Source organism: Apaloderma vittatum, unplaced genomic scaffold (assembly GCF_000703405.1).
Source record: "Apaloderma vittatum isolate BGI_N311 unplaced genomic scaffold, ASM70340v1 scaffold3497, whole genome shotgun sequence".
Classification (NCBI taxonomy): Eukaryota; Metazoa; Chordata; class Aves; order Trogoniformes; family Trogonidae; genus Apaloderma; species Apaloderma vittatum.
The window spans coordinates 266-72,354 of record NW_009726506.1 but is presented as its reverse complement, the minus strand read 5'-3'; the positions used below and the strand labels follow the sequence as shown (position 1 = coordinate 72,354).

Below are 72,089 nucleotides of genomic sequence, written 5' to 3'. Positions count from 1 at the left end.
TGGAAGTTTGCCCTCTGTTCTTTCATTTCTTTATCATAAAAGGCATTTTGCCATCTGAACTGAAATAACTTCAGATTAAAAGCAATCAAAAAGTCTGGAGTTCGATTTCCATTAAAGGAGTGCTAGCTTCAAGCATAGATGTAAGTCTGAGCACACAACAACTGAATCCGCTTCAAAATGGCCACTGTCTTCAACAGAATGAAACTATTAAATGTATAGGATATACTGATAGCTATAAAGGCATACACATTGCCTATCAAATCCAGGAAACTCCACCAATTTTATCTTGTGGTGGTGGTGGTGTCATTTTAGCTGTACTAGTGCCTATTCCACAGCACTTCCATCCATTTGTCATTTCATTTTCCTCCAGCTAATGATTTATGCTTTCCTTTCTGGCTAATAGTGTCTGACTGCAATTACTTCACTTCCTTGGAAGTCTACTTCCTACAATGAATTGAGAAATTACCATTTCCTTTATTACCCTGGGCACTTTAACGCAAGCATCTCCTCTATTGTGGCATCTCAGAAAGGGTTGTATCTGGTATCTAAAATTGCTTTTCACCATTCACATTTCCTTTTCTGTTTTTCTCTCTTTCTCTCCTGAAGCCCCTTTAAAAACTCTCAAAAACACCTTTCTGAGGCATATAAACATGTGAAAACCTTTCCATGTCAAGTGAAAACCTACTGGGACAGGAGAAATGTAAGACCAGAAGAGAACATATAAGAACCGGAAGAGAACAAGAGAATCTCCCATGGCAGGAGGGTTGCAACTAGATGATCTTTAAAGTCTTTTCCAACCCAAACCATTCTATGAACATATAAGTTCCAAAAACTTGACTGCGCACCAGAAGGTGCAAAGACATCCATTCCCCCTTTCTGCCACACACCACGAAATATCCCCCCCAAGCCCCTCTACTGACCTTTTAATAGAATATCCACGGGCACAACTCCAAAAAAAAAAAATGGATAAAGCAGGTGAACTCAAGGACATTGTTAATGCTCCATGTCCTCTCCGCAGTAGGGAAACTGCAAGACAAGAGAGATCCAAGGCTGTGATCTCAGCCTACACAGCCATGGAGGAAACCAGGAAGACATGAAGCACAGACTGCACAGCTCCTGCCACTCTGAGACGAATAAAACTTCCCACCAAGCTCCAGCCACAAGAAGAATTTTTCAATCTGATTCTTTTTCAGGTTCACATTGTATTTCTAATTGTGTATATGAAAGCACTAATTAGAAAACTTCATCAACTTGTGCTCAGTATTACATAAAGCCTAGTGTGCAGGCAGTGCTAGGCATTATGTATCCCTGTCAGTGCTGAAGGTGGATTTTATTAATATACGGTTAAACAGGAGTATCTCCTGGATTAAACTTTAAACCCTTGTCATACATCTGGAAAACCCGTGACACATGTTGGGAACTGCTCTGTATTCAGGCTAATTTACTTGTCTGAAGGAGTATGTTCAAGCAACGCCGCAGTGCTACTTCCCTGCAAAGCAAACAATTCACAAGGCTACTGGTTCAGAGGTAGTTCGGTTTGCAGAAATGATGAAGGTAAGATGGCTTGGAGTGGTTGAATTCTTTCATTGTCCATCCCCTAGTTTCTCCCTGAATGACGGCTTTTCCACCAAGTGACACAGCTGGTTATGAGAGTATAATTCAGCACAGAGAATTAGAAATACAGAGACATGCTAACTACAGGATCTGCACTGGAGGTATTCAAAGAAGAAAGATGTGAGATCAGTACAACCTTTCTCTACAGTTAAGCATGTAATGAGGGTATATCTTACTAAGAAAATCTTGCTTACTAATATGTCACTTAACGCAGCAAGCTGAGAGCTGATTTTTTAAACCTTGTGTCCATGACAGTGTTTCTCACAGCTGAAAAAGAGTCAAAGACAGCATTCAGTGGCATAAGTGAGTAAAGGAGTAGGAGAAGATCAATACATGAAAGATAATACATGAAAGATAATATATGAAAGGTCTGGGATGCGTCTCAGTTTGAAACACGCTAGCAAGTCTGCTATATGTGCTGTCATCTGAGCTGACTGACGGCTCTCTCGGTGGCCAGCCTACCAAGCTATGCAGAAACAAACAAAAGTACTGCCTTGTATAATATAAACTATCAGATGTATAGGTGAAAAGGGTTAAACCAAGACACAAACATTTCAAAAGCTGAATAGTTTGTGTGCTTAAATCCTTTATATGCTTTTGATAATCTCCTCTGAAACACATTTCACATTTCTAGAAGCAGATTTATGTATGTCTATAGGTTTGATAAAGATTTTAAGAGTACAGAACAGTTAATATTTTGAAAATGGAACTGAAGAAAAATAAAATTAAAAATAAAATTTCTAAGATCATCCCTGCCCTTCTAAAAGGAAGAGAGAAAGCCATGTGCATGCTGGAATTTCTCTCTCCCTGTGTAATGTAACCAAAAGTACTTGTGTAGAAGGCTGGGCTTCACCTCTCTCATGCAGAAGCCAGTGCTTATTGTTGTTGATTATCTACACGCTAAAAATAGGCTCTATGTGATTAAGACTGAAGTCCAGAATGAAGGAGAAAGCGAATGCTGTCAGTGAGATGCAGAGCTGTTATTAAGGGCTCCTGAGCTGCCCACCATACCTCTAACACCCTGCTGTCATTTACAGCCACTCCTCCTTCCCCAGAGGTGGAAATAAGGAATACTCCAGTGAAATCAGGGAAACAGCAGGAGAGCTAAGGCTAGAGTAAGGGCATGGAGAATCAGACCTGCCTTTCAAAGAGCTGTTCTGGAGAGATAGCAACCCTGAACTGCAGCAGGTAAGGTACAAAACCTTCAACAACAGTAGAGGGAACAAAGGAAACCACAGACAAAGCACATTTCTCTTTCTGTTAAATTACCAATTTTTTAAACTTGCTCTTCTGTGAAAAAGATCTTTTGAAGTTCAAATTCAAAAAACTGGGAAAGATAGCAGCATTTTTTGCTTTTACCAGAGCCAGTTATTTGCTTCAAGTGGATTTTAACTTGTTTCAAAGTCTCCACTACATAATGATTCAAAAGAATGGGTAAAGCACCTCTAAGTGAACCAGAGCTTTGAAACAAAAATCAAAACCAGAAGATATAACAATTTCCTTACATATACAGCAAACATTAAAAGGAAAAGAGAGTTTCATTACAGGAAGGCAGCTGATTTAGTTTTAACTCCAAGTTAATTTTTCAGAGAATAACTTGTCCTGTTTCCTAGATCAAAAAAGAGGCGTCCTATAATACATCTTTTCTGTAGCTGTTCAAAACCTAAAGCCCATTGGAGTCAGTGAGAATTCAAGAAGAAAGGACTTCAGTATAAATCTCTGAATCCTTTTTTTCCATAGTCCCTGTTGGTATTGCTGGTCATTACAGTTCTCACTAACCTCTGTTTTTAAACAATTTCAGGGAGGTACTTGTGCCTGCATTTTTAGTGTGGAAGAAAGATCATTGTGCATAGGAAAATATATCTTTAAGTAACAAGGGAAATAAATGCACATAGCTAACATCAGTTAATCAAAAGGAATGTAATCTGTAATTGTTGTGCAGAAATTTTAATCATTTCTCTTGTTTCTGAACAATCTGGCAAGCCCTGAGTGTATTAACTTACACCCTTGGAAGCCCAAGGATCTGATGGCTGTGATGCAGAGAACTGGGACCATTAGGCCTTATTTTTATACTGTATCACATAAACCTAGAGCACTCCTGTGGCCAGATCACTTCAGTTCCCTGTACATTTACTTGCACATTAATTACTGGAGCAAAATGGGAGTAAAATATCTCACAGGGCTGCATCGAAACTTAATTCATCAGTGATTATAAAACCATTTGAGACATGCAGATGAAAGCTTATGTATCAAGTGCATAAATAGTTATTATTTTCATAACCCTTTTCAAGGACTGATTTCCCACTGCCTCTTCTATTACACTTGTATTTCAGCCTTGTTGCCTGGTTCTCACCTGTGCCAGGAGAGACACTCAAATACTGGACATTTTTCCATGGTCACCAGGGTTAGTCCTTTTCTTGATGCAGCATATTACTGTCATGAAGCTTGATGTTTAATGTTATTATTGCAATCTTTCTGCCAACCACTGATTGACAGCAACAAGGCTCGGGTTCAAAATTAAAGGGATCACCAATAAAACGCCATCTGGAGCATCTGCTTAGAAACCCAGGGAAAACAAAACTCATTTTTCTACCTTGAACTTTCTTTTAGGCAAGTGAATCAATTGCCTTAACAATATTATTTAAAGGCAGCAAAGAAAGAAAAAATAATAATAAAGGAGATAAAGACAGCAGTGCACAACATCTAATTCCTGAATTACAACAATACCAGGCAACCCTTCCCTCTGAGACAGGCACTTTTCCAGCCCAGTGCTTTCCCCGAGCAGCAACATTGCAACTCCAGCTGGCTACAAACATACCTGTTCTCTTTCTGCAGCTCTCATAGGTGTGGAGAGCTCAGGGTAAAGGCATTTTTGGGTGCTCATGTCAGGACTGCATCCCAGTCTGCCCATCTCCCAGGGCAAGTGCAGGCTCAGGGCAGCTTTAATTCGCTGTAACAGAGTCCACTCTCCATATCCTACTATTTTCCCAATCTTTCTGCTGCGATAGATAATTAAAATGCATAAATCTATTCTTGCTCAGTAAAATGCCATTATTTTCAGGGTGGAGCTACATCTTGATATATATTTATCTGATGGTGAGTTGCATATCACCCCATGTCCCAACATGTTAATACATCCAGTTAAAGAACAGGAGAGAGCAAACGATTCACAGAGATAAGTATGCATAATCCTTCCTCAGATTATCTACCTTAGCTTGATTTTTAATCTGTCATGAGGTTGTTGGCTCTTTTTTACTTTTTCCACAGTTTCTCATAAAGTGCCACAACAGCCAAAAATAGTATGACCAAGTTTATTCCATAGCATACCCCAAGAATTAGTTGGGCCTGATTTCTGGTCCATCGTGGCTCAAGCTGTATTTGAACCAGTGAACTGGAAGTCAAAGCTTGTTTTTCTAGGCATTACTAGTCTTTTGAATCATCCACCTCCTGGTTTATCATGGATAATAATTATTCATTGTGACTATAATTGTTCTGATCCATAATCATGTAAAAGAAATCCTAGCAGATGGTCTGGAACTATCTAGGTACAGATAAACATCACACAAGACTATGAAACTCCCTGTGCTGTGACCTTTAGTATTATAGAAGGATATTCAAAACTGCATACTCCAATAAATAAGAAAATGGGACTCACATAAGTATTAACTGCTGCCAAGAGAATATGTTAAAAATATCGAAGGGCTCAAACATTCTGATATTACTGAGAAACACAATGCCTTTCTTGACCGGTATTCTTCAGAAGGAAAAGGCTACAGAATTGTTTCTTAACATAGCAAAAATTCTAAAAAAACCCCACGTGTTTGAACAAAAGCTATCAGGTGGTAGTAGGAGCCTTTTTAAAGTTTAGAATTGTGTTTTGTACATGTGCTAACGCTCTTTATGGATCTTATTTGCCTTTCTAGAGAATAGCCAGGAGACATTTAGTCATTTAGTCAAGCCTAACTCCATTCAGCCTTAATTTAGGTCTGAGGCAGAAAAACACCAACAAAAATTACTGAAAAACAGGATTCCATCAAAAGAAAAATGTCATTCATGAGTTGTTGAGATTCCAGCTTATTTTCCTAATTTTGCTACAAAGCAGCATTTCTGCTTAACGTGCCTGGGTTTGGTTTGTGCTTGATCTTTAGGCATAAAAAGCCTGATTATCGTGAGTGCCCAGAACTCCAGCTGGGCTCCAACAGAAGTGCAGTGTTCATCCTTCTTAGGAAACAAGAGCTTATTTGAATGGTGTGTCATCGCTTCTGTAATTTCTGCATTCTGAATAACCTAACCTTCGCGGTTAAAACCTGATGCCCTGAAGGCTGTGCCCATATGTTACTGGAAAGGTAATTTACCCTAAATTATGAAAAAAAAGTGTCTCCCATTTCACCTGTGACCCTTCCGTCACATCTTAGCACCGGCTGTGCGGGATAAGTAATTGTACCAGACTGGAGCCTGCGCAGGTGACTTGCAGCTGTGCCCACAGGCAGGGACATGCCTGATTTCACATAAGCAAAAAAGCCTCAGCACGTTCCGTGTTTTAGCTTTCGCCCTGCCATTGTACTGAAAATCTGTATCCTTAATTTTCAGTTTCTGTTGAACAGTTATAAAGCAGGCAGGTGAAATAGAGGGGAAATCAGATACCCTTTTAACATGCTCCAGTAGAAACTTGCTGGCTACTGTTTCAGATCTGAATTATATAATGAAATTAAATGGTAAGAACATAATAATTGCTTTAAATGCAGTAAAAACACCGATAAAATTATGTTTACATGGCCATCTCTTTTCTCCATAGTGCTACTACTGGTGCCTGACTGGGAGATGAGTAATATGCTCAATTACTATAGTGACAAACATGAGGGGAAACCTATAAAGCATGATAAAAATGAACCTTAGTTCTCCCAAAAATGTACATGCAGCTTCTGCCCGGTGCAACGGAAGGTTCTCATGACAGAGTCCATGGCATCATTCAGAACTATTAGGACCACAATGAAAGAAAAATGTTTTCATTATTGCAAGTATTTCTTCTGCTTCAAGAGTAAGACTAGTGAAAGGAAGCAGGTTGTTTCTAGCTAATTTTTACCAGTTTGTTTAAAATATAAATTATGTAGTGGTATGTTGCTAAAAATATCAAATGTGAGAGAAACTTGATTTCCCTACTACTAGCACCAAAAATCCCACTGTAAACTATCAGTCCTGACATACAAATTATTCAGATATTCATGTCCATTTATGACATTCATTGCACTTAAAGAGAGACAGACAGAAGGAGAGACAAGGTGATGTCTATGATGATCTTTAGGCTTTCTGCAAATTCCCTGCTTAAATAATTGAGCTCTGTGTCCCAGACCTCATGAAAATCTCCTATTAAAGTCCATTGCATATTTTGCCATGGATGTGAAATACTGTCTAGAGCTACAGAGCTGTAGGTGAGGGTGCTGTTATTCATTAGTCTTCAACTGAGCCCAGAGGTGCTGAAGCAGCTGGGAAATTTGCTATCAAATTCAAGTGGGTATCTTTGCCCCAATCTTTTCATAAAATTCCTTGCAGAATTAGAGTCTATTACAGCTAAACAAGAGTAATTTGCATGCAACTGATTTGTAATCATTTGGCCAACTGTCTTCTAGTCTATCAGACGCTTCCTCCTTTAACAGGATTTTCCCCTAGATTTAAGTAGAGGCAAACTGAATATTTCATTAACTTTTTTTTTTCCTAATGACTGCTATATTTAGGCAAAGAAAACTGAATTTTAGTCTATGGTCCCAGACAATTGAGTCATTGTATAATTTCAGGAGAAAAAAATGCTGAACTAATGTTAATGCTGCAGATTATTCAGTTTAGTGCTTCTATTTGCGGGTGCCAGGACCACAGAACATATAGTGCAGCATTCAGATTTAAGCATTATTTTTCTCTTTAAAACATTGCTATAAGAGGGCCTATTCTCTGTTTACTACCAGGAATCTGCCTGTGAGTAGCACTCATTTCCATCTTCCTTTAAACCTGTCTTGCTGGATCCTTGTGCTGTCAGAATACAAACATTAACTTGAATGAAGATATGAAGGGGGTAGAAAAAACACTGAGCTGTGAAGGGAAGTTTCATAGGAAAAAAATAATTACTTGCATGTATCTACTAAAAATATATTTCTGCTCTTGCTTACACTACTCAGTTCCCTGTCACCTGAGCTTTAAATTAAAAACATTTCAGGCTTGCCTGATGTATTTTACCATAAACAAACACTCAGTCACCATGACAACCATGTTACTTATTGTATTGCTTTTAACTTTTAGTGATGGACAAGGAAAGCTTTGTTTGCCTCCTACAATTTATTTAATCCTTCTGCTATTCAGTTTTGCAGCCAGAGAATCCAATATTTGAGGCCATTTTCATTTTAGTCCAGCTCCACTGAACGACACTGGTTCTACCAGATATTAAATTCCATCCCTTGTTTTTAATGTGCAAAGACAAAGGAAAAATATCACAAAGTATGAGACATAGAGTAGGTGCAATTAGGTACTAAATACCTCTTTTGTTATTCCATATGAACAGCCTTGATGCTCCAGCTTTAAACAGTGGCTGTGATTCAGAGGCGGCTCACATGGGGCGCAGCATTGGGGATGGGTCACTCTTTGAGGGAGCTCCAAGAAACACCTACATGCTGCAGGAAATGGTGAGTCAGATGTCAGCAGCTTCACCTCTAAAACATCATGAAACAAATGCCTTACTATGGTGCAAAGGCAATGGATTAAAAACTAAGTTAAAGCTTGAGCTAGATCATTTCAGATCATACGGCTGTTACAGCTGTCGCATCCTGAGGTTATAACCTGCCTGTATGTAAGCTGTTATATAGCTGTTGTGTAGTATTCACCTCAGTAAGAGGTGACTTCCAGCTAGCGATGACTCCAAAGCCTTTTGACTGATGGGGATCCCTGCTGGGGGTACTGTGCGGGCACGGTGTGCTTGGCTTTCTTGGTGTCACGTGGTTAGGTACTAGCCTGTGTGTCATTGCCACATAGCACGGAAGGGCAACGAGACTTCAGAATTTCAACCTTGAGGTTTATGAACTTTTGGCGGTGGTGGGCCCCACCAGTCCCAAGGTGTAAGGTGATACTGTGGTGTGAGGGCCTTGGTCTGGACCAAAGATTGTTTCATTTAATCTCTCTTGCATTTCCTCACAGAAGCACAGATGCAGCCACAGACATGCCTGTCCCCTGCATAAGCAGGAATAATAAGCCCAATACCTGGAGTAAGCTCCCACTGTAATGACTATGTTATTCCTCAGAGTCCCCCTTGCAGTCTCAAACAGCTATCTCCTCACTCACAGCCTGCCTGGCGCTGGGCCGTGTAGCTGTTGATCCTAACTCCAAACCATCTAAACATATATCCAGCATGAAACTCACTTGCAGGGTTTGGAGAGACCGCATTTCACAGATCCTCTATCATGTGGGAGCATCATCCAGCTTGATTTCTGTCATGACTCCAAACATAAGGAAGGCAAGAAACAATATTGATCTATCTGAGAAAAATGGAGGCCCTGATTTCAAGGGTCTTTGGCATCAAAGGTCTAGGAGGATCTGGGCCCCATGGTTCACACGTTTCTGCTCAGAGAGCATGCACGCTGCACCTGAGTTTACTGCAATGATCCTCTTGTGATCACTGAGACAGAACACTTCTCTTTTATACTGTAGGTAGAATGAGGGAAAGGAAGGGAGAAGATCATGCTTAAGTATTTGCATCAAATAATCCTGCTGCAGTTTAATTTGTTGGTTTATGTAATACCTACTCTTAGCTAGAGACTTCTTGGTGATAAACACTCCTTTGGGCAGGCTGCAGTCTTGATCTCTACTAGCCCTTGTAATATGTGAAAAGACCACTATGAACTCAAGCATTCTCTAAGGAAATATTTCATATGTTGCTGCTTTTGCTTGCACTTTGTGGCAAGCTAAACTATAAGTTTCCTGTTATGTACATAAGGACAGAACGTGACTCCCATAACTAACCTCACACGCTCAGCTGCTTATTTATTGCATTATACATAAATTACAGCATGAGAATTATCCAGTAAGGAAACTTACAAATCTTATAGTTAACAAGTCTAAGACTTCGCAATCTGTCAGCCAACAATTCAGGAAAAGTGGAACTCCTCAAATAATTATTCAGTGAAAATCCTGTTCCCTAGGTTGCATACAGGCATTTTTCACTTCTGGTCCCCTTACACAGACACTTCTCATCACTCATTTACAAGGTATCCCTCTAAGCTGGTCTCAAAATGTTTCTTCGATATCAATGTTTTTGCTGTAAGACTGTACAAAATTAATTTGGAGGTGGCAGTGGGAGAAGTAGATCAGAGCTAAAGCAGAAAAAGCAGCACAAAAAAATGTGTGTGCCTGATCTTTGTAAATAGAAATTGTCCAAAGTAATTCTTTTTCTTCTGGTCTCTTCCATCAAAACAAAAAGTTTTAATAAAAAGACCAATAACCAAAAGAAAAGCTTTTACAGGATCACCCAACCACTGACGGTACTTTGTTTTCTATGGTGAGAACACGCATGACCAATTTAATGTGCCTGTCACAGACTATTTGTGTTTAATATATCTTTGAAACCTACTGCACAATTCGTTCATAAAGTCAACACATTCATATGGACTTTCTTCTGGGTCTTTCATTATCTGAATCCAATACATCTTGTCTAGGTACAAATGTTGTGTGACACTTCCACTCAGAGCTGAAGGTGAAACTCCTCTTTTCTTCAGCAATTTCTCCTTGCGTTTCTGCCTTAAAAGAAGCATAGTTTTCAGTCCACTGTCTTCTGACTTCAGATTTGCGGTTTTAACATTTGTTAGGAACACAGTTCAGCCTTCTACTAACTGTTGGCAATTTGGCATGCAGAGTCTCATAACAGCTTTAGTCATGACCCAACTGCTTTAGTCATGCAGCAAGTTTAGATTCATGACTTGTCTTGCTCATTTTGTTTTGCTTTGGCAGCAATGTAACGAATGTAAATAGCCTCAAAGATATCCTTCTCCTCTCATTGCTTCTATAAGAAAGCCCAGAACCGGTTGTGATACATCAGGTGTTGGGTACTTTTTGAGTGTGTCCTTCAAATCATTGTTGCATTTACACTTGACAGGGAATACACTTGGCTATCAATTTTAAATCCTCTTATGTTACAGGAGTCCTCGTCTGTTAAAATCACAATGGATTAGCATCATTACCACAAGTATTTCTTTTTTTTTGTCTGCCATATATTTTTGCACCCTTGGAAGTTGTTGACTTTATTCCAGTTCTCTTTCTGAATAGTACAAGCAAGAAGCTGAAGTGGATGGGCAGTGGAAGCCTAACAACTTAACTGTGATTGCATTTGCCCTAACATGCAGAAGAATTACAATAGCACAACCAGAGAATTTCAGGACAAAGCTTACTTTTCTGTCAGTATTTTAGAGAAAGGAAGGGAATAAAAATAAGAGCTTTGGTCTTATATTATTCATTGAAAGTAGGTGAAAAAGCATCTCACAGTAAAAGGCTGGATATTGCAAAACTAAATTATTCAAAACAAAAAGCAAGAGCTTCATGGGAACAGTTCATGGAGGGAGTGTTTGATTTTATTTAAAGGGCATTTATGATAATGACTTCAGGCATCACACAGCCTTCAGAACAGAATAAAACAGTATCCCAGTAAATTAAGAAGTAGCTCAATTTAATGACAAGTTATCAATATAATACATAATTGAAAGTGTAGTCTGCGGACAAGACACACAGAGAGTTGATTCTGAGAAAAGATGACCTTTCAAACTTAAGCCATGCAGCAAATGTCAACAAATTGGACTTTGTGCCCCCCTTCCCTCTGCCTCACCACCATTTCAGACCAAATCCAGCTGCGCAAAGTGTGTTTAAAACAATAAGGTGGGGCTTTCCTGGAATTTGGTTGCCCCTCCTACCAATTGTTTGGGATTTATTCTTTTTTTTATGGGAAACCTACAATCAAGACAATTGTGACTAACATGTGAAATGCTGTATCTGCAGGGCAGGTACCTGGCATTGAGCATGACCTACATTACCTAGAAGTTTTGTCTGTGCCACTGGGTTTGAGAGTGGAAAAGAGAATCCTTTCAGTGGATGCTGACAGACCAGCTCCAAAACCAAAACTTGTTAGAGGAGAGACTGGATTCTGCCAAAGTTCAGGCAGCTACTGTTGGATGAAAGAAATCACTCCCTAGGAAGATACCTGCCATACCTCCTAGAAGAAAAAGCGTGGTACAAGTTGAGGAGTTGCTCACCACGGGGCCTCCTGGTCCACGCAGGACCCCGAACTGGGCCCTTCCATCCCCGGGAGGGGCTGTACCCACCTGCCAGCTGTGGCTGCAGTGCAGCGGGGAGTGGGCATGGTTGATAGCCTGTTTCTTCAGCTCTGTTGGAGAGATATAGACAGCAACTAGCTCCATTCACAGCAGGCAAATGACCTTGGAACTGAGTCCCAAGAAGGGCACACAGTCAGAAATGCAAGGATGAGTGGAACAAGCAGCATTAGAATGAATGGCAGATGCAACACTTGTGCAAGCCTTGCAAACTCAAGTTCACACACAGGCATCATTTGCTACGGCAACTGTAGGTTAGGCTTTCAACACCATCTAGAGTTCACAGAGTACCCAACCCAAGTTATTTTTATTCTGCATCAATTTCATTCTACATTTGCATTACAGTTTTTCAAAACTGCATTTTTATGATTCATCTAAATGGAGTGTTATAATAGCAAATCTTTTACATTAGAACAGTTTGTTTGCACTAAAGAAGTGGGAACAGTCATGTGAAGGAAGCTACCAGCACAGTATGAGATTTTTCCTATGTTCATGCCAATTCAAACAGATGTATCAGTCCTGTGCTACCCATTAACATTTTAAGTGACAGAAGATATCATTTTCTGACATATAGAGAATATATAATCAAACAGCTGGCTAGTAAAGGAAACAGCTCACTGAAAAATATGTTGAAAGTAAACTGCTAATAAATACATTTGGAAGCGTACAGTAGTATATTAACTCATTTATGTGATCCAGATGGAACTATGATTTGCCATAATGAGATACCTTTGCGGTTTTTTGTTTGTTTTAATTTACCTAGCATACTACTGCAATCAAATGGCATTAAGAAGAACTTCAGAATATAAATTCTTGACCAATTAAATGATGTCTAAATCATGAAATTCACTACATATTTATTTAAGATCTATCTGAAGTGGACTAGCACTGCAAACCTGCAAGACAAAACTGCAAGACAAATACCTCTCATATGGTAAGTTCTTACCATATGAGGAATAACTTAATGGAAATAGCTATTCCATTTGCACCGTTTTCCGTTAGCAAGTCAGCAGTTACCTTCAGATATTACACTACACCTAAAGGAGTTGCTGTCAGGTACTGTAAGGGCAAAGGAGCATATGATATAGGTAAGCATATTTTTATATACTGGATAGCTGGAAAAAGTTGCTGTAGTATTTAATTCTGCAAAGTATTAAGAATGTATGCTTACATTTAAAATTAGTAAACATGCAAAACCCACTCTGTTCAGCAAAGTACTGATCCTTAAGTACTGTTGAAAGACTTTGATACACACAGTTTCTTTCCTACTTTCTCCAGCAGTAAGCCAGGCCACACCTCACTAGAAGAGCTAACACACCCTATCAATACAAACCAATTTTGGTACTGAAGAAGAAAGTTTTTAACAACAACAAGCAATTTCAGTAATCAAAATTAAACATTATTTTCTGCTACAAATGCAGAATACTCATTAAACTGACGAGTGGGTATTGCTGTAATTCACAACAAGCCACAGCACAATGTACCTGGGGTAGCCTCTGACATCAGAAACACTGATCATTTCTCAATAATCTTCCACTCAAAAACAAGAAGTGAGATTGTGGGTGCTTCTTGTTTCCCATATTTACATATCATGGAAATACCTGTAATTTAAATAGAAGTTTTACTACTATATTTTTCCTGTGTTCAGTCTATGTTTATGAATCTGCCAATGTCAGCTGGTATTTTACATCTTAGCAATGTTTTCTAACATAATTCCATTCATAAGGATAAACTGCAAAGTATCTTACAAGCACGTTACAGACATAAGCGGTAAGCTACCAGTTAGAGGCAGGTATTTAGAGAGAATTAGAAACAACAATAAGCAATATATTGGATTTCATAAGCTGTCTTGCCATGAAATGTCACCAAAATCTTCTCCATTTAATCTCCTTTTCTCTTTTTCTGCTAGCTATAGGCAGAAAAGCTATAGTCTTCCCTTAATTTATTTCTAATCATCACAGAACTAAATCCTTCAAACAAAAGCAGCATGACTTGTAAGAGAATGATTATTATTCACAGGAAAATTGTCCCCTCACACCGCATGCATTCATTTTTTGTTGTGTAAATGGGGAGCTTCTGAGGTTTGAACATCACTGTAGAAAGACAGGAACCTAAGTATCTCTAAACTTGCTGTCAGTGTATCCAAATTCTCTGGAGCCTGGCCCTGGCAGAATTATTTGCACACATTCAAACCAACAGCAAACCTATCAAATCAAGGCTGCCCAGTGCTCTTCAGGCAGAGCTCTGAAGGGTGAGGTGGTGAATAACCATGCTGTATACATCTGCCATGTCAATACTGTGGCCTGCTGAAATAGCCATCTTTTGATGCGATTAGAACAAGCTAAAAAGGGTGAAATCCCCATGTGTTGCCTGATCTAGTCGAGAAGTGGCGTCCCTGGCGGCAGGGAGGCTGGATTAAAATGATCTCTAAGGTCCCTTCCAGCTTAGGCCATTCTATGATCTATGATCTATGAAATGTAGGAGAAAATGTCAGAAGCATCATTGAAAACCTAAACACAGAGTAGAATGCATGTAAAAATAACATTACTAGAAAATGAGATTCAAATACGTTCAGCATCAGAGGACATTTGCAATCACTGCTGTGCTACATGATACGTGGCTCTGGTTCATCTCGTGTTGAAACGCAGCTTCTTTTGGGTTTACTGCCATTGCTGCAAATTTTATTGCTCACACAGCAGATTGCGTGGATCGGAAGGAACCAGAAAGCATGTTGGAATAAGCAGTCATAGCAAAAGAAAGCTGTCACATGGAAGCAGTCATCAGGAAAAGATTTTCTTTTCTCCTTTCCTGTACAGCCTCAGCTAAAGTTACAACCATGAAAAGAAAGCAGGGGGATGAGGTATCAGTATCTGTTTTTACAAAAAAACAAAACACACACACAAAAAAAATCCTGTTGGCTGCAAATCTGGAATCCTTTGTTCAGAGAAAGAGAAAATTTAGGAACAGTCTAAGCACCATTGCAGTACTTATCCTCCATCTGAAACATGGAGTTCTATTATAAAGTGCTGCAGAGAAATGGGGTTACTGAGGTAATAACAGTGGTCAGACTGTCACTATTCAGTGATGAATGGGGAATGCAGCTCAAGAAGCTGTCAGAGGCAACTACTCGCATTTTGTACCTGACAGATCAATTATTTTTCAGATAGAAATCAGGGCAAAAAAGGAACCCTGAAATACATACTGTGTATTTTTTTAAACTGTTTTTTTTTACCTAATTCTGTAATTGTTTTTATCAACAGAACAAACCCTTGGTTTAGGATTGCAACTAAAAACACCCTGGTAAAACATGTCTCCACAATATATGAAGATCAATGGTTAATAGGACTGGGAAATTTCATTTTTCATCTGCTGCTTATAGCTAGGAGAAAATTAAAAATCAGGCAAGAAACATCATAACCTTCCTCTGTATCAATCTTCCATTAAAGTCACTGTTACCTGCCAAGATATATTCAACACTATTATACTGACATTTATCTTTAATGCTTTCTGTGATTCTGACATTGTTCTATATTTTTTCATATTTTTTTTTGTTCATATTGGTTTTTAGTTGTAGTCATATGCTCCTTCTCAGCTGGAGCTCTGAGTTGAAAACTAGTGACTACATATGTGAGCAACATCAGATGAGAACATAGTTCAAAATAAATTCATCTCTCATCGTGTGCCTACAAATTACGAGACATATGCCCATTTTAGGATTGACGTATGTGGTCACAAATAAGCAGACAACCCAGTGGGTACTGGACTTTAGAAATTAAAAGATCTTTTATTTCCAGTCTTATGGAAAGAGAATTCTTGGGTTTTGGTTCTAATGCAGGTGAAAAAGGCAGCTCACAGAAAGTTGTTTAAAATTTGACCATCTAAATTGTTTGGCAGAAAACCTGAGCTTTAGAAAAAAGCAGCATGTTTGCCCTGTATTTACCTTTTAATTTTGTGGGGGTTTAAAATATTTGCTATAAGATGGTAGCATTCCTTACCAGTCCTACAGGGGACTTTTTTATCCTCTTTAGATGTCAACTTAGACACATCCAAAATAGTTTCTAAAGGATGAAAACTAACAGGGCTCATTAAATAGTCTTTGATCACTCAGATTTGTTTGAACAACCTTGCCTGCTACACTTGAACTGAGTTTGGGATCTTAATGACAGAAAGCCAGCAAGTAATAGTGGTTAGAGAAAGAAGTAACCTGCTCCTTCACTCAGTGAAGTGGTTTTCCACAGGACAGCGTGTCCTTCCTGTGGCCAAGTGCAAAATTCTTTGGACAAGAAGTAAGAGGCCCTGTTCTCAGAAACAAAGCAATTTGTGACCTAAGTGGATCAACATTAAGAGGAGTTCACTACTCTGTGTGGTAGGTTTTGGCTGTCCCCTGCTTTCTGTTCAAATCAAAATATCTATGGTAGCTGCAGTGCCCTTTTAAATTAACCTTGTGTCAGCACACTGGTGGTGTCCACACAGAAGTGGACACACAAGTCATTTTTTCCTGTGTTATGAACAACGTAGTACCGTATGAGAAGTAGAGAAGAAAGGAGCTTATGTGAAGAGTAATGGGTTATGAACTCCACTTTTTTGGGGGGGGCAGGGGGAAGAAATGGTACAAACAACAAAGAACGAACAGTTTGAAGGAGGGAGAAAGAATTAGCATCCTACTTCTAGAAATTTGCCTTTTAAAGGTGAGCAAAATGGACTTCAAGGAGAAAAAAAAAACAAATAAAACACAAACCCCTGTATCTTCGAAAACTACACAAGCTTCAGAGACAGTTTTCAAGAACTGCTATGTAACATTCACCACCTAAGACACAGGCCTCTTTACTGCATCACTGCAAAATATAGATTTAATATAGTGCTTTTGATACAGAAAAAAAGCCATATGTAAGATAGACAAGTATTAGCAAGGTCATTGCAGGAGTGTTTGCACAATGCAATTCCTGTTGGTTGAGTTAAACAAGCGTAACTTGTATTTGAGCTCTTACGTCACACCAAAACTGGCTCTTTGCCCTAAGCTTGAAAATTTATGAAAATATCAGCCACAATAACAAAGCTGCAGCTTTGTGGGTATGCCAAGAACACATGCTCATAACAGGACTTTTCAAAGGAATCTTTAGAATGAAGTTCAGCTGGACTTGAGATAAGGGTAGCTTATTCCCACAGTTACTCATGGTGAATTAAGTTTCTGAAAGTAGTTTTAATTTAAATTTTATATGACTTCTGTTTAAGTACTATGGATCTACATCCTGGGAATTAACTACAAGCTTAGATGAATGGACAAATCACTACGTCCACAAAACAATTAATTCCCCCCAAATCTCATTTTCCTGGTTATTATTAAAAGCTGAATACCCAGTCATCAAAGCAAATATAGGAATGAATCACCATTCAGGAAAGCCTTAGGGAATGGGGTTTTTGGGGTTTGTTCTTTTTTTTTTACTATAGTCTTCTAAGCACTTTTTTCATAAGAATTTGGTCAAAATTGTTGTTAGTTGCACAATGTAATGGTCATGTATGTAACAACTTGGTGGGGGGCAAATGATAGCAAGGGCTGACTTTGGACACTTCTACATATATATTAATCCACAAAAATACCTTGAATTGTTTTTTAATGTAAGTTATTGCATACATAAGAAATATTAGTTCTGCATATATCTATTTCTGCTGGCAGCCCAATCCATATATATGTCTGAGGAATAGTTAGAAAAAGTGATAGGCAAGAAAATATATTTCTGTCCATTTCCCCAAGGGCTTCTCCAATCTGGTTGTACATCAGAAGTTTTACCAAAAGCACAGGACTAAGAATCACACCCAGACTGATGCCACTATGTGCTACATATGAATCTACTTGAGAAGCATCAAGGAATACACATTTCACCAAAGAGCATAGGTCACCTCCAAACACCTTTGACGAAATTAAGATCTGTGGTAAAGACTAAGATCATCACAGGTATGATGTGCCACAGGAAATGGTAAGGAGTCATCAATGCCACAGCTGATGTCACAGGTCTCTAATTAAGCTGCTGCTATATAATTCAAGCTGTATCTGGAAGTCCTCAAGGACCAAGAGACACAAAGCACACACGTGGTTCTTGATCAGAAAGGTCAGTGCTCTGGGAGAAGTTTACGCAAAGGAACCATCTCTAGAAAATGACAATAACTTCCATCATGTATTTTCTTCCCCATCAGTCAGATTCTGACTCTATGGCACAACATAAATGCTTTCACATGCAATCTGAAATGATGCCCTGAATAGTATTAGGAGAAAAAGAAGTCTGAGGTCTGCACTTATTCTCTCCCTGCTCTACATATCTGGCAGAAATTAGGAGCCCAGGTCACAGGTGCTACAGTGCTTCGTGCAGCACTGACCCAGCAGAGCTCTGCTCCTGAGACAAGGAACAAGTATGTAGCACTGACAGACTTTTTAGAGTCTCTTTTTTTAGGCTGCTTTATAAACCGAAGGTTAATAAGACTCTTAGCTTAAGCTTTATCATCTCCTTTTGACCTGAGAAGGAGGCAAATGTTCACAAGCAAGAGGATGGACTAGAAGTGAACTTTTCACCTACACATTAGAGAGGATCCCAGAATGAGATATAGCTTGGGTAACCACAGATACAAAAATAAGCCTGAAGGTTAGAACTAGTTTGCTTATCAACACTTTGATAATTTAGTTACACCCGTTTACACCTGTAATAATGAAGCTCTTCATTAGTGGGCAGGTAATGAAGATGGGCCATTGCGGGCCTGGACTCATGCTGAGGCTCCTGCCCTTGCTACCTCTCGATTTAGCGACTCCAACAACTTGGGTGAAGTTCACCACTAGGGGCCTGAACACATATTAGCATTTCTCAATGTTGTAAAGCGCAAGGATTCCACCATGAAGATGCTTATCTTCATATACTAAGTGTGTGATACCACTTCAAGCATTTCTTTGATGTAATATTGGATTTACAGTATTTAAACTCATGATTTTCAATGATTAATATTTTCTATAAAGTTCACATAGTGTCTGTCCTATGGGATGATTCAGAGTGAAAGGGACATTGATTCCTTTCATTTTGAAGCTCTGGGATCAGCACAGGATTTCTGCTTTGACAAACATAAGATACTTGAAAGTGGGTTAATATTAATTTCCTGGGGTCTAGGAAAAAGAAATCAGGATCTTTAAAGAAACTGTTTAGAAGTCCTGAGACAATAAAAAACCCACAACAACCACAAACCAGCTCTGAATGTCACAGTTACAAACATGAATCTGAAACTACAGGCCCATAAATTCCATTGGGCAGGTTATCTGAAGAAAATGGGTGGTATGTAGATATCTTCAAGCATTTTTTTTTTTCTTAGTTGGTTTAAACTAAAACCAAATACAGATAGTGTTTCCTGGTTTATAATGATCATATTAAAACAGAATTCATCTGTCATTGATTGAATTTTTAAGAAAGATTGTTTCAGTACAGAGATTTCCTCCCATAATGGTCCTCTCTGCCAATAAAGCAAGAGTTTATTACATTTCCACAATTCTCTTGGCAGGAGTTTGGAACTTTTTTCAGCTATAATACAGCTATACCTACTTCTAAAAATTTGCAAAACGCCTAAGCTCGAACTATGCTGATATTACGTTGAGTTTCCCTAAATTGTGTCATTTACTTTCCTGGGATAAGTTTCAAATAGGTCTATTCAGAATAATTACTGTTTACAAAAAGTGTTGATATTTAATAAAATAAATCTTATTTTCTGTTTCTTCAAAAATCCCACTTGCAAGAGAAAGGTGGAGTCTAAACTCCATTTGTAATATTATCTCCATTTTCAAAACAGATGCTTATGACTTTCCTCCTTCATGTCCATATCCAGAGAGGATGAACATCCCACTATCTACCATTTCAAAGATACCAGCCTTTTATCTCTGCTCACAGAACTAGAGCTTGGATCCCTCACAACTTCTAATCACTTATGCATGGGGCATTGCAAAACACAGTTATGAAATCACCATGCCCTCTGGAAAAAAAAATGCAAACAAAAACACCTACACCCTACAGTAAGAATCCTTTGTGCTCTAATATCTTCTCAGATGTCACCTTTTCAATCAGACAAAGTATAATTGTCTTGCAGCCTTATCAGTGCCGTCCCTCCCCACTTATCTCACACAGCACACTAACCCACACATGGGCACGCTTCCCTCCTCCTGCCACCACTGCCAGCTCACGGGTCTATCTGATTTTCCCACACCCATATATATGCCCTTACTACTCCACACCACCCAGACACAGAAAACATTTGAGGACAGTGCTAGAAGAGCCCCTGAATGTTTTGTTGAGGAAATAAAACAGTGAAAAGAGAGCAGAGAAAGAAATGTCTTTAATTCACCCAAGGGGAGCAAATAAGCAAGGAGCTGATCCTGTCCTTGACCTCCTTCCTTCCCCTGAACCGTGGGGAGCCCAGTGTGCCTTCACAGGGGAGGGCAGGATGGCAGCTAGTGCTGCCAGAGCTGAACACTGTGCAAGCAAGTGAAGGTCTGCTTCTGCCTGCCCCAGGGGATGCCCCAGCACCTGTAGCTGAGCAGGAGGTGTGTGGGCTGCAGAGGAAGCATGGCCACAGCCCTGCCAAGTGCAGTGAGCAAGGCACCTGAGCCCTGGAAGCCCTGCCCTTCCTACTCCATCTGCACGTGTGAGCAGCACAGCGGAGCAGGCAAGGTGTTCTTGTCTGTGGTCATCATCCCCCAGTGAGCAAGGTGTAAAATTTCACCATAGCTGGCAAAGGGCAGTTTGCCAAGCCAGCCGTGATGGGATGTGACAGGCAATAGTTCCCAGTCAGGACATCTACCTTCAGGTGTCTACTGGAGCACTAAACATGTTATGGCCATTGGATACCCAGCAAGCACAAGTAATGGAGCAATTCATATCACCAACCGGCTTCTTACCTCGGTACGCCCTGTAACATGGAACGTGAGCAGGGTGTCTAAACTCTCACCTCGTGAAGGCTTCTAATAACAGATGTCCCAAACTCAGAATGAATTCCCCACCCTTCAGCCATCATACACTCTTAAAATGTCCCTCTCCTTGTAGTATCTTGCTACTCATAACACCCCAATGGAAGTCAGAGGCCTGAAGTTGTGGCACGGCCAGGAATTTCACCTAGATTTAGCCAGCGCCAGGGTTAATGCTCTGAGTACTGCCATTCCATCAGCACGGGCTTTCCAGGCTGGAGTCTGTTCAGAGCAGGCAGCTCCTTCAGAGTTTGGGCAAGACCTACCATAGAAATTGGACAATTTAGATATTTATTACAGTCTAGAGTGATGAAGGCTGACATATGAAGTGCATTTTATGTTTTGGATATTATCTGGCTTTAGACGGGGTCACAAGCAGACAGAGCTTCCCACTGGGAAGACAATTTCCACACAGCAGCATATCTACCTGCTCTCATCATCTGTTTCACTTCAAGGATCAGACTGTATATAAACCTGATAAAATTTTGGCTGAGGAAAAAGAAATGTGCTAAAATTGATCCCATAGGTCATTATAATAGAGAATAAGGGAATGTATCTTCATAACAAGCTGTGAGTATCTTGCTGCTCTCCCTCGGTAGCACAATTAGCAAGAGCAGAGCCAGGGCAACCACACGCACAGCCTCACAAGCCAAGAGTGCAGATTCCAGGGCTGGAGTTGTTCCTCTCAGAACCAGTTAGGTGGTTTATACACCTAGTCTTTGGATCTGTAAAATCACCCTCAATCCCACTTTCCAGGTCTGCTCCTATTTACGTGTGCTAGCTATTACGAAGCTGCTACAGGGATGCCTAGCTGTCCTGGAACTGCTGCTGCCATATTTTTTTAAGCACTAAAAGGTTCACCATCACTGTGTTATCTTCTAAGTTCCAGCTCCTGCTATTTGCAGCATCAGAGTCAAAATGTTTGTTTGTTAAATCTAGCAAGGAACTAATTTATTTTAAATTGTTTTCTACTGTATTTAACATTACTGCCTTGAGCAGTGATATTGCCTTGAGGATGATAGGTAGTCATATAAATGATTGCTTCAATTATTAACACGGGTGACATTTGCTAAAATGCAGCAAGGAGGAGAAAAGTGTAGTCAGGCTGCTTTGCTGATAGTAATAATCAGCCAGGAGGTCGCAGCAGGACAGGGAAAACATGGAGTGATATTGTCTGGTAGCTTCAACAGGGAGGTGGAGGAGAAACAGCAAGTAGGGGAAAAAGAAATTGGTGCTTGTTCCACTCCTACTTCTGTATCTTGTGGTACGGTCACATGAAATGTAACAGGGAGTTTAGTGAGACATAAAGCTTAGATAGACACCTGGTCTGGCCCATCACAACAATATTCTTAATTACTATGGAGAGCTAAGGCACATTTATAAAATGCTCTATGAACCTGAAATAGATAAGTAGCTTCCCAGTAGTGTTCTGCAATATTTATTCTCCTTGCATCAAACCTCCAAGGACCACACACTATTACTAACCACTTGGATCTTGCTAAGCTTATTTCAGGTGTTTGGATTTATCATGATGCTCAGGCAAGGGACTGAATAGGTGAGTGATCTTCTGTCCCTGGGATTGATGGCCTTTATTTGTGCAAGGTGCAGTGCTCCCTCTATTCTCTGGATTGCAAACTCCACGCTGAGTGGCAGGTGTGGGAGCTAGTACAGAGGGAAGAATGGCAGGTTTCCCTCCCATATCCACCTACATCCATTCCACTTTGGGGGTGAATGCTGTAGCTCTGTCTTAATCTCAGTAAGGGAACATCCTGAAAAACACCAGATAGTGAAGTTTATCAAGAGCCCATTAAAGCAGGCTGCTCAGGCAGAGAAGCTGCTCAGCTCCCTGGAGAACTTCATAATTTACCATCCAGTTGTTCTCCAGGCCTCAGTCAGCTTCAGCCACCTGGTTACCCCAGGGGCTATCCTAGTGATTAATGCTGATTCTCAAGTGGAGACATCACTGTAATGTTATCACTCCGAAGGGCTTGGGTGAGCTCCATGCACTCGCCCTGAACTGTACGGTGAAGGCACAGCTTTGGTAGCTCAGAGCAATCTGAGACCACTGTGATTTTCAACCTGTCTCCAAAAACTTCTGGTATAGAATTTAGGTAGCAGATTAGCACTGTATTGAGTGCAATACGGTAAAGAGGTTAGTTTGCTTTTTTGCTGAAGTGTGAAAAATCTCCCTTATCCTGTTAAGATGCTTTGGTGTTGTTGCTACCAGTGACATTGCTGCTGTAAGCAGCTGTGCTGGGAACTCTTTAGTCCACAGCACTTGAGACTCTTACCATCCACATCTGGAGCCATCTCACATGCTCAGGTCCTACCCCTGGCTCATCTGTTTCACCACTGCACGGCTCTTCCTATCCCAAACTGAACACCCCAACTAGCCTGGAGCGTATCAGATTGACCATCCAATCTGAAACAGGCACAGTGACTTCGGGGAAAGCAGATACAGCAGGGTACCCCCAGCTGGCATGACTGTTCTGTGCTGCTGCAGTAGGTCTGAGATACTTGGAGTAGGTTTCCTCAGCTGAACCTTGAGGGCTGGATTTCCCAGATGAATGGTTTAATTAATTCAGTCTTCATAGATTTTAGCAGGCAAAGCATGCAGCTTGATTTGAAGTGCTAACCTTTCTTTCCTGGTATTAGTTATCTTCTTTGACAGGACAGCTTAAACCGCGCCAGTCCCTTTGGCTGGGGGGCAAATACTATTCAGATACTCAACACTCACAAGCAGACCTCTCTGAAGGACTCCACGACATGCCTAAGACTTTCACTCCTCTCCTAGAATAGAAAATCTTGTCAATATCGCCTTGTGATACTTAAGCTTTCCCATGGGCTTGTGAAATACAGGCATGATGACTGTCAGCAGCACGATGGGTATTACCCATGAAGGTGCCCACTAGCATGTCCTGGTAGTTCTTCCTCTTCCAACACCAGCAGCATGTCTGTCCACACATGACCCTGGTGATCAGTGACCTTCCCTGGGAGCAGGTGCCAGCTCTCCCCAGCTTCACTTCATGCAGCACCAGGCACTGCAATTAGCTGTGATGTAATTACGAGTGAGGAGCAGAACATACTTTACAGAGATGGTTTGGAAGCCTGAGGCAAAAGGATTTTGTCCATCAGATGGTGGGCTAAGTAATTTAGAAATCCTTAAATAAGTGATGCTGAGTTCTAGCAAGGCTTCAGATAATCAGAGAAGGAATTTCATCTCTGTCTCATTCGAGAAAACAAATAATAAAGGAGGTAATAAAAAGTTCCCAGTAGTTCTTTCTAAAGAAGCACAGCATGACCAATGTGAAATAACATCAAAACCTTGTGTATAAAAATCCACACAATCCAACATGTGTTGACTAGAGACTTTCATCCCATAACAGGATAGTGGAAAAGCTGCATTAAAAGGAGACGAGTACTTACAAGGTAAGACCTGAGGAACAATGGTTTCATTGCTGTGCTTCTGATAAGTCCAGGCAATGGCTGATGGTTTCCCCACACTGAAAAGAGGTGTTTATTAGTGACTAGAAGAGCATCCAATATCCTCTCCGTCTTCATTTAGGAGTCATGAGAACATAGCATGGAAGGGGCAGGTGGGAAGGGCCTGCAGTGAGGAGGAGCTGCCCCCCCGAGAAGGGGCAGAGTAGACACTGAGCAGGCACCACATGGCACAACAGCCACACAGGACTGCTCTCACCAGGGGCTGGCAATAACGCCCAGAACCACCTCAGCACATACAACGCATATTCATGTAAAAATGATCATCTTGGTTAGCAGATTCTGCTTTCCTACCATCTGCTAGTTGTGTATTTATTGTACAATGAAGAATGAAATGTTCTGGAATAAGAAGCAAAAGACCAAGCCATATGGTTTCAAATGGTCCTCTGAATTATCTGCAGGCTCATCAGCAATCCCTCAACCATCTGACTGAGCACTGAGACCTCAAGGAGACAGTGACATTTCTGCAAAGACAATTTCGTCTCTCTCTCCCCTTCCCGTGGGCCCGTTAAGCTTAGAAGGCAGCCAGCATTTATTTCTTCAGTGCTGGGGAATCTCACACTTCATAGTCACTGCTAATCACTGCAGAGCGGAGGCAGTACAAGGCAGCACCAGGCAGCACTAAGCTATGGAGGGCAGAGTTGTCATCTCCTTGTTTGCCTGAAACCACTTTATCACAAAGCACCTGGCATGCCCAGTAGCATTGCGGCAAAGGTCCCAGGAGGCATGCCAGCGTCCACGTTCAAGTGGGAGAGCTCATCACTTCTTTCCTGTCTTCTTACTACCTTCAGACATCACTTTCTGGATAGTTTGGTCCCCATGACAGACAGACAGCACCAGCCAGGCCCAGTGACAGTACATCCCTTTGGATGAAACAGCACAAGCCCTTTTTGAAGTTAACCTTCAGTAAAAATGTATGAAGTCCCGAGAGGGGGAGGGAGACAAGCAGCCTCCTGGGTCTGGTTGAAAGAGGCAGATGTGAACACCTCTAAATGACTTATTTGAATTTGACTCCTTTCATTAACCCAAGGCCTGTGTTGCCTTTATACCAGCTTAGGAGATGCAAAAAGGAGGTGTTGATGTCAAACCATTCTGCAGCAGGCAGGAATCCACATTAATCACTCCATACTGGCTGCTGACAATCTCAGGAAAAAAAAGACACATCCCACTTTGAACTAGTGTGACAGTTAGAAGCTACTTGTAAATTAACGCAGATAACTCCAGAAGACTATGGCTGGCTAACACAGATGTGGTGAGTGACTTGCAAAATGAAAAAAAAAACCCCAAACATAATCAATAATTCAGAAGATTTCCTGAATGAGACACTATATGATGCAATGTGCTCCAAACCCTCAGCTATCATCTATTCTCTTTCTGCTCACTGAAGTTAAACATCTTATGCTTCCCTTTGTTGCATATGTAAACAGATAATCTCACTGAAGTGACATGGCACGGTAACATGTATTGATGATACTGCACATGCGCAGCCCTGTTTTATTTATGTACTACCATTAGCAAGAGTCTTCAGAGACATATTGCTATATTGAAATGAAGTCCTCATCCTTATTCATGACACAACACCATATACTTATACTGGTATTTAAATCCAGCTATGTAATTTTTGGATTTACACACCTAAGAGTACAGGAGCTAGTCTTTACTCAGTACTCCGGCATCTCCTTTCTTAAAAAGATGAAAATTTGACTCAGATATTTCATTCTAGATGTAGCACAGTCTATCAACTGTTTTACTTTCCCCCCAGGCCTTATCCATTAACCTCACAGGAATATTTTCTTAAACTTAATTAAAAAATCAGTATTTAATTTTTTCATTGTGAAATATGTTTTTTTCCTGCCACCATTCCTACTTCTAAATACCTTCTGCTTCTTATTCCTATTAGCCCAGAACAATGTGACCAGGTGAGAGGGAACTGGACTCCATTTATTTATTTTCTGTATTTTACTTGAACCTCACTGGGATTAATGGAGTGGCTCAGCCATTGCAGGAGTTTAGGATGGAAGATGTAACAGTTTCTTAAGGCTGATAGAGCTTTAAAAACCAGACCTTCACTATGGCTACTGAAGTAAAGACATGACTCTGCATGATGCTCCAGACCAAAGTCTTCAAATCCCAGTCAGCAACAATGATGTAAAAAGCAATATCTTTTTACAGTGTCACCAGAGGATGAACTGGAGCATTTTCATATTAATTAAAAAACGCCACACAAAACAAGAAAACATACAAAATCTAAGCCCAGAACATAAAAGAAGACATGCATTGAAGAAAAAAACCACAGATTGTCACTATGTTTAGAAATAATTAGGGTGGGCGTCGAGAGGAAGAAGACAATCTCTTCTCATGGTGCCCAGCAATAGAACAAGGAATAGTGGGTTTAAGTTAGAACATAGGAAGTACTACCTCAACACGAGGGGAAATTTCTTTCCTGTGAGGGTGACAGAGCACTGGCACAGGCTGCCCAGAGAGGGTGTGGAGTCTCCTTCTCCGGAGACTTTCAAAACCTGCCTGGATGTGTTCCTGTGTGACTGCCCTAGCGGATCCTGCTCTGGCAGGGGGGCTGGACTAGATGGTCTCTAAAGGTCCCTTCCAACCCCGAACATTCTATGAATAGAAGGAATAACGATACATAAACAACTGTGGCCAAGTAGTAGATTTCCAGCTTCAAAACAGAATGTTGCTATACTAAAAGTTTTTACTGCAGATTACAGAAATGCTAACCAAATCCAGCTCCTAGGGAGATCTGTGATGGGAATTGATTTGTAAGAGAAAGATACCTCCTACAGGACCTTAGTGCAATTTTTTCTTCCTTTGTAGAATGAAACAGCAGAAAAAAACATTGGGTTAAGTCCATCTGAGCTCATCAAATAACTAGAATAAAAGGAAAAAAAGGAAAAGGAGATTGCTGCTCAAAGTAAAGCTGGTGCCATAAGGGTCCATGGTGATAAAGGACTTCTCTAGGAAGGATCAAGAGGGCTAGGCCTAGTTGATAGGAGGGGCTTTCAGGAGAGCCTTGAGTTTCAAGCTTAGAGAGTGGTGTACTACCCAGAAAGCTCCAAATTGTGTACAAAATGACAGCATGGAGCCCACTCCCTAGCTCCAGAGTGACTGGCCAGATTGACTTGGAAGGGAACTTCTCATACGCTGCTGTAATCCTTTCTTCAGCCAGAAGCCTATGTTCCTTCCCACTTGCCAGGGCAACTGACCATGAGAAATCAAGGTCTTATATCAAAAACAACAGATCCCTCAGCTTCTAAGTGTCAGGTCCACCAGATGGCAGAAGTTGAAGGGAGTATTTTCACTTTGCATTTGTAGCATCTGATATTTGCAAAGACTCAAAAGCGGGGGGGTGGGAGGTGCAGAAAGCGCTGTAAAAAAAATACAACAAAAAACCAAACCCTGCACTTGGCAGAACAAAAGGGAAAAAGTGTTGGTAAAAAAGACACCAGACACTTGTGTAGTTGGACTCTATGGATAAGGGTTTTGTTTCAGGATCTCACTTGCTAACTACTTGCTTCCTTATAAGTTACTTCATGGGGTCTGCTAGCCTTTGCAGAGTGCACAAAGGGGTAGTTGGGAAAACATGAGTGGTAACAGGGGTGGAGACAGATCTCTGAGAAATACAAGGGTTCAATGCATTGACCATGTGAGAGTTCAACAGGCAGTTGCAAAACTGCATCATCATTTCCACCTTTGATCAAAGAGTAACTCAAAATCTGTCTTGTGAAACAGTTTTTGGAAAAAAAAAACCTACAACATGCTGCTCTCTAGGTGCAAAGCCAAAAGAAGTTTGAAGAGGGAGGAGTGCAAGCTGCCATATCTGTTGCTGACCTTCATGGCTGCACATCGTTACTCATTTTTAGGTCCATTTAGAAATCTGAAAACCCATGACTTCCTGATTCCTGAATAGTTTAATTAGAAAGTGGGCTGCCTTTTTTTTTTTTTTTAATTGAGCTTTTGATTAACTAGGAAACACTATGGGGTTGTGGAGTATTTTGTATTCCATTAATAGTGCACTACCTACTGCAAATTTAAGATATTATACAATGCTTTAAATTGAACTGCATGCACAAAGCATTTTCTGCGACATCAATGGCTTTATCTATGTATGTGTCACTTGTCCTCCTAGCTTGAAAACAAAGCAGCAGTATACGATACAGCCAGAGCACAAAAAGACTGAATATTCATAATACATCACCAAAAGTTTACTCTCGTTCCAGGAAAACATTTGCATTGTGCTACTGTTTTTCCAGTAAGAGAGAAAAGCAGTTTCTTGTAAACCCTTTATGCTGTATTTCCTTCTCACAGAAGAATTCGTATCTTCAGGCACCTAAAGTCAGTATCTTCTGCTCTGACATGGGTTAAGATGCTTAGGCCTTTTTATCTGAAGTGCTTCAGGAAACTTGAAACAAACTTCAGGCTAAATCCAGTAACTCTCTTTGGCATCTAAAAGGCTGGTGCTATAATACTTAACAATTCTGATGCCTGACTAAAACTAGCTTCCATGTGGAATGAAGGAAAGGGTAAGTCTCAAATCTCATTCCTCAAGCATTTTGCTCAGATTTTAATGAAAACACTTGTGTCCTTTCAGGATGTGATATGGAGACCTTTCTCCTTCCTTCCATATGAAAAATGAACAGAAGAAAATTTACTCTTAAAAAATGGAATAGATTGTATTGGAAGTATTGCTCCTCACTCGCAAGGAAGAGAAGGAGTCACTATGAGGAAATGGAAGACTTGAGAAAATTAGAAATTGAAATGACCATGGCACAATCTTCTCCAAAGTTTTCAGAGAAATGCATCTTATTTGGGCCACACAATAGTCCTAGGGATGAATCAGCACCATGCAATGAAGAGGACTATTGTCTTCAAAATCTCTAATACAGAAACTACAAGAGCTCTCTTAGTTTAGGAAATTAAATGCCATGACAGAAAAAGGGATTCTTTTTTATACCTCTGCTTGAAAATGCTGAGTAAGTAACATATCCAGGATTGTCTAAGGTGATCAGAATCTGTTTCACCCTCATCTTCTGGACACTTATCTTGGGGTAATTTGCTAAAGACATGGGTCCTTATATGCCAAAGTCCGAAGTGCTATATAATACTAGAGTAAAATCTTGGGTTCCCATCTCCTCAGACTGAACAGCATTAACGGAAAGACACTCTGTGCTTCATCCTCCTCTCTGTTAGAGTGGAGGAATAGCACTGCCTTACCTCCCTGTAGCATCACAAAAGAGCAGTTAACACCTGTGAATCATTCTAGATGCAGTAGTGGTTAATGCTACCAAGAAGCCTATGAAAAAAATATCAATCTGCAGAGCATGGCTGGAACAGTTTGCCATAAATAAGGTCAGTGTTTATACTCTGAACAAGAAGAAAAAGGTAAAATACTTGATAACTGAGCACAGGACAGAACACACAGTATGAGACAGAAATGATGAAAAATGTATTATGACACAAATCTCACAAACCAGGCATAAAAGGAATTAAAGGCATGTGCAAAAATCTTAATTCTGATATTTTCTAGTTTTGTGAGTGCCTGGCTATAAATTTAACAATGAACTTCTAAACCAAAAACAAATTAACACAAAACAGCCCAAGAATAGTACGTGGAATAATATCAAAGTTTTATCTAGCAGTTTACATATAGTGAAAGTTATGCCTGTGAGAAAATCACAGCATAACAAAGAGAGCAAGGCTGGCCTGCTACCAGAGCACATAATAGTGAGTCAGAGTGAAAATCCTGTCTGAGTCACACATTTCTTTGTAACCTCAGATCATTCCTTATGGTATAAAGTAGAAATAACAATATTTCCTAGATACTGGTGACAAGAAATGATTTTTATTTCCTGGCACGAGATCTGACAAAAAAGCATTCAATTGAAAAAATATGAAAACCCCAAAATGTAAATAAAAATCAATCATCATGTCACTAACAACATTTTCCATGTCCTGCACTTCCCATTTTCCCATCTTCTAAGCACTTCATGGAAATTCTGTGACTTTTAAAATACAATGCAGTATATTAAATACAAAGTTGAAACAAGTGCCTCAAGGAAAGAAACATTCTCTGCCCAGAGCTGTAGTTAATAATCAGGTATAATTTACTATGCTACTAAAATAATTTAAATAATTAAGATTTCATATGTGCCCTTACATTAGCATTGTCTGCTTACATAAAGATTAGATCATTACATTAAACTCCTGTGCGGAAAAGACTAAATTTTCCAAACAATGTAGTCTGGTTTTTTTTCCTAGTGATTTTGTTAAATACAAACTGGTGAGAGCAGACTTCAGCACTGCTCAGAGATTTGGTGTACAATAGGACAGCAGCAGTCCGCTCCTACTTGAACCGTATATGCCTCCTGCTGGCTAAACGGTTTGACTCCCCATTTGGGATGACATACCAAATTCAGCTGAATAATAAGTTGATTTCTTTCATCTGGAAGAAATATCAGAAAAAAGGGGAAAAGAAAAAAAGTGCTTTTCATTTTTTACATTTGAAGTAAAAGATAGTTCCATACACTTTCAAGGCAAAGCACAATTTAAATAGAAATATGACATTTCAGTTCAGGTTGAAAAGATATTTAATGCAAATTGAATTTGGCTGGAGATTTTTACTGCTTTTGGATTTGACCAATATATCATTTTGGTTTGACCCCCAAATTACTTTTTTGTGTTCCAGAGTTTACCTCTGAACTGAAAGGTTAGTAATTCTGAGCTCCAGTTTTACCAGGATTTCATCATTTTCTCCAGTCTGTTCTCAGCCCAGGAACTGAGGTTTCCCCACTACATTTTGTTAGCATTGTGCACTTTTGCACCTCATGCTTGTTCAAATCCCTGTTTAAAGTCTGATCCAAATACAGCATCCCTTAATCAATCCACTCTCACTCTCCTTTTCTAAAAAATTGAAAAAATAAAATCTAGTTATTCTTTAGCTGAGTTTGCCTCTCTGGAAAACTATTTCTGGTAGCTGTCAAGACAGAATTTTTATTACAATAACAAAAAACACAACAAAAAACCCCAAAACAAACCGGTAAAACCTTGGTCATTATGGTCATTAGAACATTTAGAAACAAAGTGGGTATTTCTGCCCTCTAAATTGAGGAGAGATGCCAAAGAAGACCATCCACAGTAGAAGAAGAAACCCCATGTGTCTACTTTGCACTTTTTCTCATTTAATTCTGTAACACCTGCCTGTTTCACAGCCAATAACATGTTCAAATCTTTGCCAAGCCACGGGACACTGACGTACCCAAGTGTACTGCGTAACAGGTTGACATTTCAACTGATGCTCTCTGACCTTCTACAATCCTGATACATATTGATTGTGACAAAAGCTATTAACAATCACATTAATGGATGTGAAGATCGCCTCCAAAAAGCCTGCAGGTTCTCTCTGCAAGTCTCTTTTTCTTTCCAAAGATGACAGAGCTCTTAAACAAAGCTCCTCTTCCAGGTTCCTAAGTACCTGTACGTTTCCTTTTCATTCTTAGTATAAACTGACCAGTAAATAACTAGGCAATATCAACACACACAGAAAGGAAAAGACTTAACTATTTCCTCTTATTGAGCTACATTTTTTGGCACATACATAACCATATATTTCTTTGAAACTTTTTTCAGCACCTGAGGGCATCTCCAGTGTACTCATTTTCCCATAATCCAGATGCTCAATGGGAATTTACTACACATGTTAATAACAGATAAGTCTGCCCAGACCAATAGGCAGAGATCCGCGCAGCGGCTGAGATGGTCATAGTTTAAAACAAACAGCCTCACAACTGCTAATATGAGAGCCACCATCGTATCTATACAAAGTACCTCAGTTTTCTTGGCCTTCACAGCTTCTTGTCACACATGAAAAAACATACGTCAGCAACTACTTGTGGAGAGCTTAGATTAATTTTACTGTAGGTGGGCCCCTTGCTAGGGGTATTAATGAGGAGCAGACAAGCAGGAACAGGAAAGCCAGGGAGGATGTATGCCTGATGATGGGCCAGAGAAATTGCCAAGCACAGCCTGAACCTGTTTTGCCAGTGCATTAAATTGCCTTGTTTGGGAACTGCCAAATCAGAGCTAACAAGATCAGATTGCTTCATCTGGGATTGCAAGTGGGCATGGCTAATTTATTAGTGCCCAGCCTGAGTGAGGGAGGTCCAGTCTACAGAGAAGAAACCATTTATTATTATGTTTTAATACAGCAGGCTTAGCCAGGCAGGAAACAAGCAATGCAAAGCAGAAATGAAAACATTTAAAGCTCTTGCTAAGCTGTGAAAGATAAAATAACTTCCTGCTAAGAAAAGAATTTGTATTTGCAGGTTGAGATAGTAAGAAAATTGCTTTCCAGTTATTTTAAGGCAAGCCTAGACATCAGAGGGATTCCTCTTCTCTCCCTTCCCATGCAAAATCCAGTCATACACCTTCCCTCAAACAGCAAGACAGCGCTGTTTGCTATAAATCATTCTCAGCAGGCAGCTGTGCAGAAGTGATTCAAGGGAAAAAGGTGAAAATTGCAGCCTCTACAACAAATTTTTCATTCTATTTGTTTTCATAACCTGACAAGCTATGTTGAGTTTATCAAATTGAGCTACATCAGAATGAGAAATGGAAATAAAACAATGTAACTGGCTTCACAGCACAGCATGCCTTCCCCTCAAGATGGACTTGAGTAAGCTGCTGTCTCTGAGCCCTCCCCTTCCCAGCACCAGCTGGAGGATTAAACATTTCAGTGTAACTCTGACAGCACAACTGGTATCTTTCTGCACCTATGGCTCACTGGAAAGCACTCAGATAGTGCTTATTTGCCTTGTAACAGAATACACAGGCATCGTTTGTTTGTGCCTAATCCCTCAAAAACCTGCTGCTGTAGTCTCACAGTGGAGGAGCATTACTTCGCCTGGCTCCAACCTCCCAGCACACTTCAACAGATGTGACAATGATTGTCACAATGATTGTTTTTCCTGCTGTAACATTTTAAAGCCATCTTCAGGTCTGTAATGTAACATCATTAAAATGACCTCATGAGCCTCCTGTCTGTCTTTAATGACTCTTTGCAAAACACCTTCAGTTTTCGTGTTTTACATCCCAGCTTCTGCATTGGAACATGCTGCGTTTTCTTTCTGACAAACCCTTGTAGAAGAAGAGATTTGCAGGCCAAACTCTGTCCTTCGTGAAATTTTCTGTGTCTGTTTTCTGACCAGATATTCATGCAAGGGGAAGTAATTAACTTGTAACTGTTAGCTCTGTACATACGGCATGCAAGGGATTAACAGCCAGCTGACTTTCTCCTTGCTGGATTAACTCTGAAAGGTTAACAAGAGCAAAATGTAGTGTGCATGGCTTTATTTTCACTGATGCCACATTATTCTCATGGTTCTAAATAAGAGAGAAGAACTGCAGTTTTTTACCCCACCAATTAACTTACTTGGCACACTGCAGTTCAGTTTAATAAAATGGGTATCATACGTTCTTCATGTGCACAACCAAGACTCATGGTCCCAACAGGCTCTAGAATCTAATACAACCTTATTTTACTGCTTTATTCTTCCTGGTCTATAATAATCCTTAGATGGAAGTAGTGGCACAGGTCCTTTTACCTAACTGCTTCAAGTCAAACCTATGGTGTCCATCCATCCTATTTAAACTTGATTCATTAACGACGTTTTCCCAAAAGAGAGCCATAATCTCTGCCCAAGAAATGGCATCACAAAGAGAGCACCATCAGGAAAAACACGAGCACAAGAGAGAGAAGGGATGACCCAAAGGCCGTCTTCTGAGGTGGGGAAAGTCTCCAGTGTCCTCCATGGAAACGATCTAAAGCTTTGTTGGAAAGCGGCTTGACACCTGCCTGCCCAAGCAAAGTGAAATCTGTGTAGGATCCTCCTTCTTGCACTATTCAGTTTTAGTATGTTAGCTCTAAATTTATTATTTCTTGATGCAACTTTAATCCTTTTTCTACCAGGTAACAATTTGTTTCAAAAATAGTGGGTGTTATGCAAAACAGCAGACTGTACTGAAAAAAAGATCATGTTTCAGCAAGAACCTTATTGCAACCCTTGGCATCCTGCATACAGATTTGGAGTGGAAAAAAAAATATTTCACAACTTGTCACACAACCATCCTCTTGCTTTTTTTTTTTTCATTGTCTTTCTCAGTTACCTCCAGAACAACTATTTGGGTCAGGTGGCTAAATAAATCAGCTTACTGGAGGACTCCAAACACAAAGTAGCCTTTTATATATCCCAGGCAATAGGTCACAAAGACAGGGCGAACAGTAGCCAGGTAAGGTCATGCCCTGGAAATGGAAATCAAAATGCATCAAAAAGAGTGTGACCAGCAGTTCAAGGGATGTGATTCTGCCCTTCTGCTCTGCTCTGGTGAGGCCCCACCGGCAATACGGCGTCCAGCACAAAAAGGACACGGATCTGCTGGAGCAGGTCCAGAGGAGGGCCATGAAGATGATCAGAGGGCTGAGAGAGCTGGGGTTTATTCAGCTTAGGGAAGAGAAGGCTCTGGGGTGACCTAACAGCAGCCTTCCAACACATGAAGGGGGCCCACAGGAAAGCTGGGGAAGGGCTTTTTAAAGGGCCTGCGGTGATAGGACAAGAGACAATGGCCTGAAAGAGGTAGATTTAGATTAGATATTAGGAAGAAATTCTTCACCGTGGGAGTGGTGAAGCACTGGAACGGGTTGCCCAAGGAGGTTGTGGATGCCCCATCCCTGGAAGCGTCCAAGGCCAGGTTGGACAGGGCTTGGAGCAACCGGGGCTGGGGGGAGAGAGGTGTCCCTGCCCACGGCAGGGGGCTGGAACTAGATGATCTTTAAAGGTCCCTTCAAACCCAAACCAATCTGTGGTTCCATGATTGAAACTGGTTGAAGAAGTAGAATGAGAATGTGCATAAACCAGAAAATGCAAATAACAGTTTTTGCAAGAAAAATCGAGAGTGATGCAGAGTAGCTAAAGCAGGTCTGACTAACAGATATGTGTTTACAGGGGAGGATAGATAATTTGGAAATAGGTGATGGCCTTTAGAGAAGTATGTCTTGACTTACGCAGTTAATACACAAGTGGCAAGAACCAATATGGTTTGTGTAACACAAACAGCATATAAAGAGTAGCACAAAACCAGGGGAGATTTAATTCCTTAATCCAGAGAAGATTTTTTTTTTTTTCTCAAAGTCAAGGAGGGGTCTCTATATACACTGTACAGAAGTATCAACCATGTTTGCAGGAATATTTTTCACCTCCATTTGCTGACAAAGGATAGTTCAAGACTCTGCACCCTCCATGAGTGCACTATGACTGGCCTGTGTGACAATTTCCCAGACTGACGGAAACACAAGAAGGCAGCAGGGGAAACTGAGGCCTCACATAGGAAGTAGTCAACATGAAGACACCAAAAACCCTGCAAGAAGACAGAAGAACTCACAGTAAAAGACAACCCCAAATTTGTCCGTGCTTCCCAAACTCAGAAGGCTTCACCTCCTCCCTCCTCTCTGCAGTAGCAACTTCTCCCAGACATCCTGGGAGATAAAAATTTCTGTGGAGAGCGACTAGGAAAGAACCTCCTTGAATCCCTACTTCTTGCTTCCCAACTGATTGGTCAGCAAATGCAGAAACATGGCTCAGTATGAGTGGAGGCGTGGCTGGAAGTCGGTGCTTCTCTTGAAACCAGCCCAGCATCACTGCTTCTCAAATTAGACACCCAGAAAACACTGCAATCTGGATTGTCAACCAAAGAGAAAAGGTAGGAGGGGCAAAAATAAGCACAAAGATCCAGCAGCAGTGCACTGTTTTCCACAGGGATATGCAAAAGGAAGATTAATTGCAGCTCCTCTGCCCTTGCTGGATGATCAGCCAACAGAGAGTGAAACAAAACAGGAGAAGAGTTTTCATCATCCAGAAGGTCTTTGTTGCATTATTTTTCCATCTTTGTAAAACATTACATCATAAAATAAAGACAATAGCAGCAAAAGTTATCAAGATGGTACAAACACATTCTGCTTCGTACTCGGGTAATGGCATTTATGAAATTGTCCCTTTTCTGAAAGTGCCTTTCTAAAGCACCATAAAGTCTTACAAAGAGAGATAAAGAGAGATAGACACAAGAAAGTAGATAGAACATCCTTGCAAGTGGATTTACTGAGTGCTTATACTATAATTTGAAGTTATTCAGGAAAAATCCCACTAAAATGTTTCCTGTAATTTTAAGAAACTTTTGTGGGTTTTATTTTTTCAAATGTAAGGATGAAAATGACTCATCATGGTTTCTCAGTCCTGTCCACAAGGTCCAGATCAAATTCAATTACAACTTGAAACAAATCAGCCTAAAACTATATTGGAACCCTGGCCTGAATAAATTCAATTTTTTTCGGAAGCTGTGATCCAGATACAAATCCTGCCTTTTTCTAATTACAGCTACTACATGACTCTGTGATCTGAGAAACTGCTAAATGGTAGGCTGAGAGATGGTATATTTGTCTTACATCTCACAATAGGCACCATAAGCTTTCCTTTTTCAAGTACTCAGCTCTCACAAGGGAAAAAGTGTGTGGGTGGAATGCATTTGGGAGGCTGAAATATTCTCTCTCACGTGCCAAATCTCACCTGCCCGTGATTTGCTCGCAAGTTCAGCCCAGGAAAGCAAATCCTATTTGCCTCAAAAGGCCAGATACTAGCGAGATACCCGTTTTCCCCCGCAAGCAGCAGCCCCGGCATCTCCTGGTGATAAGACTGAGCTCAGACGTGACTTGTAACTAGAGATGAGGGACCACAGAAGTTTACATCTACTTGCACAGAGGGTGGGGGTGCATCACCACTAAACATGTGTTCAGGGACTGATTACACAGAGTGGTGTGAAGGGTTGGCACATGCTCGCGTTCGCGTGGGGCCTTTTCTCAACTGGCTCCTGAGAAGTCATGGGTTCTGTGGCTAAGACTTGCCTTTAGAGTGACCTGCTCAATCCAAGGTGATCGAGCTTGCAGTGCATGTGCTGGCAACATAGGGACACCCCCGAATTAGCTTTCGCAACTGCTTCCTCAGTGTTTGATTTCAACAGCATGAGTCAACAGAGTCTAACAGCATTCCGTACTTTGGTTGCACTGACAGGAGGAAAAAATTATGGTCCAGATCAGCAATGGTATTAAGGAGGGTAATTGTTACTGGTAGCAGAGGAGATGGGAACCTGGGGAAGAATTAGGCAACCTAAAGGAATTTTCAGAGCTGCATTTTTTTGATTATGTATTTCAGGCATGTGGTTTCATATATTAATCTAAAAGCCTTTATTTGAGTTTCAAAGATTTGTGTTGATTTGCATTTGTGTTTTCATTGATATTTAATTGCCTAGGGAACTGTTTCTGAACTGAGCTTATTTGTATTTAGTATTGATATAATGCCATCTCAGTAAGTGTAAGTGGCACTGTAGACATGAGTTAAAACAGCACTTTACTGCACTGACTTGATGGCAGCAGATTTTGGCCATAGATTACACATAACATAGTTCAGAATAAATAGATGTACAGGAAGGACTGAAACAGTTCCCAGTCACCTTTTAAATTCTTACCTGTTTAGTAAAAGAATTCTTGTTCTATGTTAGTACACAACATAACATAAAGCTTGGTCTTTGCCATTATTTATTTTTTAGTGGATAATGGGAAAAGTGAGACTAGCAGACATCATGCAACCTGATGACACATATAAGCCCCTGAGAAAACCAAAGCTGGCCAAGAAAAAGCCGACGTACAGCATAAACACAAATTCTTCACGAATGTTCAAGGTTTTTAAGGACAGTATTTTTAACACCCTGATCTCACAGACATACTTTCACTTATTGTGGGATAGAGAATTTTGCAGAAAGTCTCTGGCATAGCCCACTAATGGCTTTGGAAGAAGCAGACTTGTACTGGAGACATCATAAAGCCAGACAGCAGAAGCTCTGGTGATTTATAATTTCATAGCAACAACTAAAATCAGATTTCATGAATATAAATCACTGGGGGTTTTATTTACTATTATTTCTAATAACATTTATTAGAAATAATGCTCCCTTGTTCAAGAATAATGAAATTCACAGACTGCCATATAGATGAAGCTACAAACCTTTTCAAAACCACCTACGCAAAATCTGTGTAAGTTCAGAGATGGTTAATGGTTCAGGAGGATCCTCAAAGGAGCATGCCAGAATTCTTCTGCACAAGACAGTATAAAGTGGAACTGCAGAGCTGAAAGCTGTAAGAAAACAGAATTGGAGTTGTCCTCTGTATGTGAGGGCTGAGGGTACAGAAAATGTACGTTTCCTTTGTTCTTTCATGTCCCAATTCCCATGTCAAACCATGTTGTGCTCAGGGTAGGATGTGAGAGTCAGGAGTCAGTAAGTCACCCTTTTGTTTGACTTTTTATTTTCAGGCTGCTGTGAAAATGTGCAAATTAAGAGCAAGAAGGTTTGGATATGGTTCAGAGTACCTTTTGCTAAAACTGCCAATAATGGTGGAAGTTCTTTATAAGTATTATTGATTGCCAGAGGATGAGAATTTTAGCCACAAAAACACTTGATGTTTGAACTGAAATTCTCTCACAAGCTACTGTATACACCAAAAACCAAGGGATGGCCTTTATAAGGGGAGAAGTAATTTAGGATATTAAAAAGCCATTTTAGTTGTCAGACATTTCTGTCTGGCCCCCAATGTAATACATTATTTGCACTTCACATATAGTAATAAAAATGATGTATATATAAGGCATATAATAAGCAATCATATAGGAGAAAATATGTACTGTAGTAGCAATCTGGCATCTTTCTCAGCAAGTTTCACAGACACAGAAATGGGTGGGAATGAAAGAGAGCATTTTGCTTTCAGGTAGAAGGTCATCAAATGTTCAGTATCTCACTGGGAGTTTATTAAGCATCACCCTTTGTCCATGAAACTGTCATATCCCAAACCAGGAGCTGCTGAAGATATGGCTCATAAAATGTCAGCCAGGGACTCTGGCATGGCATGGCCAGGTGGAACTAGCGTGAAACACACACACCTGGAGAGGTGACAGACCAAGAACTTGGGAAGTCTAGAGATGAAGAACATGCCAAGATTGCACTCTCCTTTTATCCCATCTGAGCAACCAGTTCTGTACTTGACCACCAAGCTTTGCCTCCTCAGTTACTTTGCCCATGCTGACTTGGCTTCCATGGTTTGCCTACTGCCCAACTCCTTGCTGACACAGATAAGTCCTTCAAGACAGACTTTTGCTTCCCCTGAACCTGATCAGCAGAAATGCTCTGACTACAGGCAAGCCTCATATTTCACACACAGGAAATGCATCTTCCATAACCTTACAGCTGCCTGTGCACCCGTGCAGGACTTACAGGCAAGCATTTCTTGTCAGAAGAACTCAGTTGAGGACCAAATCAAACTTCATGCATAATGCCGGTTTTGGTATTTGGTAACCAAGGAGAATTTTTAGCACAATCTGTATGTTTTGCATGCTTTGAGAGTCAGATGAGATGCTTTTGTGTGCCTGATCCTTCATACAAGCAAAACACAAGATGGTATAAATCAGGCAGTACTTTAATTCCCAGGACTCAAATGGCATGTCTGAGCACTTCTGAACCTTGTTTGGAATTTAAAAGCAAATCTAAATTGTAGCTTTATCTCCTAACTTCCTACTAGACCACAGCAGCCCTCCAGATCTAAAGAACGTAAAAGCTTAATACATCTGAGTATGCATCATCTAACCCAGCACCACAGAATTAGCACAACATGAGTCACTGTGTTTCTGAGGGAGACTTCAGGAGATTTGCTTCCATGTGGCACAGGAGGCTGGGCTTCATCCCAAATCTGCCCCAAATCAGGAGCAACAGGAGGGCTAAAGGACTCCCATGTTCAAATAGACCTGCTGGCATCTGCCTGTGGCGTGAGGAGGACGGCATCTGAGCATGGCCGCAAGCTGCCGTCTGCGTCACTGTGAAGCAGAGCACCGGGCTGCGCGGCAAAAAAGCCTCCAAGAGCCACAGCAGCTCCTGAGTCAGGAAAAACCTTGCCCAGGCACTGGGCTTCCTACCCTGTCTGCAGTAAGCTAAAGCCAGAGTGCAGCCCTGGATCTTAAGAGATTCATTAGTGAACTAAGAAGAATTCAATTTCTGTTGGATCTTATTGAGTTAAAGCAATCCCAAATGACTTGAAGTTTTCCAAACACTGTTTTTTCATACTTAATTTTCAGACAGATAATGAAATTAGAAAGACAATATGATATTTCAAGGGAAGTGAACCAGCAGGCAGAACATACTAAGAACTTTCCTCCTCTGTACTAGTGGTATTGAGCTCATTCTTGCAAATTGTGCAGTCAATTAGATATGCAAATAGGCATACTCAGAAATCTGCATTTGCGTTGTGCCATGTTTCTAGTGGTAGCCATGGCAATCATGTATTCCAGTGACCAGTTAGATTTTGAGTGGTGCATAACATCTCAAAAACTACCACAGAATAGGAAGCGTGCATTTTTGTGTATGCAGACATGGGCATGCAATTCCAAAAGTCTGTGTTCGTACGACTCGCGAGTCGGTATGTTTGACTGGCTTGTCTTTGCCATCTACATCCATGCTTACTTTACCTATAAGCCTACAGCGTGAATTGCAGGACATTTAGGATTTTGTGAAGACGCAGGGAAAGCATTGCTGGTGCAGTCATGTATATCTCAGTTCCAGCATGCAAAATCTTTTATCTGCAATGGCAAACACAGTAGCCCACAGGTTGAAGCTACCTAAATTTAGTGTGTTTTGCAATTCCCATTAATTGTTTTGCAGCCTTTGCTTTGAATGTTTACTGTGAATTCTAGGGACATTTGTACTTCTTATATCCGTATATCCAGACACCACAAAAGATTTTTTAAAAAGGCCCACAGTTTGGCTACAACTCACTTTAGTGTAGAAATGCAGAGTTCATGTTTAGATTTATCGAGAAAAGAGATAGCAAATGTCAAACAAAGATAGTACCTGAAAGGAAATAAAACAAATAATTCAGAATACCTGTTTAAAAAGTTACAAAATGTGACAGCATTAATGGCACTTAAAGCTATAAGCACTTAAAAGATTACCATCGTATTTTTCTCAACTTCTTTTCCTACATTTCTTTTTTCCTTTTTTTGCTGAGACTACAACTGCAGCTCATGTCTAACCCCAGGCCCAGAAAAAGCATAGAGAGCCCTGAGATTCTATGGTTGCCCTGGCCCTCATTTGTATAGCGTCTATGCTCTTACATCTATTTTTAAAAATTCAGATTCAGCTACAGAGAACAGCAGTTTGCTGACATGCAAAAGCTATAGCTTTCCTTCTGTCTTCATAGTCTTACAGCATTAAAATTGAAGGGTTTTTTTCAGTGGTAGAAAGTGTGAATAAGAAATTCTTTTAAAAAAGAAATGTTGGCCCACTGTTTTATACATCTAGCCAAATACCACTAAATTAACGTTTTGCTTTCACCTCTCTTCTTCTCTTTCAAACAACATAGCACGAGATGTTGCATTTTCTTCATATGCGCTTTCTTGCTGTGAACTTACATTGAATATTTCCTATATGAGAAAAAAAATATCCATGTTGTGGTGGGTTTTTTTTGTCACTGGCTGAGATAAATACCCATGGAGTTGTGTTGAGGTTTTTAAATGAAAAGAGCAATCCGACCCTTAAAATATGTCTGTGTTGATTTTTCAGACCAGCACCCAGCTGGGTGGCTGTGCCCACAGACATTTTTTTGAGTTTAGAAAGATAATGCATCTGATTCAAAAAGGAAAAAAAAAACCTAGCTTGAATCACGTGCCAAAATGTAAACTAAGCCTTACTGAAAGTTTCTAGTTCACTCCAATCATTTCTCCTCTTTTTAATTACCAGGGGAAGGCTTTATGGATCCATACTCCATTACAAAGATACACTCTTTTTCATTCCTTTCAAATGGTCTTCTCACATAGCTGCCTTTTGTCTAATATTATGCCATGGTAGGAGCACTCTGGTGATATTGCCACAGTTCAGCCTCTTCCTTCGTGTCTTGCCCTGGTAATTGTATACAGGCTGAAATTTCCATGTGCGTAGCTTTCTGTTGCCATTCTGCGGTGCTGTGTTCCTGAATTGTTTTGGCAGAGCAAGCTTGAGTCTTTATGGCACAGTGAAATATTCTTCGATGCTATATAATTCAGACTGAATAAGGAGTCTGTATAAGGCACGTGTCTCAATATATATATGTATATAAAAACACTAACATTGTTAATTCAAGTCAAGCATCTTTTACATTTAATTTTTGTCTTCAAGTAACGCTTTGTTTTCGTGTTCCCTTTCTTTGGTTTCGTTTGGGATCTCTCCATTCTCCAGGTCTGAGTGCTGCTGGATGCAGTTGGTCAGGACTGCAGTGCTAGAAGAGTTCTCGGAATTACACATCTTCTCCGTCTCCTCTTCCTTTTTTTCTTCATCCAAGGAGTAGTTTCGGAAGGTCTCATAAATTTTACGCACGTCCTCAGGAATGGTTTTTTTGAGGTCCTTGTTTTTCCTTTTGGTCATCTTGGCAGACGATCCAAACTTGTTAATGATGTTGTCCTCAGATGCCCCCTGCCCGTGCTTGTTGAGTTGATCTGACCCTTTGAGGCGCAGGTTGTTAGGCCTGTTGTTGATGCTTTCCTGAGATGATGCCTTGAAGCGTCCTGTTTCCAAGGCAGTAAAGACAGAGCGTTTCTCTGGAGAGAGCATGTCTAGGGAGTGGGCTCGCTGGTCCAGGCCCAGGCGCCGGCGCTCCATGCTCCGGATGGTGGCTGCCCGCTGAAGCTTGTCGTGGATCTCCACGCTGAGTCGCCTCCGCGTCTCCCTGAATTCAGCTGTCACGTTCGCTTTCCACTCAGCTGCGTGGGCTTTTATTTCTCCAACCTTGACAACAAAAAAGAGAAAGAAATTAATAAATAAAAAAAAAAGGCACAATGAAGTGACAGTCTTTCCTACAGAAGAGTAGCACAAGCACTCTGTTTTGCTGGTGCAGAATCAGAGACCAGTTCCAGGTCCAGCACACCCACCTGGACCCAAACTTCAGCAATGAAGTGGCTATATTGGGCAAGCTCTAAAAACACCAGACAGTGACTAGCTAATGGCTTGTGTGGCATATAACTTCCTCACTGGTTTCACATTTTGCTGCCCCACACATTTTAGAGCTGTGTTACACGATGGGAGGTATTCATGCTAATCCCTCCTTGGTTAAGAACAAAATTCCCGACTTAAAATGTCAGCAGTAGATGGTCATGAGTGAGCAAAATTAATCTCATATAGTTATACCAATATGCTTCAGAACAGCACAACAACCAGTGTGGCAATACAGTAAGGTATTTTCCTGTATTGTTTATGGGTGGAGCTGTTCAGTCCCACTGAAGGATCCATACAGTGCCACAGAGCAATTAACACTGGAAATACCTAGTAGATAATTTCAAGTGGACCTCTGACTGATCCAGTCTAGGGTTCATTCTCAGGGACAAATGTCACTATCTTTAATGGAGACTTCCATTGCGTAACTGTGCAAACACCATCCTCTCAAGCCAGCTGAAGGGAGTTGTCAACACATATTCTCTGTGGGCACCATGAGTATGTCCTTAAATGTCTCACCACTTTGCTCTGGTTTAGTCCTTTGCACCTCACAGTAATGGCTAAGAATAAAGCACCTACATGGCTGATGTACTGAAAAAATATTTCTTCAAAAATGAGAACAAAGAAGATAAATGACTGAGCAACATATCAGTCACTACAGGCTTTTTCTAAAATTCAGCTAAAGGAGAACAGATTCGGGAGTACCATGTCTGCAGGAGGCCACCAAGGTCAGTGGTCTTCTTGGGCTGCTGTAGCCAAAATTCAGTTTCTGCATTCAGTGATCCACAAGGAAGTCATCTATGGATTCTCAGGCCAGATGAGGAGCTGTCTATTTAGAACTGTATTACTTGTGGTAGCAGGCATCTCATATTCACCATGAGAGATCAGATTCCTGCCTGTAGGTGCCTGCTGACGATCAACCTGAGAGTCCAACTCTCTGTGAAGCCCCTGTTATTGCAGGGGATGAACTGGGCCTCAGGTACTGTAGATGCCTTCATAAATAATAAACAGCACTACTCCTCCGCCAAATTTTGTCTACACCTGCTCTTTGGCTAACCCTGCCAGGTTATCTTTGCTAGTAATGAAGGAGAATATTGCCTTAAAAATTGAAATTATATTATTAATGTCACCTGCAATAGGTTTCAGCTCTGGAATCATGGCAATTGGCTTCCATTTTCTACTCTTATTTGAATGAAATATTAGCAATACTGTCTTTGAGTCATGAAGGGCATGTTCTGAGTGAATTTAATCATGTTCTCCCTGATGCTGACTACTAACTTTCTTCAATTTTTAATAATATGGTACTCAGTAAGGTGCCTGAATCTAACCTCTTATTCAGAACCATAATCTCTGACACAGTGAAAGGTGGAAAACTCAATACAAAACCTTGATTTAAAGGCAGATTCTTCTTTCATAATGAAGAGAACTAACTAATATCTTCAAAACCTATGCATCTCCAATTTGTAGAGAGAACACTGAAATTTTTATCACAATTTTCAGAATGAAGGCTGGCTTCTCTTATTCTGTAACTACAATCTTACTGATATGTTCTGCGTTTTTGGTAGTACTAATAAGGTGTAACAATCTACGCTGCTTCAGTTGGTTTTTTCCCTCCCTTTGTGAAGGTGCTGAAGATCTGAGCTAACTCAATACCAAAGGCAGTCAGTGGAGTAAACCACAGGGAATACTGAGCATTGGTCACGCAGAGGAGCATCCTTCTTTAGACAAGCAGAAATCAGGCACTTATGGCTTTCTTATAAAATGACAAACCACTGAGAAATTACTAGTCATACCTCTTCTTTTGTCTTCTTGGACAGGACTCTTAACCAGTCTCCAATCATACTCAGGACAGCAGCAAAATATGCAAGGCCAACAAGGATCCAGAACCACACTAAGGGTTTATACCACTCCCGGTAATGGATGTCAGCATTTCCTCCTGAAATAAGCATATACATATGCTTAGGAATCATGAGGTGCCAAAATTCTGACAAAGTATCTGCAATTCTGAGAAATTCCTGAAAGTATTTCTTGACTCTTGCCAACACCACTGTAGTTCTAATAATAGAAAAGAGGCCTGTCAAATGGGAGGAACACAGCCTGTTCTTATTTTAAGACTCTTGAGAATTACTTATATTTCTGCTGCTATGTGGTCATTTCTTTATATTGCTCGTACTCTGAAGCAAGTCTGGAATTCCTGCTTTGGTAGTACTTGCAACAGCATGAACATATTTCCAAGAAAAAACTTTAATACAGCTAGTTGTCCTTATTGTGAACTGCTAGCAGCCTGGTAGTTGAACAACTTTACAGTTCAACCCCTATGTTATAGAGTTTCCAAATACTATTTTTTCATTTTTAACAACAGGATTCAGAGACCTATGTGCAGGAGAAAGAAAAGTAGGTTTTGTCTTCTCCTCCATATTAGGATATCTGACAGGAAGCTACCCTGCATCAGCCCCAGTAATGAGAGCCCTGGCACAGGCTGCCCAGGGAGGTTGTGGAGTCTCCTTCTCTGGAGACATTCAAAACCTGTCTGGACGCATTCCTGTGGATTTACTGTAGGTGATCCTGCTCTGGCAGGGGGGCTGGACTAGATGATCTTTTGAGGTCTCTTCCAACCCCTGACATTCTGTGATATACCATCTGCCTGAATATCAGTTATAGGGATGCATTCTTTGGTGAATTATTTGAGAAGAGATACAGATCAAATGAAGCAAGAAATATCCTACGCTGTTTTCATCTAAGTTTTAGGATGAGCTGGTAAAACAATATGTGAGACATTTGGCAACTCTAATGGACTACAAAAAGCCTAAAATAAAGGCAGTAGCAGCCAGAATGCTACCTGACACAGAATAAAGTATTTTTTTTCCAAAAAAAAGCAACTACAACCTCACTTTTGAGATTCCCATACCTACCACAGTGCTATGTGCACTCCAATAACGAGAAACAACAAGAGGCAGCCACAGCCCAGAACTGAAGAGAGAGTGGCAAAGAGGCTGCACAACCACATCCCTCAATATAAGTGAAGAAACACCACCCTTGGTGGTACCTGTGTAAATCTCTGCCTAAAGAGCAAGCCTACCAGGGGACTTGGGCAGAAGATTGCGTATTTCCTGGACTCCAGACTTGGTTAGATAAGGGCTAGACACCAATCTGTACCTCTGTACGACTACAGAGAGCTTTTAGGATTTTCCCCCATTCAAATGACCAGACAGCACAGTTCAGTATTTGCTCCTGAGCTTTTTGCAATCTGAGACATTTCCATGACTCTTTAATTTTATCCAGACTCAGTATGAGTCTACATACAGTGATCAAATGTCCCCGTGGAAGCTCAGATATTTGAGAATTGGCAGGGACCCAAATACTGGTCTTGATATTAATCTCTCCCTATACACCACATTAATCACTCTCTTTTTTCCAGTCTTTAAGAGTGGGAAACAATGGGAGGTGGGGGATGCTGTTGCTATGGTGCAACGAGGCTTTTCTGATCATATGTGTCCCTGAGGAAGCTTGCTATGAAGCAGATTGTCTAGCTCTGTCTTACAGAGTAATCAGGTGACTGAGAAATTATGAGACCACTTTTCTCAGCCTATCAGATACTCTGTTTTTTCAGGCTCCATCCACAATTATATTTCCAACAGTAGCACAGAAATTTTCACAGAAATGTCTGGCAAACACTGGGACATATTCTAGGTGGAATAAATCAGCACTGATGTAGTTTTACCCAATGTAATACAGTGTTTTACCTTTGATGTTGAAGGGACAGAGTTACAGAGAATTTCAAGTGAGAGAAAATAAAAGTGACAGAAAATCTGTTGCAAAACGGCAATGAAATACAAGTCTCCTGGTGATCACCTGCCTTAAACTCTTATCATGAGGTCACATCTTTCTCAGTTTTCTCAGTCATGGTTCTCCATTTGATTTTTGAAAAATCCTAGCTGTTAGTAGCCACCCAGATGTAGATTATATTCTCTTAATCATTTTGGACCTAGGACAATTTAATCTAAAATTCAGGGACTTTTTTACTATTATATTATTAAAGAAAACAATACTGAAGTGCAATATGCTTAAGAAAAATACTGTGAATTATCTTTATTTCACACTGTGATACCACAAAGACAGAATATCAGTAAGCATTTCTTCACATTTAAGTGCTTAAAATGAACCAAGCTCATACAATCACTTCTGTATCTGTCTTCTTGTAAAATGCTTTTTCTTTTTTTAGTATCTGGGGCTCTCTTTGTTCAGTGCCTTTTTTTCCTCAATAATTCATGTCTTCTATACTACTATGTCATAAAAAAAGATGACAGTCTTCTCTACAAAGACCTGTCTATAGCTTTTCAGCAAAGAAAATGTTACATATTTCTGTAGTCTCATTTGATATTTTTAACTCATTCATATGGCACTGATTTATTGCAAGTAACAAAACAGTAGCATAATATGAATGTTGGTAACACAGGCATCTTAACACCTTTAATTAGGATCACTAACAGGAATGAGGTGTAGAGGTCAAGTACTAATGGGGGAAAAAAAATCCATTTATTTTAACCGTCTTTTTCTTAGTAAAGCAGTAGAGACGAAAAAAAATCTCATCTCTGCAGCCAACACTCTTGACTCCCTCTTTGGAAATTGATAAGGATGGATATTTATAGTTCCTGCTAGTACTGTAATAATCTTGAAGAGCATCCTCCTAGCACTAAGATGCATACCCCCTTAGTCCTTTTCTTCCTACACCAGTTTACCCTAATGGGGCAACTGCAATGTCCAAATTTCCGCCAAGGTTAGAGAACAAAATGCAGCTTCTCAAATGCTGCAGCTGCTGTAGTAGGAGCCCACCAGTGCATCCAACCAGAGATTTCTCTCAGCCCTACTTTGCAAAAGCTTCATCCGTTCATCATTTTGGCTACTTGCTTCAGCAATCAGGCTCAGATTGAGACCTAATGGACTAATACAAATCTTGGATTCAATGGGAAAGCCATTTGACTTCTACATAACGCATTCTACGACAAAGAATAATCAGGGCTTCCCAGGCTCAGCTTATCTACGCTGCTGAAAGCTTGCAATCTGCAGATGGCAAGGCACCTGGATCTTAAATCAACCTGGTGGCCTACTGCACAGTAACCCCAACAGAAACACCTGCCATCATTTCACTGGAATATAATACATTGTGAAAAGCCACTTCTCTACACCAGAAAACAAAATCTAAGAGCCAAAGCCCTCATGCACAGCACCTGGGCTCCAAGCTGCTCACCTGCTACAAAATCACCAAAGCCAACAGTAGTCAGAGTGACAACCACAAAGTAGATGGACTCCAAGGCTGTCCAGCCTTCGATGTGTTTGAAGATAACTGCAGGAATGGTCACAAAGACAATGCAGCCTGCCAGGATGAAGAGGATGGTGGAGATCACCCGGATCTTTGTTTGACTCACTTGCTTTTTCTAGAGAAAGGAAATAAGAAAATAAAAAAAAAATTGAGTGGATTTCTGGGACTGCATACTTTGTGAACGGCAGTTTGATAGTGCTGGTGTCACCTGCTATTTCTTTCCGCCTTTTGTGAGCCTACAGCACTCCGTCCCCGTCAGTGAGACCCCTCTCTGGGTAGTAGTGAACCTGTGTGTCTGGCCCCAGAAAAACGGTGATTCCCATTAGGCCGTTACTAATGTAGCAGTAACACTGCCTGGAAAAACAGTCCTGAGCTTCAGAAAGGCCTCAGTACATTCTAGTTTGGGTTCAGTGTGTAAGAAAAAGTGGACATTCACTCCTCCATACGTACATACACCTACATTGCCTCACTAGCCCAAATCATTCAACAAGCAAGACCAAGACTGAAATGAAATTAACCCCCTTTTTTTCTTTGAAAAGCCTGAGATTTTATGTAGAAGTAATTCATGCTTTGGATTTTCTAGACTCTTCTCGACTCAGGATTTCTAGCTTCCATTCACAAATACAAAGTTTCAATCACCTTTTCAAAAATAGGCAGCTATGTTATCAGTTCACTTCATAAATAAAGGGTTTATGTCAAATACCAAACAATCTGAAATAAAATTACCTATGCAAATCCATACTGGAAAGCTCTTGAACAAAGAGTATGCTGCTATAAACCAAATAAAATACGAGGAGTGTAATTGCAACATTTCACACTCCTAGATCATATAAAATCTCACTTCATATAATATAAACTTAGATTTTGGTTCCAGTAGTACTGATGCAAGCCTGGTTTAATACAACTGATGGATTTGTTTCAGATTTTTCTATGTTGTAAGTAAACTCAGATTCAATAGTTTCCCTAGAAACCTGGAAATTACTTACTGTGGGTTAATTACAGTGGCAGTGTAAATTCTGTATCTATCCTGGAAAAGGAATGCGGAGGTCACCGTAAGTCCCATATTTCCAAATTAGTTTTCCAAATCTAGCATCTCCCTTAACCCAGAAATGAGATCTCATTTCAGATTAGGACATTGCCGAGGCAGGAAATAAGGTCTCAGAAGTTATCTTTATAATATAGAGAAAGGATATTGTGTGAACTGGTTAATATCTAACCAGCTTGTGAGCAGCACTACTGCTTCCACTAAAGCATGAGATTTTAGAGGTGCATTGTCTGAATATCATCAGGCACTCATCCAACCTGAGATGCTCTGCATTTAGAAACCAGATAGCAGAATAAATGTAGCGTATTTCAGAAATAGTTTTAGTTCTGAAACTGTTTGACATGATCCCTATGCTTCATTATTTTTTTCTTTTTGTGTGTATGCCTTGTTTTCTGTCACTGGCTGAACAAAAAATACTTAAATAGGATTAATAATACCATAAATAAGATTACTCAAATACACGACACAGAAAAAAAACTGCCACTGAAGTACCAAGGAGAAAAACAACACAGGAATATTAAACCTTACTTGACTTCTTATTTCATCTTTACCTGAGGAGCCATTTTGAACAGCATGCTAAAGTATTAAAGGATAATCTAGCTTCTTTAAGAGCTATGGACACTCATTTACAATGGCAGGATTTCAAACTGACCTCATGGATGTTACATGGTGTCTTAGGGCTTTTTGTCATGGAGGACCAGGATTTAACAAAGCCTTATTTTAAAACCTTATTTTAAACCTTGTTTATGTACCACTTTGGCCAAGGTGACTTACTCACTCCTACTAAATGCTTCAGTTTCCTGGTACATAAAAATGAAATGGCAGGCACCTTGCTGCAGTGGAACTTAGGAGGCACTTGCAGTGCTGTGTAGTACCGGGAATCCTTGGACGAAGAGTCCTTCGAAGATGCCAAGCACTACTAGTAAAGCAAAATTATGTATGGTAAACCTTCCTCCAGTCCCCACAGAGCAACAAACATTAAAATGCATTTCAGTATGTGTCAGGGTTGACTTGTTTCATGGTAGAAATGGGAGTGGAAAGAGCGACCTACAAATCAGTAGCAAATGTTCAGGACATCAACTTGTTCATGAGTGATAAATTCAGCTGAAGGTTGTTGGTTGTTTTTTGTTAAGTAAAACTGTTAACGATGTTAATGAGAGCCTCTGCAGAAAGATCTGACTCGTGGTTATTGTGCACCTCCCACAAAAGCGGAGCAGCTGAGGGTTTATCTTTTCTTTACTCTTCCACTGGTACAAATGAAGCCAGAAAGAAATGGTGAATCAGGCAAAATGCTTATTTTTAGAGCTACTGAAAAGAGCGTAAAAACAATACTCAGAAGGAGAATTACTTAATGGACAATGGCACATGAAATTCAGGATACAGGTGAAAAAAGGGTCTTTTTATAGTCAGATACTCACTGTGGAGACATTCACTGTAGAGTATACCTGCTATAGATCAAAAAAATGCTAAGGCATAAATGTAATTTTTCATGGAATATGTACACTGTAGTAATCACACATTACAAAAAGGTTGCCTTGTATATTTTTCTTGCAGATGGAGTTGGCCTTGCTATTTTTCTGTAACGTACATAATTTTGTGCTGCCCAGGTTTTCAGGAATAAGGAAATGCAGCCTTTACATTCTAATTTTGGCATAGTTGTATTAAGATGAGTCTAGACTAGCCTAAGCCACTGCATTATTACACTGTACCAAGTCAATATTAATTATACATATTTTATTTGTTGTGGGGTTTTTTTAAAAAAATACCAATGGCTGAGAAATCCAAAAAGGTTTATATCTCAGGTCTTTGACTTAGGGAGTCTAAAAATTAGGCTGGTATTTTCACAAGAGAAAAAGTACCCATAAATTCTGCAAAATAATTTTTTTTCCTCAGGACAATATGTTTCATAGGAACATCCATCTTATGCCTTTTTTGATACCTTTGCTCTCTTTTTCCAGACCAATGCCCTGATCACCCTGGTACAGAATTAGTTCCTCGCTTGCTCTTCTTGCCACCTTTTTCTCCACCTACCTGGCCTTGTTTTTCTAACAGGGACTCTGTAATAGGACTCCAAATGAACTCCTCAAGCACTGCACGTCATTGCAGTAGAATAGATCTGTCTGTCAAAGAAACTTAGGCATATCCAGTGTTCCCACAGTAGATGAACTTGTGGAAAATGCGCTCCAGCTGTATGCTGGCTTTACTAACAAAGAAGAATTGCATTTAGGGTTCTGCCACTAAAGGAACTTTTTACTTTAAGTAGTATTTGAAATATGAAGACAAACACTAGCAAATAGCTGAGCAACTTCAACCAGGCTAACACATCCTCTGTGCCCATTCTGTGGCATAAATACAGAATTTTCTATAGGCGTCAAAATGAAACACTAATAGAGGCCTTTCTCCAGCAATAGTAGTTAATCTCATAGTGTTTTAAGTAATATTAAAGACACTTTTGAAAGAGATGTTTTCTACTTCTTTTTTTTTGTTTTATTTTAGCAACAAGTTCTCTCCACATTAATAAAGCAGATAATTTTTGAGACCTTCATCAAATATAAATAAATTAGTGCCTGCTAATGAGAAAGGCATCAATTTAAACCCACCTTCAATATATATCTGGAAAAGATCAAAGGAGGAATTTAAGAAGAAAAGATGAAGAGTTTTTTCATTGTACAACAACCTATGACGGGTCATTTCCATTTACTAATGAAGGTGCTGATTTTACTCTTAAGGTGCAAAACAAGCAACATCACTGCATAGGACATCATCTTGTTCATATTAATTCAAACAACCTAATGTCAATCTGCTCCAGTGCCAACAGGGTTGAGGACAGATGCTTACATGGAGACATCCTTATCAATGGAATTTAGTTCTTATGCATCTTGTCAATCAATTAATATAACCTTGTTTTTTCCTTATTTTCTATTACATAGAAATGGGGTCTTATCAGGTTTGGTCTTACCCAATAATTTCAGGAGTTAAAAGAAATCCCTTTTTCTTTTTCCTTTTATTCCTCTCTCTCTGGTCATTAACTCAGGCACAATTTTTCTGACCTAACTGTTTGCAACAAAGGGATCAAACAAAGTTCTCAAGTTCCCAAACTGAAGCCACAGGAATGATATATATTCTTTCCAAATTGGACTAGATTTTTTTTTCAGGAGATACTAAGCATGGGATAAAAAGATGTTACAGCCACTTTTCAGACTAGACTAAATGCTAAATGTATGGAACATATATTATTTCCATGAACAGCACATTTCAAATATGCATATTCCAAGATGTTATGCATATTCCAAGTGTTACCTTCCATTTCAGAGAAGAGCCCCCAATATACAGTGCTACTCAACCAAAAATAGCACTGGAACATTTGCTGCTCACAGTAAGTTCAGATGGTTCCTCTGCCTTCCAAACATTTTCTTTTCTGAATTCCTGACAAATATCTCCAAGACTCCAAGTAAGTTGTTTACCTTTTTGGCTAGATGACCAGTGGCATATTTTTAGTGTGAGTATACTGTGCCTTCATGGAACGTGTTGTCCTCATCTCTCAAGCCTCTGCGTTTTTGGAGCACACCTCCAAAGAAAACACATTTCTTGAACATTTCTTTTGTGCCCTTCACCTACTCTTAACTTTATGCCCTCTCCCATGCTGCCAACTATTCTTGGAACGGATTGTCTCTGCCCATGCACTAATTAAACAGCTTGTCCTCTAATTTGCTTTCTCCAGATCAAAATATTTTAACAAAGAGGAAGGCCAGTCTTTGTACTCAAAGCATAAAACAGAATATCAGATATAACATTTCTATATTTTTCTCTGCCACAAACATTAGGTATGTCCTTAGCCAAAACTTTTTTGCTAGGCCAGTGTAGACAGTGCAGATAGACACAGGTTCCCAAACTGCTCGCCTTTCAGGTCAGTCAAATGCAAGCCAACCCTGGTCCAGAGCTTGGCAGGTAACCTCAGTAAAGTGATGTCCATCTCAACAGGCTGTACAGAAAGATCAGCACAGCACTGGGCTCACAGAGCTCCTCAGTGACCAGCAGTATAGAATCATAGAATTGGTCACATCAGAGTCACTGCTGCCTATACCTGTCACTGTGTATTTCTAACTTGTCCTGGCTCATTCACATTCAAAATGAGACTGAAACTAAACCTATTTTAAATCACTGGCTTAAAGATAACATCTAAGAACAATACACAAATCTTTTGCTCTTCTCTGTTCCCTGAGCACAGCTCAGCTGTGCAGGACACCCACTGCAGGACACCACACCAAGCCCCTCAGCCAAGCACCTCTGGGAAAGAAAGGGCAGAAATGCTGGACAGGAGGAGGATGAGGAGGAACAAGTTCAGGGGAGCGGGAGGTAATTGATGGCAGAACAAGTTCTTCCCTGGAAGGACTGCGGCCTATGGAGGACTGGAGCTGGAGCAGAGGAGAAGCCTTGAGAAGGAAGGACTGGCAGAGAGAAACCATCACGTCTTGACCCCAACCCCTGTGTGGTTCACCACCTCACTGAGGGTATTGAGTGGGACCTGCAGCGATAACAGGGGTGAAAGAGAGGTGTCTGGACTGAAATGAACCTGGAAGTGAAGCTGATCCTGAGAAAGGGTAGGGAAATGCAATTTTATTGTTTGTCGTTTTTATTTCAAATTACTCAACTCAAAAATGTATACTAACTGGCAATAAATTCAATTCCCTAAGTCAGGTGGGTTTTGCCTGTGACAGTACTTGGTAAGTGACTACACTCTTGTCCTTCCTCTTTTCTCCCCATCTGAGTGCAGGGAGGGGAGTTAGCAGGCAGCTGTGGGAGTACCAGCTGTGAGCCAGGGCCTACTCACCACATTAATGAAGAAGGCAACATCCCTTGGAAAGCATAGCAGCAGAATTCTAAATAATATTTTTTTTAAATATATACATTACAGACACCTCTATGGGTTAAGAACAGTAGTTTGAACCATTCCACTAGAGATGGGCTTCCCCCACTCTGTCTAATCAGTTCTTCTGGCGCCTCAGTGCTATTTTAATGCTCTTATTTTATAAAGAACACTGCTATTTCTGCAGAAGAAGATGCAAAATTCATCCTCTCCCCCTGCTTGTTAACTGCAATAAGTACCATATGTGAGACATATATAAAAGTCATAAGCGCTCACATTTGATACTAAGCTTGGGAGAGAGTTCTGAATACATGTAAGGCACGGGTCAGAGTAAAGAAGGATTTTTTTTACATTGCTGTTTTTCCCCATAAAAACCACACTTCTGCGGGGTGTTTGTCTAGACTCAGATGGAATATGCAGCAAGTTTCTCAGAGAGCATCATTTTTCTCTAATGCTATTTTTGTAAACCTCTAGGCATGGATCTTGCTGCAGTCATAATGTGAGTACTAATACTGTGTTATAAAAACACACAAACACTGGCTCAGAGATTTTTTAGGCTTGATATACCCCTTTTCAGCCTTCTTTCTCTCTCTAGAAAGCATTCGTAAGGCATTCTGATACGCATCAACTAATTTCTGTACATTGCTTAAAACACTACTGAAGAAACAAAACCAACAACAATAAGCCCAACCTCTGTTCTGAGCTGTGTTCAGCCACCCCAAAAATAAATGAGGGACTCTGGTGTATATACATGCTTTTCTCAGACATTGGTGCAGCCAAATAAAAACAGAGGCTCATGCCACAGACTTAAGCAATTTCAAAGGATGCTTGCAGAAGCTGAATTTGGAATGTATTGCTCCTTCCTTCCTTCCTTCGATCCCTTTGGACTTACATTCATTTTCCCCTCCCTCAAGGAGTGTAAGAACGGGTTGGTAAAGCTTGTTCCAAACCACCTCCCTGTACCCAAATGGATTTTACTTTGCCGTTCCTGGCAGCCCTGATTTTGATCTGCGCTGAACCAATGCCTTCATCTTGTCCATCAGTGCAATTCAAGGGAAAAAAAATAAAATGCAGTTACAATGGTGCAAAGAAAAGTGCCACACAGCAGCAAGGCTAGATTTGAGTATATGCTTCGCATCTAATTAAGAAATGCACTGAGTCAGAGAAAGACAATTAGTGTAGCTAGATCAATGAGAGACCTAGTTATCTATTGCATGACATGCCCACTTTCAAAGACATCAAGAAGAAGAAAATTAAACTTCACGTTAGAATTATCTCCTCCCAGCAGGGCAGAGAAATTCAATATTCCTTTTTTAGATTTGTTTGGGCTTTCATTTTTTGTTCTGTAATTTCTTTGTTTTGTTCTCTTCTTCTACAGTGGAATAAAACATCCAGATTCCCTCATGCTGTTGTTTTCAGAACATTTCTCTAGTGATTAGGAATGTAACAATATCAGCATTTGCAAGGCTAGAGTGGGTACTTTGTTGGTCTAGATACCGAAATGTTAAACGGTGACCTTTCGAAAGAGGGAGCAGATCTTCAGGCTAGACTCTTGTATCTGTTTCTAGCCCACACTTTTCAATTTCTGCATAGTTTGGAATAACTGGCTAAGCAGCCTTTGCTTTCCCCTTCTTGGGTACAGTACTATACATCATTCCCTGCAATAAATTCTTGCAGAAGCCTCCAAAGTGTATTTTGTATTTATCAGGAGATTTCTTACACATATTAACACTATAAATTTGCAATATTGTACTCTTTTTAGAGGAAGACACTATTTATGGCTAGCTGAGTAACCGAAGAGCATTCTCTGAGGTAACTAGCCTGCAGGGAGCAAATTCTACTCTAAGTGGGATACAGATCCCAGAAAAGTGGAAGGAAAGCAAAAGGGAAAAGAGAGAGCAGCTCCCCTCAGGGAAAAACGTGAAAAGAGTGGACAATGTCTCACCCCTAGTAGTGTCCCTCCATGCCACAACTCTCCTCCTGCTCCTCTCAGCCTTTTCCAGTATTTTGTAGGAGATGCCACTGCTTGCCTGAAAAGGTAAAAGGAGGGCAGGGAGCACCTGCAAAAGGAAAGCTGTGGCGTAGGGTGAAGGGCGCATCAAGCACTTTGTCCCATGGCTCAGAACCAATTCTTATTGCCATAATGACACACGCATGTACCAATGGAAAATAAGAACATTACATGAATTACATTAGAGTGGTTAATATACTAGCTTGCCAGGCCAAAAAGGTGAAGGCTGAATACATAAAGCAACGTAACACTGGATTTGCTACCTCCATCCAGCCTGTTTGTAACCTTGAAGTAGCACTTCCTGAGTGGGAAAGCAGCACAGGCCCCATGCCTGGGATAAGGCACCATGTACAGGCATTCTTCTGAAGTAAATTCTGTCTATTATTGCCTTTCAAGATCCATCACCTCTCTCACTCTCAGTCTCTGATGCTTCCCCCAAGGAGTTTTGGATGATATTCTGAAGAACACTGACTGGAATGTCTCTACCTATTTGTTGGGGGAATCAATAATCACAGTGTTATGGGTGACAGTATTTTCTGGTTTGCTTTTCCTTTACTCCATATATTGGAAACTTAAACAATCTTGAGGTTAGGATCTTCTTTCAGATATAAATCAGGTTTTCAAAGATGTCAACACCTGCATCAAAACTCTAGCACATGGGATTTGGCATTTCAGCTCTGTACTGTCAGGAATACACAGAAGTTGTGATAACAGTAGGGCAAAAACCTAAGGCAATAACTAAAAAAAGAGCATATTCACTATTAGTGCTTAGGAAAGAGTTTAACTTTCAGGCTGATGGCTGAAGAGTTCACATGTTCTTTGGCATTAATCAGCAGCTTCCACTGAAGTATCTTATTTTTTAAGCTTCATACAGAGCACCTAAGAAACCCTAGCTGCTCCATAAACTTAATCATGCTGTCAGCTCCTGTTTGTCTTGTGTTTCATGAGAGATAATTGCTTGAGACTCAGGGGGTTTACTTCCATTGCACTTCACTGCAATTAAAAGTTACATGTCTAATACTATTCTTAGCACAAGGCAGGCAGTTATCGTTTTACTCTTTAGAATAGTGGTTCTTGAACATTTCAGACCATAAAGAAGGACCATTTAACTACTTCCTTAACAAGAAAATTGGGATCCAGGCTCCACATGGAAATGCAACGCCTTGCCACTGCTTATATTGAGATCATTCTGAATACTAACCCAGTTTGAAACCAGATGAGAAGTGGCAAAGACTGGGCTTTGATATAGAGAAAGGAATAGTGCTCCTCTTTTTTCACCAAAGAAAACAGAAAAAAAACCCCAACCAAATAGAGAGAACAAGAGCTGACAAAAGAACAGAGATCATATTCTGGAGATAATCCCTGATGTACATAAAAATTAGCCAGAGTACATTCAAATTAACAGGGGAAGAAAACCCCTTTCTGAAAACTTACTTGGTCATTCATCTAGTGTTTTCATGTTCTTCTTTAAAGTGAGAAATCATCATTCATAGATGGTTGGAAAACTATTCAGTGTCCATTGCCAAATACTCTCATACTTTACATGTAAATTAGTTTTTTTAGTCGCTAATTGCTTACTACACTTGTCTCAGGTTTATTAACTAATTCTATGTAAACATTCAAACAGGTGCTAAAATACTGGCCATCCTACAAAGAAAAGTTAAAGTAGATTAAGACAAACACTGAAGCTGACAGATCTTTGGTTCATATACTACAATAGCTGCAGTCTATCCACAATCAGAAGGCAATGTAATGAAAATCACTTCCCAAACGAAAAATTAACTATTACAATTTGCTGTAACACAGACAAATATCTGAGCTATCATAAGCAAAGCATTTGTATTAATCATAGATTCCTGACTAGTTTTTTACCACATTATTTTTTCAAGAGATGTAAAATACTATGAGCACTGCAATTCAGTGACAAGAGTATGATTCCAGTAAGAAGAATTATTGGAAGTTTGAACTTCTAATAATTTTAAATAATGAAAATATATTAAAAGGCCTCATATAAGCATGCAAAACAGTACAAGGTTTCTTCTGAAGTGTTCCGTAGCTAACAGCTGCACTGTGCAGTGCCTATCATTCACAGAAAGAGGTGTTACAGCAATACCAGTGATAACTACTTGGGGAGATGGACTTCAGTGCATACTGGGTTTCAGTTTTGGTGCACTGGAGCTGAGCTGAGATATCCGGATAACACTCTACTCTGTATTTAAGGTAGCTTTAATGTCTGTCTTTCCTCCTCTGCTTATACTATCATCTTTCTAGCAAGACTGATTTGAATATAAAATTGGAGCAATTATTCTCTCTTCCTGGTGTTGACATATTCTCCCTTCTTAGAGCTGCTGCCCTCTCTTTCTAACATTTAATGCCCTTTCAACTACCACCAGGCTCAGGATCTCCTGGGGCTCTCCTTGGGCATAGACTCAGGTCAAGATATTCATGATCCTCTCTTTGAAGTTGTCTCAGGCTGATGCTATACTGCTCACAAGTCCTTACAGACCTAACAAATATTGTTGATAAAACCAAAATGTTTAAAAGATCCTTCAGAATATAGCTGTCCAGGTTAATATTAACCCTTAAATTATATGTCAATTTGCAAGAAGTTATTGCTGGATTAAATAAAGATGTACTCCACAGCCCACCCACGTAATATTTACACTCTAAACTTATACTCAGAAACAAAGACCAGTGGATAAGAACAAATCACCAAAAGGTTTGCTGCACTTAAGTTACTTTCCCTGAAGCAGATTAGCTGTAAAATGGATTAAATACCCAGTTAGATGAAATAAAATGCCAAAAGATCCATAGATTTTGTCATGAATTTTTTAGTACTAGTACACTATCTCAGCATGGTGCAGAAAAAAAATACTTTCCTGCAGATCAAATGTAACAGAGGGGGAAAGCGACCCAAAGAGTAAAACCAATGTATTTAAGACCATGCCACAAGCCAGGTGGTTGAACCTAAAATAGAGTTCAGAGATAAACTGGCTCTGGTGGATATTCACTGCATGTAATGTAAGGTCACAGCCTGCACCACAAATGGTTTAGTTCACCCATAGGATTATTGCTTGCCTGCATCTTCTATTGGAGCACAAGGACTACTGAAGCAGGTGCTGATCAAAAGCAAAATTAAACCTTTCTGCTATCTTTCCATCACCATAATTAAAGCAACAGTTAGGAACACATAAAAATGTGGCCTGCAGTATCTCAGGGAGAAAAGTATTCCAGAGCCAGGCATTACAAATTTACCACTACTGCCTTTCATCCTCCAGTTTAACTTTATAAGAGTCTACAGTCACACTTTTGCCATTGCTAGACGCACTACAGTGAAGTGTCCAGATGCTCCGGGGTATGGACTGCTTTATATCAAAGAAAAGCAATTAACACAACTCTCATTAAGAGCATTTAAGGACTCCAGGCAGGAAGGAGCAGAGAGAGGAATACATTTGAGAGCACAGAGCAACCAACAGTCCTCTTTGTAACAGATATATTACTGAAGAACTAGAGGAGAATGTACCCAAAGTTTTCCAACCTGCATCATGCACCCTGACAACTAAGTTCTGGATTTCGGGAGTGCTCATGCATTTTGACTTAAACAGTCGTCAGACAATATTTTCCACAGTATTAAGACACACTTCCTTGCTGTGCCCTATTATTTTCTGAATAGTGAAACTCCTTTTCAAGAGGGTGGAGGGAGGATTGCACCCATCAGAAGTGGTTCACAACCCAGTGAATTGCAGTTGCTGTAACTTCTGGATTCTTACTCTTACAGTATCTACATTCCTTAATTTCACTTTTAACATCAGCTACTTTACAAAAAAAGCATGTCTTCAGATTTAAAACTGTATAACTAAAAATGAAATTAAAATACTCACCAGATTTATAAGGCACTATGGATACATTGCTGGCAAGAACTAAACACTTTTTTATTATGCTGTAAAGTCCATTTTTAGCCAAATATGCTTTATGAGGAATATAAAGGCTAACATACTACCTACAGGTCTCTTCTGTTAGTACTTGACTATGCATGCATCCATACAGTTAGTGATAACTAACTCCAAAACTCAGAGCTGAGTCTAGGTTTTGCTGTAAATCAGATTTGGAATATACATTCAGGTGCATACCTACTTGAAATAAACACCATATAAGTATCTACATATGTAAACCAATCCTTTGTTGACCTTCAAGCACTCTTTTTTAACCTTGCTCAGGGAACTCTGACTCTCAGGTGGACCTCTAAGGTGTAAAATGCAAAAGAACACAGTCAGCTGAGATTGCTTACATCTATTTGTTCCGGGATTGTAAATCAGTGCTCTAAACCACTTCTTTTTATCTGCAAAAGCTCTCACCACACAGGTTATTTTATTTCTGAACAAGTTATTAAGCTGTGTGGGGAGCAAAGCAGAAGCAGCTCCAAAGAACCAAATTCCCAGCTAGTGAGAGAGGCAGAGCATCACAGGCATCAAGTGAAAAATGTTTCAGGTCAGCATACTGCATGCTCTGCATAATGTTTCTCTCCAAGGCTACATCACCTTTGGTCTTTCTGTAACAAGCTGCATGAAAAAAGCATTTGCAACTTTTTTTCTTCAAAGTTTTCCTGCAGGTAACTTGCCAAGTTCATACGAAACATTGCTTTTGCTGGTGAGAGGGAATTCTAGGAATTATGAGGGAAAATCTACTTTGCCACAGAATCATAGAACTATAGAACTTTTCAAATCATCAAGTCCAACTGTAAAACTAACACTGCCAAGTCCATCACTAAACCATGTCCCTAAGCACCACATCTGTGTATTTTTAAAATACCTCCAGGGATGGTGACTCAAACACTTAAGTACCTCAGCCTTTTCCTTTGTCACTTTCCCCTGTATCCAATAAAGGATGGAAATTCTTCTTAGTCCTCCTTTTTTTGGTAATGTATCTTTTTATCATCTCTTAAGGCAGGAGCCAGATTAAGTTCTAGTAGGCCCTTCTAATTTTCTCCCCTCATAACCTCACAGCATCCTTGTAGTCCTCCTGAGTGGCTGTTCACTCGTACTTTCCCTTTCTTGTAGCAGTATCTTCACATCAGCTTAATTTAACTTCTGTCATCCCTAACCTCTTCTTCTAAACTCTCAGCCTCACTTCATCTTTAATTTCCATCTGGCTTCTTCCCTCCAAAATTTCCCACTTCACAACCAAGCTGCCATTTGCTACTATCGCATCCTTTTCTCTGCCTATATATTTTCCTGTCCATTTAAAAACATTTTTTACAAATCAGTGTTTCCACAGTCTCAGTACACTGAGGCTCTGTTCCTGGCTGGCTTCTATCATAGAATCATAGAATGGCCTGGGCTGGAAGGGACCTTAGAGATCATTTAATCCAAACTCCCTGTCATGGGCAGGGACACCTCTCGACTAGATCAGGCAACACATGGGGACTGAACGGAGATCGAACCCACGACCTTGGTGTTATCAGCACCACGCTCAACTGACTGAGCTAACTGGCCCCCCAATGGCATCAAAGTGTTCACAACCAATAATAGAATGTGATTAGATCTACTGTCTTCACTGCAGCAATAGAAATTCTTACCAGATTATGGAAATGTAGGATTCCTTTTGGCAGCTACCTTTTTATATTTCTCAGACTTTTTGTTTTGGTGGAAATTACCCAGGAAATTGTTAGGATAAGATCCGAACACTGAAATTTGAGCTCGTAAATCTTGTATCATTTTGGAATAATACTGTGTATGTGCACCAGTAGGTTCAATTTCACACCCCGTCCTGACAGCTGTGTCCAGAGACAGGATGCCAGCAGATGGCAGATTGATCATTGCACTGGATCGCTCCCCTGTGGAAGTTCTTGAATGAATCGTAAAAAGAAAATTGTAGCTTTCTTTCTCACCATAAAATCACAATGAATAACACTCTATTAAAAAAGAAAAGACAGGGTGTTGATCTTTTCATTGGGCTTTTAGCATCTGATGTAGTAATATACTTATGCTGTCTAGTAATGAAGTGCAATAAAACAAAATAATAGAGATTATGTTGATTTTTGGTATATTTTGATTAGATGTCAGGAAGTAAAGAGAAAACTTTTCCATCAATCTTCCATTAACCTGCTCAAAAATGCAGGTGTAAGGCTGTATATTCAAAACTACAAATAGGATTTTACTAGCTAACATATCACTTAGGTTGTAATACATTAATCTATTAGCCATGTGCCAAATTTTGAGTCAATTAACAAGCTTAGAGCAATTTCACTGGTTTGCCTAAGCAGTGATCTGGATTTGAATTTTGGCTTTGGGAACGATCTCATCTGAAAATTTGACTCAGCTGCCAAAAACGAGAAGAATCAATGCTGATATAGGGCTGTAAGAGAAAGTTGCAGAGTGGGGACTGCCCAGCGGGAAGCAGACAGAGTTCCCTGGGCATTACCCCCAGGAAGAAGGTGGTACTTCAAGAAAACCTCGAACAGCTTCTTTGAGCAGCAAACTTTGCTGACAACTCACTGACCAGTCCCACACTGGTGGCAGGTATAATGTGGCGGGTTTGATGTGAGCCAAGGGAAAGAAGAGGAGGAGAGAGAGCAAGAGGAGAGATAATAGGGCAAATGGACAGACAGAGGTGAGATAAAGAAAAAAAGACTGTATTTTTAAGTGTTCCTCCTCTGCACAGTCAGTCCCAGTATTTGTCTTCCATTCATTTTCAGATAAGGAATTTGTAGAAAATTCCTGTGACTTGTACAGTAACAAAAGAGATCATAGAAACCAAAAAATCTCTAAAAATCAGTTGAATCTTTAAGAGAAAGAGTAGCTAGGATAGATCTGATGTATTCAGAAAGAAAAACAACAAAGTTCAGGAAAGGCAGAGCTTTGGCAGTTGTTAACAGAAAGCTGTCCACCAGCTCAGTGGGACTTCTCTTACTCCTGCCCCAGCCCCAGCTCCATCTTCCAACTAAGAACTACTTTTCCTAGGACTGTTTCAAGGCTAAGGTAATGCCTACCGCTGCCTTTCTGAAAAACAAAAAAAAATTGTATACATAATTTTCATAACAGTTACATATCTCTTAAATCTCGAGCAAACTGTTTCTCAAGAGATCGATGGGCAAACAGGTTCTCTAAGCCGAAAACCTGAAAGACAGGTAGCAGATGTGTTTGTTCTGGCAAGTCCCTGGTTCAGTGAAGTGTGAGTTGTTTACAGAGGCATTGCCCTTCTGCACAAAGCACTGTATTTTCTTGAGAAATGAGCTTCAGGGGTGCAGCCTTGCCACCATCCATGTCTGGCTGCTCGCACATATCCCTGTACTGCAATTCACACCCTACCAGCGGTGTTGCCAGACCTGTCCTCAGCATCACGCTGTAAGCCAGAGGACTGAAAGCAGTAACCAAGTCCAGGAACCGCTCACAGTGGTTCTCCCTAAGAAGCCAGAAGTGCTCTCAGAAGCATTTTGGGCCCAGGACGAATGCTTGCATCTGTACTGAACTGCAAGATCAGAAAGATCAAGCACCATAGAATGTGTTGGGTTGGAAGGGACCTTTAAAGGTCATCTAGTCCAACCCCCCTGCTGTAAGCAGGGACATCTTCAACTAGATCAGGTTGCTCAGAGCCCCATCCAACCTGACCTTGAATGTCTCCAGGGAAGGGGCCTCCACCACCTCTCTGGGCAACCTGTTCCAGTGTCTCACCACCAAGATCTACCAGGTTATGCTCATCCCATCTACTTCTAGTGAGAACCTAAACACTCATTACAAGGTTTGAATAAAGACTATCTGAATTTAGCCTATGTTTAACTCATGATAATGACAGCTGCCTGCATTCCATAACTCTGCCTATGGAGTGCTTTCCCTTCTTAGACGCTTGCAGCCTGTGTGTGCAGAGCATACAAAAAGAATGGGGATTGTTCTGCTGTTTATTACAGATACAGTCTCAGGTCATTCATAAGATCCCTCACTTATGGACAATAATACTACTAATTTTATGGTTTTATGTCACCTTGGAATGCATATCTCACTTCTGTAGTGTCTGAAAATCTTTGCCAGGTAAAAAAAATCTAAAGAATTACCATTTTTTTAAATTATATATTGGAGTGTGTCCTGGTTTTTTCAGTGATTTTTACTTCTCAGCTTAGTCTCTACTAAGAAGATGCACTTTGTGAAGTCAGCAGCATGTTTTTGCAGACAGTGCCTGCTACCAGCAGTGATAACACCTAATGTTTACAGTTACTGCCTGGGACTGGTATGCAGAAAGGCTCTTGCTTATACTTATTCCTGTAGTGACCAGGGCTACTGTTGGATCTTGTGTGCCATGCTATTACGCTTTTCAGTGTCTTTTCAGCCTATGTTTGTTCCTTTTAGTTTCCTCCTAACTATTTTCATAATTTTTCTGTCCTGTCTTTAAAGGTTGTAGCAGGTGGTTTTATGCCCACAAACATGCAGACTTTGAATTCATTATGGAGACAGTAAGAAACAAGAGTTACACATTGAAATAAATTTTGTTCACTGCTCAGGATTAAATCAAGAACTGTTACTCCACTTGGGAATTCACCTGATTAGGCCCAAACATTTATGGATCCTAACAATGTAAACACCATGTGATAATACATTACATAATTACTAACATTATTATTGTTTATTCTGCACTAGCTAACAATATGAAACATATATTGTGTATAATATGCCAAATCTTATGTAACTAATCATAGAAAATGAAACCACTGATATTAAGACTACTTACTAAGATGTATGTAAATTGTAGACTATATCAGGAATATTTCAAATAGCTGTACCTAATTACTGAGAGAATATGGAAGGAAATTATGTATAACCCTGTCCACCAAATCACAAAATCATACATGGATTTATGAGAACCAAATTAAAAGGAATAAGTACATATCTTGGCTAAACAAGGGGACCACAGATCTCTAAATTGCTTTGGAATCTGACAAAATACCAAGGAGAAAAAGAAATACTTTAGATAGTTATAAACAACAAGCAACTGCATTAACTCAAGAATAGGAAGGAGTACGATGAATACCAAATGAACTTCCATTATGTGCCAAAGGGCTATATTCTGTATGAAGCATTAGTATCAGCATTCATCTGTGAATCTTAAAATACTTGAAGTAGAGCATGTATTATTTTATTCATAAACTATCATGCTGACAGTTTAATGGTCTTGTCCACATCAACTAGAAAGCCAATACTACAGCTGACAATTAATCAAAGATTTTCTGACTCTTAATTCATATCATGACTTCAAGATTGTGTTTTTTCTTGGGCAGAAGCAGGCTGGAAGATGTAGGCCATTTTCAACTGCTCTCCACTCAGGCATGTACATGCTTACTCACCCATAATCACTAGTCACCTTTTTTCCACATTTAGCCAGAGATGCTCCTTATGGTTGGCCTGGGACACTTCACAGTAGTTTAATTCAAAGGGAAATTGCTCATACTCCAGGCTAATACTCAATTACTTCCTTTCAAAAACAGTTACAAGTAATTTGCTCTCATCTGCGAGAATGTTTTAGAGATAGATGCCTATTAAACTGACCAGCTTGGACAGCTTCTCATCCACTCCATCCCTGGAAAGACTTACCTCCAGTTATGCTGCTTCCAAGAGAAGCACCACACAGGTTACTTCTAGAAGTTCTGCTTCAAAGAGAGAATCCCTGAAGTGAACCATTGGCAAATTAGCAAAACAGCATTTGCCAGGTCTGCAGCACTGCTTGCGAAGGAATTGCTTAAGGTGATCATCATCATGGCTAGGCTTCACAAACGAAGATATGGGAAGGGCTCTGCCCACACTTGCTACAAGCGCGCTGATGGCTAAAAAGGCCGATGTGGGATAGGCAAGTCCGGTTGCAAAAGGCACAGCGGAAAGTCTCCTTAGGTGGTATTGGCGAGGCATGGTTCTTTCTGCGTTCTCTTTTCTCCTCCAGACTAACTCTACGTGCGTTCTCAAAGGAGGCAGCAGCGTTATGGATGGTGTGTCTCCACATCTCCCGATTGGGGACCAGAGTGGACCACTGATGGTAGTCAATATGGCCAAAACTGAGGTAATACAGACTCAAAAATAGAGGCTACCAGCAACACGAAGAGAAATTACATATAAGAAATCTTACGTAGGATGTACCCACAGTGGGCAGGACAGATAAATACCATTAAGACAATCACAGTCGGTGGCATTATGCCAGTTTTTGCAGCTGCAGATTTACTCCACTGCACCTGTCCTCTTGCAGAGAAAGTATATCACTCAGCCACCTCACTCTCCAAGTTCACATTTACTCCAGTAACCCTGCTTTCAAATCTTTTAGGCTTTATTAGCAATTTGGTCAGGACCTACTCTGCATCCCTGTTCCTTCAGAAGTTACACTACCTTCTCTCCATTTTCAGTGAATGGATGTACATGTCCGAAGAAACCTGTGATGACAGGAAGGCTCTTTTATAACCAGTCCTTGTAAGGAACCTAACTTAGGAGATAGATTCCCCAGAGATAGCCTCAAGAAGGAAATTCAGAGCCTGACCTATAACTCCTGCATCAGCATCCAGAGAAGTTTATTTCTCGCCACTGACTACAGAGGTCCCTAAGGTCACTGAGCATAATCTCAGCTAGACATGTCAATATTTCTTGTTGCCCAACACACAAAAAGGACTGCAGGTAACAGCAACATGGAACTAAAAGCAAGTTATACAACATAAGCAAAAAAATGAGAATGAACTTACTCTGAAAACTTTTTCCACCCTTGCAATACTCTTCCCAAAGATGGTTCCAAGTTGGTCTCCAATCCCAGCCAGCAAGAAGCCAAAGAGTGGAATCCCAAAGATGGCATATAAGATGCAGAAAACCTTGCCTCCAACAGTGCTTGGGGCCATGTTCCCATACCCTGAAGAGAAAAACAATTGTCACACTCTCAGAATTTATACATGGCTTTTTGGAAAAACTAAAGGATTTAGAAAAACGGCTGCTCCTGAAGGCATACCTTTGTTCCACATGTAATTCGTCTTTACAGCATTTCCATGGCATGATGTCATTTTCCAGGAGAGTTATGGCCTGTGATTTAGTTCTTGTTGAGGCCTCAGTTACCCATACTTTCTATATATTCAGGTCCTATCTAAAATTGTTGATTAATTACACTAGCTTGCCTTATTATGGCACAAAAAAATCCCTCCATGTTGGCCTGGTGCCTGCACGTTGCTGCTCCTCTTGGGCTGTGTCAATGACTTCCTCACGGGAGTGTGATTCACTTGACAAAGGTCATTTTCAGTGGTTAGCTCATAATTTCCTCAGCTCTCCATCACACTGACTAGTTACATTGCAGCCTCCAAACTGTACCCACACTACACAAAACTGCCCTTAAATTCTTTATTCAGTTCCCCTTTCAATTTGAAACATTTGTATTTCATGAGGTTTTAATAAAATAGCTTTTTAATAAAATAGCTTTTAAGCCCTCCCTCTGAAAATCCTAGTTCATTTGTTTTTAAAAGCCATTATTGATGCTGTAATAAAAGTGCATACATGTTTGTCTTCCATCCTCTGTCAAGGTAACCTGAGGGTGTTGAAAAGATGACAGATTCTGACCAACACATAATCATCCAGCTGTATATCCTGAGTGAAAACTCTCATTTTGGCCTAACCATGTCTGGACACATGTGGTTTTGATTCCCAGCCTTGCTAGTACAGACAAAATACTGGCAACATGTGACACCTGCAGAAAGGCAGCTCTACGCCTGTTCTATGCAGTAAACTACATACAGTCACCACAGTTTGTTCAGGTATCTCTTCCCATCCCCGCACCACCTGTGTGAATTCAACCTTAGGAATCTATGCAGAGCATTATGACTCCTGTAGCCATGGTAATTCTATTGAAATGTTAATGCTAAAGAGAAGAAACAAGAATTGTGGTAGCAATATTTGCGCCTTTTTATTTCAGAGCAGGTATCTTTATTGAACATTATAGAGATCTGTAGTCTGACTATACATAAGTATATGAATATTAAAAATGATCACACAATCACAAATCACTGATAAAATAAAGTGGAAACACAGAGCATCCAGAGAGATGAAGATCTAAGTGAGTGTTTCCTTCCTCTCAGCAATTCCTCCTGGTCCTTGGGAATTAAGGCTGGGCTCCTAGGACCTAATCCTGTCAGGTCTGTGACACTGGCATTGGATCTCTGTCATGGGATGATGAAAGGACCATGATACCACACAACATTGCCTCCCTTGCAACCCACAGTTATTTTCATGGCTTCATCTGTGAGCCTAGATTCCTTCTAAAACTCCAAGAAAATCCAGGCTCCACAGGCAGCAGACTGAGGTTGATGAGGCAGTCTGCGGAGTGTCTGCCCTAACAGGGCTCTGGTGGATTAAACAGAATCATTTTCATGGCTGACACAATACATAGATTTTATGCAGCCTACAAAAATCTCATTCATGGAGAATTTAAAGCAAATATGGGCAAAAGCCCAAGCTCTTTTCAATAAGTTATTTAAAGAGCAGATGTCAATGAATATGCCTACAAAAACTATGCCTATACAGTGGCATTTATTTTAATGAGTAATTTTAAAGCTTGCCACTTGGGTCTCTTGAGTAAACAAATATTAAGGGAAGGTTTTCTTACATTTGATTCAGAAATGTTTTCTTTCTCACCACCTGCTCATTTTATGCTACAGCTAAAAATACTTGGTAAGGTAGGTTGGTGTATAAAGAATCATAGAGAAGAGTACGCTCTATACAATCTCTCTTTCACCTTTACTCTGACAACAAAGAAAAGGCAGATCCAAAGGCACAGAGGCCACTGTTTGAAATGATCATCACAGCAAGTCTTCCAAGTGCCACAGGACTTTTTTTTGTTGTATTTCCTACATAAAGAACTTGCAGAATGCAGTCAGATCCTCACACATTAATGAAGGGTTATGTGATTGTCAACTATTTGTCTATACAGTCACCAATGTGTGCATCACAGTTGTAATATGCAGAAACACTTCATCCAATACTGAAGTCAGAAGAATACTCAAAGATAATGGAAATAAAAAGCAGCAATTTGTCAGTGCTTTCCAAATAATCTCTTGACCTCTAATCACGACAGAATTGAAATCAAGTTAAAATTTTAAAACAACTGTACAATTATCAGGAGATTAACTCTATCGTAAGTGTTATCATTCTATCAGTTTTTTCCTTCAGGGCATCTTCTGAAATCCCAGCTGCTTGAACAATCTTCAAGAGATGAACTACCCATGGAGGAGAGGATAAAAACCTCAGCATGTCTAAGACGAGCATTTAGAGGTCAAGAGACTAAGTACATTGGCCATAATGTATTGGGCACTAATGTATCAGTGGTTCAAGAAAAGTAAATGGAGCAGTTCAGTATACCCTTCATCTAATATAGACAAATGCATCAATATTTCAAGGCCATGAATTCTAGAATGGAAAATATAATGTTGGGTTTTTTACACAATGTATAATTTGTGGAATTCCTTCCAATTATTATTATGAAAGCACGGAAGGATTTTAGGAGGGATATGATACTTACAAAGAGTAGCGTACGATAAGAATTACTTACACCAAACTTCAAAGCATAAGCCAAAAATAATTGACATACTTAGAAAGAAAGATACCCTTATGGATAAATTCATCCACTTGTAATATTAAAATCCAAATTCTCAACAACAAGAGAGCAGTTATTTCATTGGGTACTGGTTCTAGATTTGTTTACTGAAAATTAGGACCACCTGCATCTACTCAAGAACAGGGTTATAACACCTTAACTTCATCAGTGCTACTTGTTTTCAGTTCAGCATTGCTATTCTACACTAATTGTGCAGACAGCGTCTGATATTTACCCAGAGGCTCAATGCCCTTGACACATACCAGAGGCAAGCTTTCAGAGAACTGAGAGAAATACTCTTCAGCTGCTTTATTTCTTTGTGATCTACCTTCCTCAAATTTATTCCATTATCCAGGTCTCAATGTGACCATGTATTTTAAAAGATAAACAGTAAACATACCTATTGTTGTGATGACTGTTCCAGCAAAGAAAAAGGCACTTCCAAGGTCCCAATGACTGCTGTCGTTCGAGGAATTTCCTATGGGACTGACTCCTGCATTATCAGCATCAATAGCATGCTGCAAACAAAAAGAAAACAAATCAGCCTTAAGCATACCTTACCATATCCTACGCAAGTATATGGTACAGCTCCAAAGGGAAATCTCTAGGACCATGAGAACAGCTTAGATTTAAACTTCTCAATACTTCCTCAAAGAACAGTGTTATCCTCTGTACACAAGAACTGAATTACTGAACTAAAGAGCTATTAAGGCAGAAGGAAGATACAATGCACAGACAAAGCAGTAGAGGACCAAGACTACAAAGAGATCCATAAATATTGTTCTTGTAGCAATAACTTCCAAATGAGAAATTACCCAATGGGAACAGCTGATGTTAGAAGCATTGAGAAGGGTGGTAAGTACAAGTAATGCTCGTGAAGTCAAATGAAGCTAGTCAGGGAAGGATTTTAATTTCCAGACAATTAATAATTTATTAAGTTATATATATTTCATGCTATCTAAAGAAAAGACATTTCCAGACAATTAATAATTTATTAAGTTATATATATATTTCATGCTATCTAAAGAAAAGATAGGAGATATATATCCCATTTGAAATGGCCAAATAGCATAGCTATGGAAACATCATGAAACAACTTTGTGATCAGCTAGAACTTCCCAGTTGCCACACTGGACATGATAGCATGTCCACGAAGGACATGACAGCATGTCCACGAAGACAATTAATAATTTATTAAGTTATATATATATTTCATGCTATCTAAAGAAAAGATAGGAGATATATATCCCATTTGAAATGGCCAAATAGCATAGCTATGGAAACATCATGAAACAACTTTGTGATCAGCTAGAACTTCCCAGTTGCCACACTGGACATGATAGCATGTCCACGAAGGACATGACAGCATGTCCACGAATATAGCACGATACAGAGACTCCCAGCTAGTCCCTGAATGAACTAAATCCAGAACAGAAGCTGAGCTAGCTCTACTGCTTCCAGGTCACTGTCCCATATCTCACATAGCACTAAATCAAACCAGGCAGGCATTGCAGCCTGCTGAATGTTTGCTTGGGAACTCCTAAACATGCACCATATTGTATCATGAGGACACAGAATCATAGAATGGCCTAGACTGGAAGGGACGTTAGAGATCATTTAATCCAACCTCCCTGTCATGGGCAGGGACGCCTCTCAACTATATCAGGCAACACATGGGGATCGAACA

At 40.1% G+C, this 72,089-nt stretch overlaps 1 protein-coding gene across 1 annotated transcript; it reads right to left on the bottom strand.

Moving 5' to 3' along the window:
• Positions 1–42,281: 42,281 nt before the first annotated feature.
• KCNK10 (potassium channel, subfamily K, member 10) lies at positions 42,282–70,920 on the bottom strand (the record flags this gene model as incomplete). Its single annotated transcript, XM_009873293.1, has 5 exons — positions 42,282–43,365; positions 45,363–45,505; positions 48,818–49,004; positions 67,518–67,678; positions 70,803–70,920. Coding segments are annotated over 5 exons (1,233 nt in total), but the record flags the coding sequence as incomplete, so codon positions are not given.
• Positions 70,921–72,089: the final 1,169 nt, after the last annotated feature.